The 72,089-nt window shown below is 42.8% G+C and overlaps 1 protein-coding gene across 3 annotated transcripts; it reads right to left on the bottom strand.

Moving 5' to 3' along the window:
- Nucleotides 1-6,909: 6,909 nt before the first annotated feature.
- PYGL (glycogen phosphorylase L) lies at nucleotides 6,910-59,508 on the bottom strand. Of its 3 annotated transcripts, none has more exons than XM_029237953.1 (21): nucleotides 59,193-59,508; nucleotides 54,031-54,132; nucleotides 51,074-51,152; nucleotides 47,850-47,953; nucleotides 39,640-39,771; nucleotides 36,366-36,477; nucleotides 35,958-36,040; nucleotides 31,152-31,295; nucleotides 30,556-30,648; nucleotides 29,727-29,873; nucleotides 29,226-29,389; nucleotides 28,638-28,752; nucleotides 27,959-28,060; nucleotides 27,677-27,743; nucleotides 27,516-27,574; nucleotides 27,269-27,410; nucleotides 25,177-25,384; nucleotides 23,758-23,892; nucleotides 23,270-23,336; nucleotides 19,541-19,713; nucleotides 6,910-7,963 (listed from the first exon to the last, which is right to left on the bottom strand). In XM_029237953.1, the coding sequence occupies exons 1-21, from the start codon at nucleotides 59,433-59,435 to the stop codon at nucleotides 7,951-7,953; spliced, it is 2,484 nt and encodes an 827-aa protein (XP_029093786.1). In that variant the 5' UTR covers nucleotides 59,436-59,508; the 3' UTR covers nucleotides 6,910-7,950. The 3 variants fall into 3 exon arrangements, with proteins under 3 accessions (XP_029093786.1, XP_029093784.1, XP_029093787.1); XM_029237951.1 differs by having other exon boundaries at nucleotides 27,677-27,824; XM_029237954.1 differs by lacking the exon at nucleotides 6,910-7,963 and adding an exon at nucleotides 15,312-15,838 and having other exon boundaries at nucleotides 27,677-27,824.
- Nucleotides 59,509-72,089: the final 12,581 nt, after the last annotated feature.

Genomic DNA, 72,089 nt, shown 5'->3' on the forward strand with positions numbered 1-72,089 from the left:
TCTCCCTATTTCATCCCAAGTTTTTACTTTTCTAGATAGTGCTTAGAAAATCACCATGAGAAGGCTGATAAACGTATCCATCCTCACCAGAGTATTGGACATCCCACTCCCTATCAGGCACTCATCTAGGCCCTGGGCACACAGCCATAAATAAAACAGGCAAAACCCCTGCTCTTGGGGAGCTCACATTGATTAATTTTCAGTTGTATCAATAATTCAAAACAGAGAAGGAATCCCTTCCCCTGTCCCCCAAAGCTACCAATAAGCCTTGCTTCCTTCTCCTTTATGAAAGAAATACACTCTTCTTTCTGTTCTCAACCTTTCATTCAATGAATATTTATGGAGCTCGGCCCTGTGCTAGGCAGAGTGGAATGTAAAAGCAGTATTATCTGTCACGTGGTTCTTGTCACTGGGGAGACAGGACTGATAGTGGGAAAACAATCAGAAAACAATTAAGGGTCAAACTGAGGCCCCGATTATAATTAGTGGGAGGGGTGAAAAGAGGAAAAGTCACCATGAGAAGATCTGTCTAGAGAAGCTTTGAAAATAAAAAAGAGGGACACTTGAGTGGATGTGAAGGAAAGGGAGGATTTGGTTGGGAGGAAAGAAGGGAGGAGAACACAGATGTAACTTGGTGCTTGGTGAGTTGGTGATCAATACATGTTGGCGGGATGAATGGGCACAGGGTGGATGTGTGGCGTGTCTTAATATTTGGAATCGTTGTCTTGCCAAATGTGGTCAGAGTTGGGCTTCCCAAAGCTGGTACCTCTGAGCATGAAGGAGAAATGATTCGCCCTGTAGCAGCTGGTTCCACCAGGTTTTGCCAGTAAGAATCACCCAGTTAGGTTCTGTAGCCCCTGTGGGATGCAGTGCAGTTACAGCCACGGCTAATCAAAGGGCAGGTGAAGAACACCAAAGCATCAAGGTGGCTGTTTGATGTGCTGGCCGTGAGCGAGGATCGGGCTGAAACTGCATTCTCTGCTCAAATAAGGTCTATTAGCCACTGGTGACTTTTGATCCCCTATTGATCTAGGGGAAGTCAAACTGACAGGCCCCTAGTTAAAAGGAGCCGCTGTGCATTATTGATGCTGTGAGGGACGTGGTCACTCTGTTCTCTTCCCGCAGCAATTCTCACAGAAGTGCCTTGAGCTATTTGAGAGAAGGGTCCTGTATGAATTATTCTTTAAAAACAGAAACATATTTCCCTGTCTTGCCCCAGCTTCCCAAGCACCCTGCTACCTGTAAAAGGCAACTTAGCGGGAGTCTAACAGGCAGGGTAGTGGGAGTTCAGAGAGTCAGGAGAAAGAAAGCCAGAGCCAGCCAACTGGAAGGGAGCATAAGAATTCAGCTCTGCTCATCTGTCTGGGCGTGATCTGTGGCTCAAAGTGGCTCCTCTGGGTTTTGATTTCTTATCTCTAAAATCAGAACAGCCATATCCTCTGCTTCCGACCACCTTCATGGAGGCTATTTTAAAGTATGAAACAATCATTTTCGTTTCTTTCTTGCTGATTTTATGTGTAGGCAGTTGCCCATGGCTGATGTATTTGAAGAGCTGTCCATCACCCTTAGCCTGCTTATCTTTTCCACTCCCAGCAGAATTGCTGGAAATTCATCAGAGATTCATTATCTTCTGCCTCCATGCCTTTTCCAAACACGTGTAAGTGCCCTGATTTTTAAGTTATTAACACTTGAGGGAGAATTTTTTTAGAGGTCTTTCTTTGATGCCTTTGGCTATCTTCTGAGGATACGGGAGCAGGAAGGAAGAAAGTGGGAGGAAGGAGGGACCCTGAGAGGATCAAGGGTGCAGAAGGGGAGAAAAGGATCCTGAAACAACTCTCTCAAGAGCTGAATTTTACCAGAGCCCAGCCTTGTTCCTGGGGCTCATTTTTGCTTCAAGGATGACAAGTAGAACTCACCAGGACTGTGACAGCTCATTGGACATCACCGTGGAATTCTGGGGTTGTACAGACCTGGGTTCACGTGGCTCTGCCATTCATTGGCTGTGTGACCTTGGGAAGGGTCCTTAACTTTTCAGTCTCCTCATCTGTAAAGCAGAGGTAATAACAGCTGTCTTCTAAGATGCCTCTGGTCTAGCAGAGCAATCAGGGCAGGGGAGACAGTGCATCAGAAATGCTTTCCATCCCCTACAGCCTCACGATTTGATCACACTGACCGTTCACAGTAGGGAAAGGGACTCTTGTCATGGACGATGTGGACAAAAACTGGGAGTAGTAGGTGGTGACACTGACCTCCTGTGTCCCTCGTTTCTCAAAGGTAGGAGACACTCAGTCCTCATGGGAGATGTGGCTAGAGACAGAGGTAGCCTGAGTGAGCCCTCATGGACAAACCATAACTTGTCTGCTGGTGGCCCCCAGTTTGGATGGTTCGTGTCATAGGGGGCAGTAGAATGAACAAGATGTGCGTGGCCCCCCATGTCCCATTCCCTGACCAGGCCCTGCTGCGTCCAGCCTCCAGGTGCCCCCCTGCACCCCACGCTGCTCCTCACGGCCCCGCCCACCAGGGATGTCACCTCAGATGTGAGGGTTTTGTCTCATTGCTTCCCAAGACCCAGCCAGAAGGGGCGGTGGGAATCTGACGATTATTCATTCACTGCTTTAGACTAATACTAATAATAGCTAGCACATACAGCACTGAACTGTGATGTGATTGAAAACTGTGGCAACTGTTAAAACAGTCTGAATCCTGTTTCCTGGTGACTTCGGGGTCCAGCCTTGGCCTTCTGTGGGGTACACTGAGGAAACAAGTCTGATGCGAGTACATCCGTGTCCCCTCCCCTCCTGTCCTGTCACACCTGGGCTTTCTGAGCAGCTGGTAGGGGCCCTGACTTATTGCTTTCCTCTCCTGGTTCTCCCTTAGTGCCTGATCTGGATCTGCCCTAATTACATACAGTTCTGTAAAGGATTTTGCTTAAATGCCAACCTGCCTGTAATTCCCAGTGTCGGTCTGTGAAATTCGATTTGGAGGTTAAAAGGAGAAACAAACAGGGACAACACTTGGACTGATTTTGAATACCTTGTTTGTTTCACAATCTCTTACAGATCTTTCCCATACTCCTGTTCAACTCTCAGAAGAAAAATTGCCACTCTGTGTGACAGCTTTACCACTAAATCATTAAACGAACATATTTTCCCTCCTCTGATGCACATGGTGATTTTTTTCAACTTTTGTATGTACCTTTTGTGAATTTGCCTTTATATTTTTTTTTCCCAAATAGAGAACTTACTGCCCTTACAGTTATGGCATAATGAAAAAGATATGTCAGTTATAAAATTGTGGCTAGACTTAAATGGTCTGAAACCTATTTAATATTGGCTTTGGGGTCTAGGATGAATCCTTGCAAACTGTTGGGATAGATAGAAAAATATGGCCTTGTGGGTAGGGTTTCAATTCAGGAGCTCAGTCTTCAAATTGGCTATTAATCTGTATACCTTACTGCTTCCTGTATTCTGTGCCTTTTCTCTTCCTCTTCTTGCCTGTATCCCTCGAGAGAGAGACAGAGAGAGGTTGATGTGAGAAATCTATTTTCCCATGTTTTTTCTACCAAGTGCTGCGTTAGTCAGCGCGACACACAGTTCTTCTAGAGCACAGGTGATGCTCTCACCTGCATGCCTCCAGGTGTATGTTGATCTTGGACATTTCGTGGCTTATGGCTAATGACTAGGTTTTACTTAGTGCAAAAAGTAACTCATGACTTAAGTAGCAAAATACTCATTACCTTCTTCTAGACCCTCTTACTTTTTAGGTGAATGGTCTCCTTTGCTTTTCGCTTGAAACGGGGACGAAGATTGAATAAACTCCATTAGAGGCTATATATAACACTGGTGGTATTTTTAAGTCTAGCTTTAGTTTTTTTTTTGAGGGGGGGCAACCCTTTTGCAGGCTAGTCCTAGTTTATAAAATAAAAATACTTTGCTTGGAATTGAGTGTAGTAGCTTGCAACTTAGAAACATGTCAATCATGAGGCTAATTACTTTTTTTGATTGTGATTAAGAGACATGGAATTCGATTCTGGGAGTTGATAATGAATTCTCCTTTCCAGTCAAAGCACCATTTCTTGTGGATTTAAAGAAACCGGAGTTAAAGATTCCTCACACAGTGAGCTTCTACATCAAAGGTGAACCTAGGGTGATTCTGGGAACATGGTGAGTGCACTGATTGGACCCTGGGGTGCTTGGTGGGTGTGGCTTTCATGTCACAAGGGCAGAGGTGAGCAGTGCTGTGTTACTTGCCTGGGGAGAGGTCGGTGTTCCTTGGAGGAAGCTGTTCCACACAGCTTCCCTTTATATTGAAGCTTGACTTGCTTGCATTTGCTTTTCAGGACTCTTACGTTGGAGTGTGGAGTCTTTCAGGTGCCTTGGGTCTGTCTTCTTCCCTGCCTTATGCCTCACCCCCTTCCCACCCTGCTCCAGACCCACTGGCCTCCGTGTATAGAAGCCATGCTCTGTCTGCAACATTTCTTTCTCTCTCTCTGTTCCCTCTGTTCCCTCCTTTTGCCTAACTAACTGCTTACCCATCTCTTGGGTCTCATTTTAAACGGTAATTTTCAGGAAAGCCTTTCCTCACCCCCCCCCCATTTTCGGCATATGTCAGTGCAACCTGTGCTTGTCCTTTACTGCGTTTATCCCCACTGTAATTGAATAAGTGCTTGTGTGATTATCTGATGAATGTTTGTCTTCCTTATGAGACAATAACTTCATAGGTGGGGGACTTTGTTGGTGGGTTTCCATTGCTCAGCACAGTGCTTGGCAGAGGGCACTCCATAAATACTTGTCCATCAAGGCCTTGAGCATCCTACTGTCTGTTTTGCTCTGCTGATCTCAGTATTTTCTTCTGTTTGGTTCACCTACTTGTTCGTGGCTGCCAGTTTTCCAGTGCCCTGTTTTATATTTCATCTCCCTGAGTTTAAACATGTGATCACAGAATGTTTGGGGGCCAATATGGATGGGTTCACATAACTTCTTCCTGATCTGCAGGGTACAGTCCCACTAATAGTGTTGGAATTTGAAAACATCTTTCTTCTTTACTCTTGCCCCATCAGTCCTTGTTTGGTGAGTCAGCTGTCCTCATGACTAGCTTATCTAGCTGGCAGCAACGCCCGTCTTCGCAGTACAGAGGCCTTGGGGTTTGATGTCAGACTTTTTGCTTCTAAATGATTGAGAGACTGGGACTTCCCTCGTGGTCTGGTGGTTAGGACTCTGCACTTCCACTGCAGGGGGCATGGGTTTGATCCCTGGTTGGGGAACTAAGATCCCACATGCTGCATGCGGTGTGACAAAAAAAAAAAAAAAAAGATTGAGGGACTGAAGATTTATCATCACATGGCCAATTCTCCAGGTCTCCTGGTGACATGTCATATGGCAGTGTTTGTGTTAGCAGGGTTCATTCATTGGTTTAACAAGGTGGAGGAACTGGAGCTCACTCAGGTGTTTAAAATCACAAGGTCACTGGGTTTCTTGAGTAGAATAGCTTAATTTCATGTTCAAGTTCTTTTCTCCTACCTAAACTGGTTTCCCTTTGTTTCCAATTTGTTTCTTCAGCCAAACCAATAGCAGGTGGCAGATATCTATTGTCTTTTACTTGTTTCCACCCAGTGGATTGCATTTCAACAAACCACACCTAAGAATTGCAGTCTTGGAAGCATGATTGGTATAGGAGTCAGAAGAACTAAAACAGTAAATGGTTAAAAGGGGTTATCTCGGCATGGGAGAGGGGGGGTAAGGCAGTAGTGGTTTTCATTATAAGACGTTTGTAGCATTATATTTTAATTTTTACCATGTGCATATATATTAAGCAGATAAATATCTGTATGTAAATATATTGACTATTTACATATAATAATCCATTATATATTCTAATAGTATATAAACATATAAATATAAATATGTATCTGATTAAGGAGGTTTCAGACTTTGGCAAGGATAGAGAAGTCTTCTCTCTGTCCATGTTGGCTGAAACCTTTCCTTGCTTTTCAGGCACACAGTTTCTAGCTGCCGGTGGGGGGAGGATGCTAAGGGGAAGGGCTGTAGCTGCTACGAAGCAGCCCTCCATGACGGCAACCCAATTATTGTTTATCTTCATGGCGGTGCAGAACACAAGTCAGTTGCCTTTGCTTGGATGTATTTTTTTTTTTTTACAGAGTGAAAGAGTATTTCAGCCCTGTGGGGGAATGTAAGGCAGAGCTCAGTTTTTAGGTCTGTAAGCATCCCTTCACGTATTTTTTTCCCTTTGTTGAAATTTGAGGGTGTTCTGGCAATAGGCTTCTCTTTTAAAAAAATCTATATATTCTATATGTAGAATAATGTGGATCCTTAACTGAAAGGGAAACTAACTTCCAAAATTTGGATACTGATTTCAAAGAAGGCAATGGTTCCTTTACTCCCTAAGAGTGTCGGAAATGATGGATCAAATCCATGGACGACTGGGTAGGGAGTAGGCATGAGGTATGGAGAAAAGGAAGAGCAGTTTCCACATCAGTGGTCTTCTCACAGAACCACATGGAGATTCATTTATTTGGCACGAATCCTATTAATCAGAAGTATGGATTCCCTAGGAGAGATCACCTGGAATTCTGATCACGGCTACTGGGGGCCACCTGACTAATTCTAGTCTGGAATACTGATGCCTCGGCCTGCTCTCTGTGGTCCCAACCTTGCTTGGTAACCAAGAGCACCTCCCAGGAGGCTGGCTGTCCCTTGGTGCACTGCCAGTCCCTCTGTGAGCCTGTGTCATTATGCTGGGTGATGAGTATTGGCTGTGACTGCGGGTCTCAGCATGGGGGAGGGGCGATGTGCCTCAGAGACCCGCAGACCTCGCTCTGTCTCTGGGAGGACACTTCAAACTCAGTGACAAGGTCTGGAATCTGCCCCTCGGCTCCCCTGCCTCTGTCTCTTTTACTCACTGTCTTTTTGTGTCAGAAGATGGCCTTCTCAAGACTTGCCTTTGCTCAAGGGGCTTTCTTGAGGTGTATGTTTCAGAGTCACATTTACAGAGATTTCCTGTGAAATCAACATTTTTCAACATTGCTTATCCTTGTTCTGATGGTGTAGACTTGGGCACGGCGTTACAATGCATTTTTATTTAAAGGGTCATGTGAATCACACAGTCACGTCTGCCCTCTGAGTGAATCCGCTCTTGCCCTCAGTTATCCCAGATTTCCTGGTTTGGGGTCAGCTGCACCTTCCTGTCTCCTGCCCGGAAGTCTCAGCTTGCTCTTGGCAGTACTGAGCTGGAAGGAGGCCAAATGACAGATCGCAGGGAACCTTGATGAAAGCAGTGGTTCTATACTTGGGATCCATGGAAGCCCCAGAGGGTCCATGAACTCCCAACCCAAAATTGTACACAAAATTTGAAGAGTGGATACATTTTTTGGGGCAGCGGGTCCATAGCTTTAATTACATGTACATGTTCAAAGGGCTCCATGACCCACTAAGGTTTAAGAAACTTGGCTCTAAAACAAATTCAAATGTTTTTTTAAAGAATCCTCTGCCTTTTGAATCATCTTTATCTCCCTTTTATGTGGTTAACAGAGAGCAGACTGTGGTTCTTTTGGAAAAAAGTATTTCTTGTACCTCCAGGGCTGTGAGTCTCTCTCCTTCACTTCATCTTGTACCTCTTGGCAGAGTGGACAGGATGCAGGCAGATCTTCCTTTAGTGAACTTGATTATATCATCCCTTTTTCTGAAAAGCCACTTTCTGGAACTTATTTTCCTTTAGCTCCTAGAAGTATTCTTAGAAATAGGTTTTGCTGTGCAGCAGTGGAAGGAGATGGATTGTCAGCAGTTCAATCAAATGCTTACGTTGAGAAGCGCTAGCGGTCCGGGGAGCCGGTGCTCACTTGGGGGAAGGCGGCAGCAGAGGGGAGCTGTGGGTCATTCACCCTGACACAGGCGCGTGGGCTATGACACCGAGAAGCATTGCCCTCTCTCCTGGTTATTTGTCTAACCTGAAAAAGAAAGGCGTGAGATCAGATGCCAGCAGTATGGTAGTGATTTTTGTTACAATGTTTGGACACAGGCAGGCCCAGGTGTGAATCTTAGTTCTGCTGCTGGCCATTTGGGTGTCTGTGAACAAGTTACTTAAGCTCTCCAAGGCTCGGTTTCTTTCTCTGTAAAATGTGGAGAACACATACCTTGTAGGACTGTTGTGAGAATTAAGTAAAGATTTAAAAGTGCCTGCACAGTAAACTTTTGTCCCCTTTTATCTCCCTTCCCTTCGTCTATCACTGTATTTTTTTTCATTTAAAATTATGTTTTTATATTCTTTTCTCATTTATCTATTTGGGGCTGGCAGTGGTTTCATGTAACCAAGTGATCTCTTTATTTTTGATCAATATTAACTCTTTATCTGTTCATACTTAATATAAATATCTTCCCGTTATTTGCTTGCTTCTACTACAACTCTGTGTGGAGTTCTTATCCTCCAGGAAATTCCTAAAAAAAGGCATTTACTATGTACCAAGGTACTTTAATACATAATCTCATGCAACCTTCCAACGATCCTGAAGGTATTATTTTTCACTTCTCAGACTATATTTACACAGTTAGATGTTAAGTGGCTTTCCCAAGGTCAGACAGCTGCTAAGTGACAGAGCCAGGTGTGACCCAGGCTGTGTGGTCCTATTCTGCCATGCTGCTTTCCTTCTTTCCCGTTGAGCCTGATCTTCTCAAGTTTGAAGTCAAACACCAGATTTCAGAAATGCATTTTTCCCTACCTATTAAGCCATCATAACCAGGATTATGGAAGTGTGGAGGAGGTGAGACCACCTTTTCTGTTTACATCTCCCAATTAAAGTGATAACAGCTCCTTTGTCATCTAGGTGCTGAGTGACGGTGGTTTTCATGTCTTGTCTGTTGACTACGGAGGTATGTGTTAGGAAAAGTGTACAAAGATTTTTCAGTAAGAAGGGGCCTTTTGATAGCCCTCATTTTGGAGGCAGTGATATTGTGTTTGCCTTTCCTTGCTGCCAGGGTTCGGGGACTCGACAGGTAAACCCACGGAGGATGGGCTGACTGCGGATGCTGTCTGTGTCTATGAATGGACCGAGGCGAGAAATGGTACCACCCCTGTGTGTCTCTGGGGCCACTCTCTGGGAACAGGGTGAGTGGGGTCTGAAGATGGGTGCTGCGGTGGGTCCTTGGGGCGTTAGTGTCATATTATAGGCAGCAGTGGGCAGCAGGAGGACCCTTGAGCTAGGAGATGGTTTCTCTCAGGTTCCACATGGGGCTAGTGACCTTACACCTCAGCATGCCTGTCTGTAATACAAGGGAGGGTCTAGCTCTCCGGCTGTCTATGACACTGAAGCCCATTCCAGAACTCTCCTTGAGCGTTTTAAATGAAAGCATTCTTGTTTAGGGCCAGTGGAACCCCTTGACATCCTGTGAAAAATTTTGTGTCCGTGCACATGCGAGGGTCAAGAGCTTTCATCAGATGCTCATACTGGATGTTGCATTTTGTACTGTTGACTGTTAAGTCACTGCTTCGCATATGTACTAATTTTCATTGCTTTACAGAGTTGCAACAAATGCTGCAAAAGTTCTAGAAGAGAAAGGTATGATAAAATGCTTATTTTACATCGTATAATTTCTTGGCTTGATGTGGGAAAAGAAAAACAGTGAAGAGACTATTGTGCACAATCTGAACACAGAGATACCTGGAGCACCCCAACTTTAGACAGTTCCTGATAGTCTAATAAACTCTCTTTTTTCTATTTAATATACACAATACCTGCTTTTCAGAGTTATGAAATTAAAAGTAAATACTAAGGAAAGAGTTAAAATTACCTTAAGAGAGCCCTCACTGTGAAGTGATAATAAGTGTTGTTATGGAGTAATCTGGATTACAGGGGAGGAAAATAATACATTATGAAGTAATAGGCAGGACTTGCTTTCTGCAGCCCTCCTTACATAATATTTATATCAGTGTTTCTCAAAGTGTTCTGAGAACTGCCTTTGTCAGAATCTGCAGGGGGTGTTTGTTAGAAACACAGGTGACAGCTAGGTGGATCCTAGCTGTCTTCATAAAATGGAATCCCTGTGACTAAGACCAGGTGATCTTGATACGTGTTAAAAGCTTGTAATCACTTGCAGTGTATCTTAAACTTTACTTGGCAGTACAGGTCAGGGTGAGTTACCGTAAACATTTTAAAGTGTGTCACCTGCTATACACAATCTTAATTACTTATGGAAATAAAAGAAATGTCATTTCATTGGTCCTCTAAACTCTCATGGCTCCTTCAATGTTGACAATGATGAATTACCTGAATTAAATTCCCACATAAATGAATACTTGACTTCCTGGATAATGCAATTACCTTAGAACATTTTAATTACATTAAGTCCCCAACTTATGAACTCTTGCTACCATGTATTTTAATTTTCTCTATATTACATACTCCATAAAAATGATTATTCTCATACTATAAAGTCAGTATTTAGATTTACCCTTTTCTTTGCTGTTTGTTTCCAGCATCGCTGTGCTTCCATCTGGGATTTTTCTTCCACCTGTCTGTTGGTGAAGATTTCTCTCAGTTTTGGTCTGAAAATGTCTTTATTTCATCTTCATTTTTGAAGGCTATTTTTCCTGGGCATAGAGTTCTAGAGTGGCATTTATTTCAACCTTTCTAAGATGTCATCCACTTTGTTCTTGCTTTTACAGTTTCATTAGAAAGTCAGCTGCCAGTCTTACTGTTGCTCCTTTAAAGATAATGTTTACTTTTTCTTTTGGTTATTTTTGAGATTTCTTTTTTTCTTTGTTTTTCAGCATTTTTACTCTGATTTTCCTAGGTATTCTTGGTACTTATCCTGCTTAACTGTGGCCTGATATTCATCCATTTTGGAAAATTGTTGGTCATTATATCTTCAAATATTATGCCTGCTCCATTCTTTGTCTTCTCTTTATCTGGGACTATAATTATATATATATATATATATATATATATATTTTTTATCTGTTCCCATGTCTTATATGTTTCCAGTGTTCTTTTCTGAGTTTTCCAGACATTTTTCTCTTTGTGCTCTAATTTAAATATATTTACATATATTTTACACATTATACCCTGTTCAATATATCATACGAAATTTTCTTTAACATTAAAGTTTTAATAAATATTGTACTATTTTACCATTTGTTATTTTCAGTAAGTTATTTTAAAGTACATATACAGTAACTCCAATGTTTAGATCTTTTGTTTTCAGAGGGAGTGTTGGCCAAAACAACCTCGTCAGCCTCTGCCGAACACTCTCCCTTCCTGTAGTACTTTGCTTTCTTAAATTATCCAAGTCATGAAAATCTGTTTGTGTTTTAGAAGAAGGTAGTGGTTTTCAATTATCATGTACCTAGGAATGAAATCTCTTTAGCGAGGGTGCTAGTTAAAAATGCACATTCTCACACTCCCCACCCCCTAGATACTGACTTCTGACTGGACTCTGGTGTGGGTTCATGAATTTGCATTATTAATAAGATTCACAACTGATTTTGATGTAGGTAGTTCATGTACAAGACCTTGAAGATCCCTTATTTAGGAAAGATAGTATTGAAATATGATAGGGGAGTTATTTCTTTTTTCTTCTTTTCAAGGATTTCCAGTTGATGCTATTATCTTGGAGGCTCCATTTACCAACATATGGGTTGCAAGAATCAATTATCCCTTGTTAAAGGTGAGTGATAGATCTTTACAAGATGTCAAAGTGTAGGTTGTTTCCACACACGTTTATTAACAATTTTCCTTTTCTTAACTAGTTTTATATATTTCTAAGTTATTCTAACTTGTGATAGGTTATTAGCCAGTTGCTATTAAAGGGGGGCACAGCGGCTTTTGGATTTTGTAGTCCTTTTATTTCCTTCTAATAGATTGAGCCAAAGCTTTTTTTTCCCCATTAACTAACTGTACCTCGTATCTTTTATAATTTTTTTCATAGATAGACTTGACTTAGGTTTGTTTATTTATTATTCCTTTTAAAGTGAAAACAGACCTCTCATACATCATTTTCAGCCCTATGAATGTCAACCACATCTTTCATTATTTTATGAGAAGGAAGTCTCTAGAGAATTCAAGGAAGTTGCTGAATGGTTTTACACAGCATCCCAGGTAGAGAAGATGATCTTTCCAAGAAGATAAAGAATTGACTGACAAGATGTGTTTTTTTTTAATCTGTTGTATATATTATCCTAATTTTATAATTTCATTCCATGTCTGATGCTCAACTGCTTATAGTCATACCTCCATAGAAATGTTAGCAAATGAGAGGGGGGTGGGTAAGATTCTTAGAGGGGACATATGGCCCAAGTTTGTAAATTGTCGACTAACCTTGGAAAGCATCTTAAGGGTACTTTTTAAAAAAAATTAATTAATTAAATTTTTGGCTGTGTTAGGTCTCCATTGCTGCGTGCAGGCTTTCTCTGGTTGCGCCAGGTGGGGGCTACTCTTCGTTGCAGTGCGCGGGCTTCTCATTGCAGTGGCTTCTCTTGTTGTGGAGCATGGGCTCTAGGCGCATGGGCTTCAGTAGTTGTGGCATGTGGGCTCAGTAGTTGTGGCTCACGGGCTCTAGAGCACAGGCTCAGTAGTTGTGGCGCATGGGCTTAGTTGCTCCGTGGCGTGTGGGATCTTCCTGGACCAGGGATCAAACCCATGTCCCCTGCATTGGCAGGCAGATTCTTAACCACTGAGCACCAGGGAAGTCCCAATGCTTCTTAACATAAAGTCAACTTTGTCCAATATTAATATACCTTTGTCTTGAGTAGTGTTTGCATGATATGTCATTTTCTATTCCTTGACTTTCAACTTTTCTGAAATCTTATATTTAATATATATCTTTTGTAAGCAACATATAGTACAGTTTTGATTTCTTTTTCAGTATGACAAACGTCTGTTAATCGTAGTATTTAGTCTGTGTACATTTAATGTAATTATGATATTATTTAGGCTTAAATCTACTCTCTCTGTTTTCTATTTGTGTCATCTGTTCTGTGTTCTTTTGCCTCTACTTTCTGGCTTTCTTCTGACTTGGCAGCTGTCTCAAGGAGAAAAGTGTGTTGAGTGTCAGGCTCACCTCTCTGGGCTTCCCTTCTCTCTGGGATCTAGGCCACTCAAGACCTCATTACTTTGGTAGGTCTCTGATACCTTCACAGAAACGTTTTTAAAATATTTTCTTTAAGAACCATGGCTCTGGTGTCAGACTTTCTGGGTTTTTTTCCCCAGGGGTGTCACTTAACAGCTGTGTAATCTTGGACTAACTGTTTTTAATGCTTCATCTATAAATGGGTGTAATCACAGTCTATCAAGATTGTTGTGGTAGATTCACATATGAAAAGCATGTATGATAGTGCCTGATACAGAGTAAGCACTCAATGGCCGTTAGCTATTTTTATTATCAGTGGAGTGCCGTAATTCTGAACATTACTGTTGAATAAAAAAGTGTAGGTGGGATGAGACACGGATGTAGTGAAAGGCATAGGTCCTTACCCTCAAGACGTTTCTTGAGGGAGATAGGAAGTTAACGGGGGGTATAAAGTAATGATGTGGATTTCCGAGTATCACTTGGGAGTCAATTTCATTACTCAGCATAGTGGAAAAAGACCATGGGCTATGAAGCTAGACAGATTTGGATTTGGGTTCAAATTTGGCCTCTGCCACTCACCAATTATGACTTTGGTAAATTATCTCCCTTTGTTGTATTTTTCCTATTTCTATAATGAGGTTGGTACTGCATAGGGTTGTGTTGAATTAAGTAAAATAATCGTGCAAAAATATGGGCATTCAACAAATGCTTGTTCCTTTTTTCCACTCCTTCTATAATACAGTAGACTAAGTTAGGTGTTAGGGGAGGACCAGAACAATAATACCAGGGTAGGGAGAATTCAGGGAAGAGAAGGGTCTTGTGTGCAGGTGTGACCGACGATGACTTACAGGGAGATAGGATCTAAGCTCATTTCTGGAAGGCGAGGGAGAGCAGTTAGAAAACACAGACAGGAGGGGAGAATGTGAGCCAAGGCACGGGGCCAGAATGGGGTGATTATGTTATGAAATACCTGAGAGTCACGGAGGACCTCTATATAAGATCTTTCACACTCGTCATTCTTTTAAATCCTCACAGCACCTCTGAGTTTGGCACCATTGCCTCCACTGAGCGAAATGGAGGCTTAAAGGCTTGCCCAATTGCCACATACCCTATAGAGAGGAAACAGGACACGATCCTGCATTTTCTAACTCCAGGCCGTCAGATGGAGGTGTGCAGCTTTTGGGATGAAAGACTGTGGCCAGATGCGGATGGGCTTACAGCCAAGATAGGAGTTTTTTGTCTGTTTAAATAGATAGTGTTCCACTCCCAAAGCTTTGTAACAGCATATTTCAGGTAACTGGTATTTTAAGAATATTTATCTGGTGGAATTTGAAGCCAGGGAAACAATTAGGAGCCCCTCGCTGTGGTCTGGGCTGGAGGGGTGGTCTGACCTGTGAGTCTCGAGGGGCACTTCTGGCTGGTGAGGAGTGAGGGATAAGGGGAGTAGACTGACTGGGGCGCGGTTTCTCCTTATGCCTTCGTAATTTGAGATGAATTGCTGAAGGGCTTCTCTTACTGAATTCTCCTCAGAGAAGTCCTGATTCCAGGGGTAGCAGAACCAGAAGACAAAGGAAAGAGAAAACCAAGAAATCTTGCCCTTAGCACGGGTAAGAGGAGGGCAAAGGAAGGAAGGGAAAGAGAAGTAGTATTGGGATTTCCAGACTGTCCCCAAACGCGAGTCATTTGCTGTGAGACCACGCAAAAAATGCAGGCCAGACCGACCCTGGGAAACCACGCAGGTTTCTGCAAGCAGCAGGCCCATGTCAAAACTGTGAAGCAGAAGAAGTTTGCCTTTACTGACCTCGACCTGCATATTCTGTACCCATTTCCCTACCAACTTCCCTACCAGGCATGAATTTCCTTTTTATAATCAGGAAAAAAAAATTTTTTTAAAGGTCCTTATATTTGGAAAGTTACTATTCTATTACTACAGTTCATAGTGGGAGACTACAACAAATGACGTATTATAGCGCTGGGGCAATGACCACTAACTCTTATTTCTCCATACTCATAAAGGAGCAGTGACAAGCAGAAATCTAAAACTTGCTTCTACACTGAACCTGAACATAATTCTTTTCTTTTTAAACTGCAAAGCAGACGTTTGCATTTATGGCCCCAGCCTATCTATTCTGTACCCACTCCCTTCCCTTGGCAACGTCCCACTTACTACATTGCACCCCCCTCCCTGCTCAGCACCGCAGAGGAATATACATAATATACTTTGTTGGTCTTTTCTCTTTGCAAATCTGTTCCAAGGAATAAACTCTGAATGAAATTCAGTCACACTGAGATGAAAATGACAGATAATAGCTTAAAGTGTACATCAGGGATATTTGCACAGTCGATTCATTCCTTCTTTAGCAAATATTTATCAGGTGTCTATTAGGTACCAGGAACTTTTCTAGGTTCTGGGGATACCACAGGGAATAAGAAAGTTGTGGTCTAAGCTCCTATGAAGTTTGTATAGTTGCTGGAGAGGCACGTAGAAGACAAGTATGCAATAAGAGGATTTTGAATAGTGAGAAGTGCTGTAAAAGTAATAAAATCGTGTGAAAGGAATGACTGGGAGGTGATGGGGGACAAGGTTCGATGGCTAGTTAGGGGAGGACCTCTTTGAAGAAGTATCATCTAAACTGAGACTTGCATGACAAGGAGCCAGTTGTCATGGCAGAATCTGGAGGTCTCGGCTGAGGGAAGAGAAAGGCAAGGGCCCTGCAGTGGGATCCAGGCTGACGTGTTCCAGGAGCAGAAGACAGCAGGGCCTGGGGGTGGAGAGGAGTGGGCTTAGTGATAGGCGACAGAGGCTGTAGCCAGATTCTGTAAGGCCTCCAAGGCCAAGGTGATGCTTGGGTTTAATCCACGTGCCTTTGAAGGATGTGAAGCAAAAGAGGGATGTGATGAGAGTTGCACGTTAAAATGATCACTCTGGTTTCCCTGTGGGAACTGGGTTACAGCAGGGCGAGGGTGGAACAGGAAGCCACCTGGGATTGTTGGTGTAATCCAAGCAAGAGATGAGGGCTGGGTTAGGCTGGGTGATTAGTGGAAATGGAGAGAACTGAATGGACTTGGGAGTAGTTTAGAGGCAGGGTTAAAAGTTTGAGGAAGGTGCAGTATTGCTCAGGGTTTATGTCCTTTCCTCATTTTCAGTTGAAATGGATGTTTTTAGGACATATAAGCTAATTTACCTTTCGACTTAATCAAAATATGGCAAGAGCTGATTTAGCTAGCATTCTTTTTACTGGAACTTTCCATTAATGAGGAAATTCAGTATGTTTAGAATGATAATTGTTATATTTGGAGTCCTATGGTCATTATTAAAACCTAAAATGCCTTTTTAAAACATTGCAATATTAAATCATATTCAACAGAGTTTATAATGTTCAAATCCTTTAAAGCCAATTATCTATGTATTGTATACTTTGTATATCTATGTATTGTATACTTTATCTATGTATTGTATACTTTATCAGAATTTCGAACTAATCAGAATATTCTTTTCCCCAACTAAACCACTTAATTATTCTGCAGTTCACTGTAGAAGCAATTTTTAGATTATGCGTATCACTGCTCCTTTATGAGTATGAAGAAATAAGTTAGTGGTGCTACTTGTACTTTAAAAAAAGATAAGTAAAAACCACAAAATGTTTAATGTGGTTATCTATGGATGGTGGGATTATGTGTGATTTGTTTCTTCTTTCTTCTATTTTCCAAATTTCCTACAATAATGTGAATTACTTTTAAAACATAAAAGTTCTATTTCCAAAAAAAAGTTTATTATATTTAGAAACTCACTACTCTCTATATTACTACAGTTCATAGTGGGAAACTATAACAAATGACATAGCTATAGGCCATGTTTCAATTTTTTTTTCCTTTTTAAAAAATAGATTTACTGGAAACTTCCAGGATTTTTAAGCACGGTTATGGATGCCCTGAGGAAAGACGAACTAGTCTTCCCCAGTGATGAAAAGTAACTTAATGACGTAAAGATGTCCATTATTACTATATCTATAGGATCTGGTGGGTAATTCTCATGTGACTTATTGAATGGGGAGATGACCAGTCTGAATGAGTAGGTGAGAATTCTTAGATGGGCACTAGGATTTGGGGTAAGGTATCTACAGTATCTACAAATTTTTAGTATTTGGTATTATCCTTATGTCTACTTTAATGACTTTACCAATTCAGTACTTTCTCTGAAGTTATAAAGGGAGTTGTAGGTTTAGGGTGTTTCAGGACCCTTTAAAGGTCCTGTACGGTCTAACCTAGTATTCCTTGGAGGAATCTCTGAGTTCTAGGTCTTATTCCCCATGTAACCAAAATCCATACACCATCCAGCCGAATAACCCAACAGCAAGTCCAGTGACTAGAATCTGGCAAGTTAGCCTCTCACAGTTGGAGAATCTCGAGTGCCTACAAATAGGCAGTCGTTATCAGTATTTTTTCTATTTCAGCACACTTGAGGGATCTAACATCCTCAGGAGTAACAGCGAGTCACTGTGGCAGGGGTGGATGGTATCAGAATTTGGAAGGGGACAGGGAAGTACTATTAGTCATTCTTCATGTCATAGCCTTTTCGAATTACCAGATAGGAAGTTGACCAGGAGGCTAATCAAACCTATTGATCTCATGTCCATCCTGTACATTTATGGGGAAATGTAAACAAATTGCTACAAAGAGTTCTCCTTGGTCCTGTGGTAGTTCTTGTTATTTTTTGGTTTTGACTTACTTTGTTTTCGTTTAATTAAAACATTCCAGATATTATGAAATAAGGCAGAATAAGGAAAAGGTTAGGTTCTGCTAATTCTGTACAAATTCAGTGTTTTTGTTCCTTATTTTCAAAAATCACACAGGAATAAATTAAATCAAATAAGCTAAGTAAATTGTATGAGTAAACAGAAGAATCTTGCCTGGAGGAAAAAAAAGTCACTATATGAAGCTTATTATATATGAAGTTGTATTTCCTGGGAGGGATGGAAAGAGCATTCCTTTATTGTGGGCAAACCTCATGTTTTGCTAAAGCCTTAACTTAGAAGAGGAGAAATCTCAATGTATATTTCTTGAACTGAAAGCTTTTCTTCCACTTGTTCCTAGTGTTAAATTCCTGTCTTCTCCCCTTCTTATCATACACGGTGAGGATGACAAAACGGTGCCTTTGGAATTTGGAAAAAAAGGTAAACTAAGTTCAGCGGCTGACAGAAACATACTCTACTAATTTCACCATTTTCTCAGCCAGCCAAACTTTGATTAGGGCCTAAAGAAGGGTCTCTGACATTATAAGGGGTTCTCTGCACCCCTGAATTGCTGTGCCGCCTGGTGTATACAATACACTGTTGCCACTGTTCCATGAGCTGTGCAGCTTTCAGTTCCTTGGTTGTAGAGGCAACCACTCAGGGATATGCAGGGTGCTCATTATCTCTGACTTAATGGGACTAACTCCTTAAGCTGGCTGTTTCCATACCCTTTTAGGAAAATTAGACTAGGAAAACAGCTGCTTCAATGATCAGCCTCTGAGTCCTTGTCTTTCTGCCCCTTGCAGCTCTATGAAATTGCACACAGTGCATATAGGAACAAAGAGAGGGTGAAGATGGTGATCTTTCCTCCTGGCCTCCAACACACCTTCCTGTGTAAAAGCACCACACTGTTAAAAACCGTGAGGTAAGATCTGCTTTGCTAAATGCAATGAGGGCTGCTCTGGTTTACTTAGACCATGAGGTGGGGAACGCATGTGAGCTCATCTAAGTCCTTTTCCTGCAGAGATTTCCTGAGCCAGCAGTGCGCGTGAGGTCTGAGTACAGCGGAGAGCGAAGACTTGGTCCAAACACCACTTGTGTATATTTCTTATGTAAAACTGTACTGGGCTGCTTGGGTGAGCTGAAGTTACTGACATTTCTACAAGTCACTTGCCATTTTAGTAAGGGAAAGCATGGATGCTGGGCATTATGGAATGTTCTTGTTTAGCTTGTCATAGTCTACTTTGTAGAACATGCCAAAACTTCACTGTGGAGAATCAGAATTTGGTAAAAATTTGATCCCATCTAAAAATGTACAGTTACCAAACATTCTGGGGATATCTGTGGATAAGGTGGTTTTTGATTTGCACCTAGACAGCAAGCAGTAGCAAGAAAGATGCTCCAGTGTAGTTAAATAATTTGTATTTCAGTTTAGTTAATTTAAATGGCATTAAAAAGTTCCAAGCTGTTTTCTAGCTTTCTGAATAGCATTGGGGAAAGTCCTAGCATGCTATTCAATCTGCTATAAAATAGTAAGATTTGGCACTCATGTAGCCTTTGGAAATTAACACTGTATTTTTAGCCCTAATATAGTCATACACTTTCCCTCCCAATTCCCAGAGATACTTAACTAGATTATTATTTAATAAAACAAAACAAAATCAAAGAATGTTGTGAAAATGTTGAAGTCCAGTAAGAAGCTATTTTTTCTCAGGACATTTTACAACTTACTTTCCATTGGCTTTGTCCACCCCACTGCTGGGTTCACTGGACAGGGAAATCTTTATGTCAGAAGGCTCCATGTTCCAGATGTCCCGGGCATACTCCTTAATTGTTCGGTCACTGGAGAATTTCCCTGAGGCGGCTATGTTTCTGAGTACCATGATGCTCCAGGCCTTTGGATTCTGTAAACAAGAATTATACTTGTTTAATTGAATTAAATTAAATTGATGTGCATCTAAGGCTCAGGGCCTGAGTGCCCACCAATCTGTATGACAAACATCAGGCCAAGCACATCCAAGTACAATTTATGGGGAAAGTGACAGGAGTAAATTGTAATGAATCATAAATACATTTGTTTCACAGTTGGGAGCTGGACAGGGCAGACTGTGCTTTTCTCCTATTTTAGATTATATTTCTCTAAAATGAAAAAGAAAGTATTTTTCACTCTTACAGAAACCCTAATTGGTAATATCTGCCATAGTTACAATGTTTTGGCATGTAAGCCTTATTTCCCATGCTTCATTTTGAATGAAGATACCTCATCTCCCTTTAAACTACGGGGGAAAGGAAGAGACTAACATTCATTGTCTGCTAGATGCCACGTAAGAAATTTATCCCGTGGCTCACAGCCAGAGCTCGAAAAACACTACTCTAGAACATTAGCTACCATGCAGGCAAACAGTCCCATGGGAGACTTTATTCACCGACTTCTCTTTTCCTGTTTTTTTCAGAAGGTAGATACTCCAATAGGTTTACACTGAATCCCAAATACTCCACTGGGGTTTGAAAACAGGACCAATTAAGGTTTTATCCTAAATAAAAAATATACATCTATATATCTAAATATATATCTCATAATTTTATGTAAAAAGTAGAAGAAGTTATTTATTTTTTATTAACATCTTTATTGGAGTATAATTGCTTTACAGTGTTGTGTTAGTTTCTGCTGTATAACAAAGTGAATCAGCTGTATGCATATGTATATCCCTATCTCCCCTCCCTTTTGGTGGGTCTCCCTCCCACCCTCCTTATCCCACCCCTCTAGGTGGGTCGCAAAGCACCGAGCTGATCTCCCTGTGCTATGCAGCTGAGAATCTACTTAGAGTCTCGTGATTTCGTAAAGAACTCTAAGAAGGAGTTCTAGGGAAATGACCAGAATATTATTTGAAAACAACAGCAATCAATTATAAACATTTATAAGAAAAACTAAAACACAGTCTGAAATTAGTTTATTCAGACTTTGGAAACTTACTAAAATAATAAGAGAATAAAAGCTTCCTCTCTTCACGTTCTTTATTTAAAGGGATAATGACTAGACTTTCCAACCATGTGGGCCATGTTTTCTACGCTTCAACAATACAATTATTGTTAAGAGTAAAAGCTGCAGTTTGCACTAATGAACAAGGAAGATGGAACAGAATGCTGGCCTTCTAGGTGGGCATCCTTTGGATCAGGGCCATCATTTTAACAGAAGGGACCATTGTGCAAAACCAACATTCACATTTGTGCATGCCCTCACTCATATTTTCTTCTCCTGCTCTGTTTCACTTCTGTTTCTTTTCCTATACAGCTTTTCTACATAACAAGCATGGGTTGAGATCAAGAGGAAGGAGCTAGAGGGGGCCATTTTCTTTCCTCTGTCTTTGAGTTCTTGGAGGCTGTATGTGGCTGCTCTCTCCAGTGTTCAAGGAGCAGGAAGTGAGCCACTCTGCTTAAATCTAGCACTGCCTCTCCTTGGGAAGTATATAAAACTCTGGTTTATATACACTTTTGGGGGGCTGGATATGCTGTAAAGCAGCACAGGCCTTGAGTGATCCTGTTTTAAAACCCCAAAGGGATATCTGGGATGACTATGGGAACTACCTTGTCACCTGGCTTTGGGAAAGGAATAGAAAGAAATCTTAGCACAGTATGTTTCTGTCGGAAATAGTGACTGATGTGTCCAGAGGGCAGGAGGTGGAGAGTTTATGCGTTCCCACTGGTCTGGTCTATAATGGCTTTCTAGTTGGAGAGCCAAAATGGAGACTGTGTGGGCAAGGACGGCTACCTCAAGAAGCCCAAGCTGGAGTCTTAGCACAGGGCCAGCCTCCTCCTGTATCTGTTCTTCTGTGGTTTCTGCAGTTCCCTACGAGTCTTTCCTATCAGAGATGATCGCCTTTCCATATATTTACTAAATGTACCTAGAGGGCTGGGCTCTTTGGTAAAGATGTATGACTTTGCACATGAAGGGTTACTCACGTGGCTCTAGCCCTTTTCTTTTCTTTTTCTCTCTCCCTTTCCTTCCTTTTCTTTTCTTTCTTTCTTTCTTTCCTTCTTTCCTCCCTCCCTCCCTCCCTCCCTCTCTCTCTTTCTTTCCTTGTTTCATTCCTTTTTCTTTTTCTTTTTTTTAAATTCAAATGTGAAACCTCCCCTCTTTCTATACATTTATATTCTATTTATATAGCACCACTCCATGGGTAATCCAGGAGAGGAACTTACTTTACAATTTTCAAATACTAGGGGGGGTCAGTCCTTTCCTGATAAACGAAGGTTCAGCCTTAGAATCAATTTAGCAGATTTTTCTTTTTTTTTTTCTTTTTTTTTACATCTTTATTGGAGTATAATTGCTTTACAATGGTGTGTTAGTTTCTGCTTTATAACAAAGTGAATCAGTTTTACATATACATATGTTCCCATATCTCTTCCCTCTTGCGTCTCCCTCCCTCCCACCCTCCCTATCCCACCCCTCCAGGCGGTCACAAAGCACCGACCTGATCTCCCTGTGTTATGTGGCTGCTTCCCACTAGCTATCTACCTTACATCTGGTAGTGTATATATGTCCATGCCTCTCTCTCGCTTTGTCACAGCTTACCCTTCCCCCTCCCCATATCCTCAAGTCCATTCTCTGGTAGGTCTGTGTCTTTATTACTGTCTTACCCCTAGGTTCTTCATGACATTTTTTTTTCCTTAAATTCCATATATATGTGTTAGCATACGGTATTTGTCTTTCTCTTTCTGACTTACTTCACTCTGTATGACAGACTCTAGGTCTATCCACCTCATTACGAATAGCTCAATTTCGTTTCTTTTTATGGCTGAGTAATATTCCATTGTATATATGTGCCACATCTTCTTTATCCATTCATCCGATGATGGACACCTAGGTTGTTTCCATCTCCGGGCAATTTAGCAGATTTTTCAAATGCTGATGGTGGTCCCACCCACTACTGGGTCAGAATCTCTTAGAAGGCGGTGGGCATCTGTACTTTGAGAAAACTGCTTGGTGATTCTGATGCACTTCTGTTTAAGGGCCCTGGCCCTAAATAGGCTCCTGGAGGGGCCTTGGCTTTGTCCATGCTGGGGCCTCAGTGCCCAACATGGTGCCTGCCATGGAGGCACCCAATGCCCCAGTGCCTCTCTGTTGAATAAATGAGTGGGTAAAGTGAGTATTTAATTTCGCTTTATACTCTTAGTCTCTAGGATATGCCTGCTGCATGGTGGGTGCTCAATAAATATTGAATTATTTGTGACTTTTTACTTGGATATTAAAAAACCTACAACTGCAACTGAAATGTCAAATGCCAACCTTTGCCTGAATTCGGGAACAGTCAAGTTTTGATCTGAAAAACCTAAAGAGCTGCCTCACTTCCCATTTCTGATTGGTTGGTGGGGCCCTGTTATTTAGATTTAATAAAAAGAAACCAAAATTTTAATGAACCGTAAACTGGTTTCCTTTGTAAGTCTCGGCCATGTACTCACCATGTACAGCTGACTGACTTTTTCTTGACACTTGACGTAGGCTTCATAGTCTGCAAAAACTTTAAACCTTTTTTTGTGATTAGAAGGAAAAGACAAAAAGCTTCATTAATAGATGTGTGCTAAGATTCCATTCAAAATTCGCTTTTGCTTAATGTCAGGCACTGCTGGCTTACCAATCTGACACTTCTATTCACAAGGGTTTCAACCAGCCCTCAACCTTTCTTCCCACACGTGAGAATGTTATCACACGGATGCATCTGAAAGTTGGGTACACCCGTGGAAAGAGAAAAAGAATACCAAACTTGTGGGTCTTATTCTTAAGTCTTCTCCTTGCATTGTTAGTGGAGAATATCTAATTTTCCTTTCCAAGTCTACGTTAGCTTATCAGATCACAGATCTATGCTAATCTACATGTGTTGCAGTTGGTTTAAGATATTCTCATCCCCTTTCCACGGCCCAAACAGCACCATCTTCTTGTGGGAACTCACCTGTCATGATAAAATAGCATGTTGACTAAGTCTTTGAAGAGGTCAGGCTGCTTGGGAGAAAAGAAGCCCTTGTCAATTTGATCGATGGCCAGCTTTAGCTCTGGAAGTGCCTCGTAATATTCTTTTGCCTTATACCTGTAGGGTCGGGGCAGGGGATAAGAAAAGGTTCTGTTAATGTTTGTTAATGACACACTGGACGCTACATTAGCTGTGAAAAACGCATTCAGAAATATGGTATTTATAAAGTCATTATAGAGTTCAACAGGGTATAAATAATACTTAACTAGATCCTAACATCTTTTTTCCCAACTAAATTTGATTAGTTCCTTGTAACCAAAGACACTAAGGACAGTAGATAATAAAAATCCTAGTCACAGAGCAATAGTCTAATCCGGTAAAATACAGTAAGATTCATTTCAAAGCAGGCTTTATGGCTCTAAACAAGCATCGTACAGTTGCTTTTTTAAAAAAAGATTTATTATTTCTTTCTTTCTTTATTTTTGGCTGCGTCGGCTCTTAGTTGCAGCACGTGGGATCTTTCATTGTGGCCTGTGGGCTTCTCTCTAGTGTGGCGGCGGGTTTTCTCTTCTCTAGCTGTGGTGTGCAGGCTCCAGGGCGCTTGGACTCTATAGTTGTGGCGCACGGGTTCCAGAGCTCGTGGTCTCTGTAGTTTGCAGCACACGGGCTCAGCAGTTGTGGCGCGCGGGCTTAGTTGCCCCACAGCATGTGGGATCTTAGTCCCCTGACCAGGGATCGAACCCGCATCCCCTGCATTGTAAGGCGGATTCTTTACCACTGGACCACCAGGGAGGTCTCCGACAGTTGCTCTTTGGTCCCACAGATTCCCAAATTTGTTGCTACTGAACAAAAATTTACTTCCAAGGGTTGGGAAGTATATTTGACACCCTCCAGATTTTGTGATTGCTGTGGTTCCTTTGAGCAGCATCTTTCTTTACTTCTTATTTGAATCCAGGTTAATAAACCTATCCAGGTATTAAGTGGAACAAGTATTTTGGGTGCTTCTATACAACCAGGCCTATCATCTACCACATTTTAGTCCATCTCTTTGAGGTCTTAAAGGAACACTAGATGGTTTAATTAATAGGCAAAAACTTCAACTACACACTGGTTCAGTGTTTTGATCAAAGTAAAGATCACAGATGTGGAGAAGTGAATAGCTCATGAGGCCAGCTCTGTCATGGCTGATAACAAATAGCAACGAGCCCATGCACCTGTGCCCAAGCTCCTTTCACTTTCACTTGCTGCGTGTAACAAGACTAATCTGTGGTCAGGAGGGTCCCCTGACTCATGGGAGATGTTCTGCTGTCACTCTCATGGGACCTGCCTCAATGGGACACCTGGGTGGGCAGGTACCCTCCTGGGGGGATACCTGCTCAACAAGCAGGAGTGCTCTCTCACCCTTTCTTGTCCAAAGCAGCCACGTCCTCTATTCTCATGCCAAAGATGAACAGGTTCTCTTCCCCGGCTTCCTCGGCCATTTCCACATTGGCCCCATCCATGGTCCCGATAGTCAGGGCCCCGTTCAGCATGAACTTCATATTGCCTGTCCCCGAGGCTTCGGTGCCTGCGGTAGAAATCTGCTCCGACAGATCTGCGGCTGGAATGACTGCAAGCAAGGCATTAGTGATAGAATTAGTGATCCTGTCTCTCTGGATCCGCTTGTACGGTATCCAAGCATTCACCTAGCTGGCCTGTTCTAATCATTAAAGTAGTATGTGTACATCAAGATAAACATTCAAATGGTGTAGGATGGATCTCACTCTTCCCCTTGACTCTGGCAACCACTTTTGCCCCTTTCTGATGTGCTTCTTGGTGATTATGGCCACAGTGCTAAATAACTCTATGCTTACACTACTCTTCCTTGGTCTATAAACTTTAAAGAGCATCTATTGACTCTCTGCTATAAAAGTTGACACTACTGTGAAATAAAATTCCTATTTTATGGCAAGACAAGAAAAAGTTAAACATGAACATTTTTCTCTGCCCTTTGGCCTCCTCTCTCCCTTCTGTGCATTGTGTATCTGCATTAGGCATGGACCAAACCTCCCCATCGGCAGAAATATCTACTCAGCCATAAAGAGCAACGTTCTCCTGGCACCAACAAGACAACTCCTTAAAAGATAACATTCCTTCTTGATCTTGTAAGGGGTCACAATGACCCACCACTTTGTACCTGAAGATCTGGATTGTGTAAACTGTCAACAATACAGCATTTAATGTAGAGCCCCCTGTCTCAAAAAACTTATATAACTGCTTTGACTTCTAATGGGTGGAACAGTTCTTGGAACTTTCTGATCTGCTGTTCCTGGTTTATAATCCTCAATTTGGCTCAAATAAAATTTTCCATTTCTTTCTTGGATGGGCTGATTAATTTTTTATCAACCTTACATTTCTCTTCTCCTCCTTCTTCCTTTCAGTTTTTGTTATGGTTTTATTTCTTCTATTTTATAACTTTATAAAATGTACCTAAACTTCTCTTTCTTGATCCTTAAAATTCAGAATCTTCCCTGACCCCTCTTTTGCAATCTGAGGAAACTGGATTGTGCCATTCCTTCCACTCCTTACCACCTTCCTTCCACTTTCACTGCAGGGAAATAAGCCACAGGCAACTGAGGTGTGCCCAGGGCAGACCTTTCAGTCTGATTGACACAGAAGTTCCTGCTGCCTGCAGCATCCCTCCGTTGCCTCCACTACAAAGCACAGGACCTGCTTTACTTTGAGAGCTTTACTTTGAGAGCTTATTTGTGGATTAGACATACCTTCATTTGTGCCCATAAAAACCTGGCTCTTTTTTTCTTTATGCAGACAGTTCTTAAATTGTAACATCAGAGGACCCAAAAACACCTCAGAAAGAGAAAGGTCCCTTTTCAATTTGGGAAAAGGGCAAACACACAGTTGGCATTTGCATGTGGGTGGTGCTTTGTGATGCAATAAGAAAAGAAAGGGATGTTGGCTTCTTGCCAGTCTGCCTGTCCCCACATGGGAACTCCACGCCTGCTCTGAGCGCCTGTCTGAGGCACGTCTAAGCCTAGGGCTTTGGCAGCCTGACATCTGCCCTCATTCCCTGCTGCCACATGAACAAATGACAGCCCTTCTTTCCATGGAGTGACCAGAGGAATATCCGGGGATTGGGGCACTGGTGTTCTATTGCAGAACTGGGACTGGGAACTGAAGATCTTTTTTTCTTTTGTAGAGCACGGTCTGTACTTTACCAATACCTCAGGGCCACCTCCTCCAACACCCAGCCCTGAGCAGCTGAGAGGAAAATGTGCTTGCAGATGTAACCTCTGATGTGGAGTCTGGGGACAGTCATCTCAGTGTCAGCTGGGTCACCTTAAATATTCTTAGCTTAGGGTCATATTCTGCCTAAGAGTGACACCTTCTATCCTAAGTCACTGGCTCCCGAGGTCAGCTGCTCCATTTTTCTATAACGTGTAATCCATCCCTAGCATGTGCCCTGGCCCCGCATGGTTTGTGAGGACAGCACTACCTTTTTCAGCAAGAGACACTCTGTAGTTCTCCAGGAAGATGAGTTTCAACTTGCTTCCAACCATGGGGTCATTGTTCACCACCTCTGCCACTGAAGTGATCAGCTTTATGATCAGTTTGGCCATGTGATATCCTGGGGCAGCCTTGGGGAAGGGTGTGGACACATGACAGAATGCAGGCATGATGAAGTGGAGAAACGGCAAAAGAGACAAGAGCCCCCAAGTACCCAGGGAAGAGAAGCAACTTACTTTGCCACCGATTATAACTGTTCTGGGCACGAATAGCTTCTTCGGGTCTTTCTTAATGCCTGCAAAAGATGGAGAAGGGGATGGAACGGAAGACGGTGGATGGCCAGGGTGGTGAGAGCTCCACCTCTGGGGGCTGGTCGGGGGCTGCAGGGCTGACTCACGGTTGTACATGGTGACCACATGCAGGCAGTTCAGGAGCTGCCGCTTGTACTCATGGATCCTCTTCACCTGCACATCAAACATGGAGGATGGGTTGATCTTCACTTTGTACTCCTTCTCCAGGAACTGAGAAAACTTCAGCTTGTTCTCCTGTTGAGACAGTGCATGGGGCCAGAGCCCTTTGGACTCAGAAGCATTGGGTGGGTGGTCTGTTTTTAAAGAGTGGGGCATGAACCCTCCAAGCAAGTGCCGCTGGGCAAAGCATCCACACCGGGAAGCCTCACCTGCTTCACGTTGGAAATCTCCCGGAGGAAGATGTCGTCGCCCAGGAAGCTGTTCAGCTTCGTCAGCTGGCTCAAGTCCTTCACACAGTCCTCCCCGATTTTCTTTCAGTTTAAAGGAAAAGGTGACTCGAATCAGGGAAGGCAGTCAAGCCGACATGAGCAGTTTCTGTCAGTCTGTGGCAAGGGCTCACACGCCCCTAACACTCGCACCCCACAGCACGCAGAATGGCTTCATTCACAGGAGATGCTGAAAACGCCGTGTGGGAAGAACACTTGCTATACCTTCAGTGGTATTAAGTGTTAAAAACAGGAAATCTACCTAAAAAGGGTGACAAATAACCCAGGTTCTACTAGTTACTATTAGAGGACAAACAAAGGTCCTGTTAGAGGACCTCTGTTATCCTCTTTTATTAAACAGGGGTACCATCTGTGTGTCATATGAGCACTGTTCACCAGGGCCAGCTACGTAATGCGTGGGGTCTCTCTGTTCTGAAATTCAGAATTTCAAGCTGGCTACAGCGGAGAACGAAACCAGTGCGGAGCCCTGTGGGGTTGCACAGGCCACTGGCTTGGGGGTGAAGCAGGCCCTGCTGCAGACTGGATTTGCAAGTTATAAGCGCACTCCCTGCCTCTTGAATTCTAGTCAGAAACCCCCTTTCCCTCGGCACTTCCCGGTTACCTCTGCTATTAACTCTGCCAGTCCTGGGTTGCAGAGTAACAGCCAGCGCCTTGGAGTGATCCCATTGGTTTTATTCTGAAACTTGTCTGGCTCTAGCTCACTGAAGTCCTTGAATCTGGAGATGGAAGAGACACATCACTAAACGTGGCTGGAACGGCAGGTTCCCGCATGCTGGATGAAGTTCAGGGTTAGATCTAAGGAGCAGAGTGTAGGCTTAGAAAGGTTAAATAAAAGTGGAGAGAGGGGCTAACAGCAGCTATGGGTGTCATTCTAAATAGAAATCCATTTGCAATTCAAAATAATTGCAAGAAAAAATCCAATCTAATGGCCTTCATATGATTCCCTGGCACTGACATATATATCAGGCTTTTGAGCAGAAGAGTTTTGTTTTTTTTCTTGTAAGTCTAGAATTAGGACTGTTCAGAGAGGAAGGCCTTTTCCTTTTAGAGAAGGGTTCTTTGTATAGAAGACATTACTTTTAAATATTTAACGGGGCCTTTCCTCATCTCCAACCGCAACCCTGCATTCGCTAGCACCGCTCTATTCCTGAGCAATGTGAGACCCACTGCGACAGGGGTGGAGGCTCACACTTGGTTCTTCACGATGTCTGAGTGAATTTTAGCCACGCCGTTCACAGCATGGGAGCCCACAATGCAGAGATGGGCCATGTTGATCCTTTTGCCTCCTTCCTCTTCTATCAGAGACATCCTTCTCAGGCGGTCGACATCTTTAGGAAACAAGGCGGCAATTTTCTAGGCAAAGGAAGAGAAAGGCCTTACTGGTCACTCAGGTTTCCAGCAACCCTGGGATAACGTCATTCACTTCCCAACCAAAACCTTTGATGGAGCAAAGGTAAAACTTCACTCCCACAGAGAGGAGTGAAGATGCCTAGGGAGATGCCATCCCTCCAGGTTAGTATTTTCAAAAGGATGTCATTAACAGAGCCCCACCCAGACTTGAGTGCTTTTGATGTATCAATGACTGAAAGATGTTTGGGCCTCAGGTTTGGTAAGAGGGAAGACTGCAGCCACCCTTAACATCTCTAGACCTCCTTCTCAAAAGGGTTATGAATCTGTCAAAGTGACTTACATCTAAATGCTTTTGATTCATCTCGTAAATGATTTGCAAATGTCGAGGAAGCAGCTTTTCCACCAGCTCTACAGGCCAGCGCTCCAGGGCTTCCGGGAGCACTGTATGGTTGGTGTAGGCAAAGGTCTTCTGGGTGATCTCCCATGCCTGTGGGGAGAGGGGGGCTCAGTGCTTGCCTCTGCAGGAAAGGCGGCCTGCAGGTGTGCCCCATCCTGCAGGCCAAACACTTCCTCAACTCCTGCCCGTCAGCAACAGGACAATTCTATCTGCATGTATACAGTTAGACACAATTCCGCTAGGTTCCTGAATGGTCCAGGTAATGGGAACATGTTTTTTTTTGGGGGGGGGGAGGAAAAGCAGTAAATTGTCTGATAAAATTTAGGACAGCATATGCTGATAAATCTTCTCTAGTATCCTAACTTGTCTTTCATTTGTTAAACAAACAAAACTTGAGGAATAAAACTTCAGTAATGTTCTAAGTACCAAGTATGTTTAAAATCGATGGAGACACCTTCAGTTAGCTGTAGTCTGAGGCTAGAGAGTTTAATTTCGAATCCTTTTAGACACAAAAATGGCAAACACAATATAAGCCTTAATATAGCCACTGAGCTGTGTCCCATTAGCAATGTGTTTATTTATTTCTTAGTCTTACTCCCTGTAAAGCAGTAAGAGCCGAGACATGTCAGCGCCAGGGCAAAGTTTACCTTTAACTGTTGGAAGTTAGCAACAGTGACTTATTTTGAAAAACTGTGAAAGGCGCTTTGGGCAGAATCTCTTAAGCACAGATATTCTGGCCAGTCAAAGGAAAAAGAAGCCAAAGCATCCGGACCTTGGACCAGGGCAATTTTTCAATGTCCACAAAAATCCGCATCAGCTCAGGGATGGCGAGCGCAGGGTGAGTGTCATTCAGCTGGATGGCAACCTGCGAGGGGAAAACCGACGTGAAGGTCACCAACGGCCCAGGCCCTTGTTCTCATCCATGCCTCATACGTGCACCAAACAGAACGTCTGCCCTCTATGGGAGGCTTTAAGTATACTGTAGCTACTCGGTTTTATTTTTTAATTGAAGTATAGTTGATTTAAAATATTGTGTTAGTTTCAGGTGTACAGCATAGTGATTCAGTTATATATAAATATTCTCAGATTATTTTCCATTATAGGTAAGTAAATTTCCTGTGCTACACAGGAAATCCTTGTTGCTTATCTATTTTATGTATAGCAGTGTGTATCTGTTAATCCCATACTCCTAGTTTGCCTCCCTCCACCCCCTTTGGTAACCACAAGCTTGTTTTCTGTCTGTGAGTCTGTTTCTGATTGGTATATAGACACTCAGATTTTTTTTTTAGCATGGAGACAGAGAAGTAAATCTGATGGAAGTCCTGATGCCCTCAGTTGTTCCCACCTGCGTTCAGGCTGAATACTCGCCTGATCTGGGAAGGCATCAAACGCAGTTCTGGCACTCCTGCTGGACCCAAACTTAGAGGCTTTGAAACGTCGGATGACATCTTGCAAGGTAGCAGCCACCACAAAGTACTCCTGCTTCAGTCTCAGCTCCTTCCCTTCAAAAAACTTCAAGCCAGAGAGACTGAGTGAGAGGGCTCACATTGCTAGGAGTGGCCAGAACGTGGGTGGCGTCCCCTACCAGGGGACTTTAAGGCTAAAGCCCATGGGATGTCTGGTGGAAGCTGGCAGGTTGAATGCCAAGCATCAGCCTCCTGAAACTCCACTAAAATGACAGTAAAGGGATTGAAAAAAGGCAATACTGATAAAGGATGAAGGGAATGGAGAGAAGACAACAGCAACAACTTTTCAGAAGCCGAAAAACAGATGGATAAATAGTAAACTGAACCAGAAGACCCAGGAAAGCTGCATCCTGACCTGGTGTGGAGAAAAGCCAAAGGAACAACGCAGTGTATACACTGAAGCTCCCAAAAGGCCCAAGAATTGTCAGCGTTGGGTGCCTTCAGAAGTAGGGGTGAAGAGGGGGTAAAAGGTTAGTGGGGAGCCTAAGAAGCAGTTGGCCTCAGACCTCCTCTCCAATTCCCTCAACTGGACAATCTCCTTTGCCAACTCAGGCAGAAGCTGGAGGTCTGTTCTCTGGAGATGGTATAACAGGGGTCTCTGGACTGGAGGGCAGCAGGTAAAGTGGGAGGCAGGGGTACCATCCATACTAAAAACGGGGGAAGAGGCTCAGTGAAAGTTTATGTACTGAATACTGATGATTTCAGTCTTCATCTCCCAACTGAATTTGAGAACACAGGCAGCCAGTGTTAATTCCACCAGGAAAGAAGCTTCAAGCGTCTTCTCTAGGGAATTCAACCAGCACAGGAGGGAGGACCTAAAGACATGGACATGAGGAACTCCACCAGGAAGCGGCCCCAGCAGGTCACAGGTGAGGGAAACCAAATAGATAAATCCCAAACAAGTGTACAGAGCTCCCCAAAACTTGTTGGTACCTTTCTCTTAAGTTTCAGTGGGCAGCTGAGGACCATTAGACAGCTAAGAAAAACTTCTAAAACATGTTAAAATAATAAAAGCCAACTCAGAGGTAAAAGAGATTAGAGAAAAGAATGATTAGAAGAATACTATCAGTATCCTCAGATAGATTAGATATTGTATTCAAGAAATAAGAATAAGATGCTTCAAGAAAATATCTAGAGCAAAAGATTACTTGGAAATTAAAACATGACAGCCAAAGTGAAAAACCCAACAGGAAGATTGGAAGAGAGATTTGTGATTGCCCAAAATGTGAGCAGGAAGACAAAGAGATGATAAATAAAAGAAAAAAGGTAAGAAGACTAAACCAGTTGAGGATGTTTAACAATTCCAGACCATTTCTCAGAGAGCTGTAGTCCTGTGTTCCCAGACTGAAAGGGTACCCAGGCGTGATAAGTGAAAGCAGACTTACACCAAAGCACACCCCCCAAAACTTTTAGTACACTCGGAGAGAGGGGGTTTGGAGAGGGACAGAGGGAGGGGAAGAGAGAGAGGGAGACTAGAAACTTTCAAAGGGGGAAAAAAGCAGAATTCAAACAAAAGATCAAGAATCCAATTGCATTGTACTTTTCAGCAGCACCAAAAACTAGGAGATTAAAAAAAAAACAACTTTTGAGTCTTCAGTATCCAGGCTAACTCCCAATGAGAGGGCAAAATAAAGACATTTTCCAACATGCAAGGTCTGAAAAAAATTGACCTCACTTGCACCCTTTCCTAGGAAGCCCCAGGCATGTGTACTACCAAAACAAGGGAGCAAACCAAGACATGGGATCCTGGAAACAAATGACCCCAGAGAGTATATGAGTACAGACGTCCTCAGAACAATGGGAAAAGTAGATCCCAGGATGACAGCGGAGCAGCCAACCAGAAGAGATCCAGAAGAGATCCAGAAGAGACTTCAAGAAGACTGAGTCAACAGAATACCTAAGGTGTTTGAATATATTGAGAGGAAATTTCTACGACTGGGGTAGAGTGTAGGCTAAATTAGGGAAAAGTACTCAGAAAACCAAGCAAACGAACAAAACAATGATTAACTCCAGGAAAGGAGAACATTTTAAGGAAAGGAAAAATAATCAAGAGATGATGACATGTATGTGCACAGATCAGCTGTCTGTAGCACTGACAGCGTCATAATAATGTAAACACTAGCTGAAGAGCTAGTGCAAATCACCATGTGATTATGTTGAGAGAGTGGGCATAGAAAACGTGTTTTTGTGGTGGGGGTGGAAGTCTATGGGAGGAAGGGAGCTAAATTCTCATCTTCAGTAGCGGGGAGTCAATATTGTAAAAAGAGGAAATCACGAAGCAGCAGTAACAGCATGTTGTTAGAAATATGGAGGTAAGTATCCAGGAAAGCAATTCAAAGCAAGGGGATGTAGTTGCTTTGGGGAAGTGGGAAATAGGAGGCTGATTTTATAGTAAGCCTCAGAGAGCTGCTTTTCTCTTTAAACTATGTGCAGGTACAACTTTGATAAAAGTTTAAAAACCAAAAGAAAAATTTTAAGTCATTGATAGGAAACTGTCTGGATGGATATTACCAATGGGAATTTATAGGTGGTAGAATTTGGAATTTTTTTTTTTACTTGGTAGTTTTTTATATTGCTTATATTTCTTTTTCTAATAGCATGTTTCATAGTAAAAAATATAATGAAATCATTATTCTAAAAAAAGCACATGAATCCATCCACAATGAATTTAAATGTTTATTGAGTTAGGGAATTTTTAATGTGCTAGAAATAAAATGATTAATTAAACAATCACTGACCTCAGTTAAGTTCAAACTACTGGGGAGAGACAGATGTATAATCAAGGCTTGAAATCAAACAAGACAGTTTTTAAAAACATTTATGTTGTATTTAAGTGTATACACAGTACTTTGGGGACCTAAATACTCAGGTGATTTCTTTATCTGAGCCCTGAAAGGTAAGGAGGAATTTGAGGTGAGCGCAGAGGGCCAGAGTATTCCCTGCACGCAGAGGAAACCTGGGCAAAGCATGGAGGTTAGAAAGAACAGGGCAAATAACCCTCTACAGCTGGGACCTATTGGTAGGGCAAGATCACAGAGGATGTGTCAGAACTGATGACCACATAGATGAAGATACACCTACGATTCTGTACTTCTCTTAGGGGTAAGCAAAAGCCTTAAAGAATTTTAAGCAAGGAAAAAAAAATCTCATTAGTTGCAGAGTGAGGACAGGGGGCAAGATTCTTGGAAGATAGACTAATAGGGCTATGGCCAAGTTCGGGAGAGGGAATGAGTCTGTTCTTGTGGTTACAGTACGAAAAAGATTTATCAACTTCTACTTAAAAACAAGCATAACCCTGAGAGTTACCTTTTTTGCCCAACGAATTTGGTCAACTTTGCACCCCATGCTAACCTGGTATGTGTTACCAATTGTTTATTTATTGGAATATTATTGATTATTTCCAAGTAAAGTTAGGTTTGGGCCCTACTGAAGATAGGAGGATGAATTTCAAGCCCCTTCTAGTTAAGCAATCCTGCAGGCTTGGGTTTGGCTAGGCAGTGTGGCCCCAGTCTTGGAAGGATTCTTACTTTAATTGACCTTGAAACAGAACAGTCTTTTGCTTTTGCGTTACAGATTTCTTTTAAGGTACTGAAGACACATCGTTTCTCCCAAAGGAAAAATAACATATACCATTAAGTTCCTAAAAATGCTGCAGCAAATCCACTTAATCCTCCTTGGAGATGGGTTTAACACTAAGTAGACATCTGGTCTTAGGATCATTTATGTCCTAGTCCCCAAGATCCTTGTTTTGTGGACATCTTTGTGGAGCAGAGTACTAGTTTGGTTACTTCTGAGATTTTTTTTTTTTTTTTAATTATTATAGCGTCCAGAAAATTATTTTACTCATGGAGAAGTTAGAGCTAAGTCTATTTTAACCCACTAAGAATCCATAACAGTGGGTTTCCCTGGTGGCGCAGTGGTTGAGTCCGCCTGCCGATGCAGGGGACACGGGTTCGTGCCCTGGTCCGGGAAGATCCCACATGCTGTGGAGCGGCTGGGCCCGTGAGCCATGGCCGCTGAGCCTGTGTGTCCGGAGCCTGTGCTCTGCAACGGGAGAGGCCACAACAGCGAGAGGCCCGCATACGGCAAAAAAAAAAAAAAAAAAAAAAAAGATCCATAACAGTCATCTGAGATCCAGTTCCAAGTGTTTTTTTTTTTTTTTTCTTAAACTAAGTTATTTTTCGTGTAAACTTTGGAATGATCACCTAGAAGAAAAAGTTTAATGAGATAAATAAGTGGCATAAGAAACAAGTGTCTGCTCCTGGGTCTATTCTGAGGTCCATGACCCCACCTTGCCTTGGGTCAGAGGAGACCCATGAGTGAGGGGAAGAGGACAGGCAAGACACCTCCAGGGACTTCTGATGCTGTGGATGAAATTTCTGTTTGGAAAGGAAGGAGTGCTTCACCTGTACTGCACCTCATCTTTTATAGCCAGGTTTTGTTTTGAAATACATGTACAGAGCCTCCCAATTAGTGATGGGGTCACTAATCAAGGGCGAAACACCAATTCTGATTTCATGAATTGTACAAATTCGTTTTCCTTACATGGGTGGGAGGGGAAATCTACACAAATCAGGAAGAGATATGGTGATTATTCCTCACTGAAGGAAAAAACCCAATATTAAGTATGTGCTTTATGGCTACTGAAGAGGTGCTTCTGAAATAAGCTGCTTCTGTTTCCACTGAGAAAGCAAGCTTGATCACTCACATTATCATTGGGATAGAGGACCCGGGAGATGTTCTCGGCCAGATTCCGGTCCAGCACAGCCTGAATGTAGTCTCCAACGTTAACTGAGGGAAATGTTAGAAAAATGAATAAACAGACGAGCCAGCCACTGTTTTCAGAAGCCCCCTGATCTCACCTGATGCTTGTCGGGTACCATGTGGGATTCCTAAAAATCCAAAAAGATTCCAGCAAACCTTCATGCTGTGATTCACATGACAGTCTAAGAGGGTTAGACTGAAGGACTGATTTAACCATGTGCCCCATACCTGCTCCATATAATGCTTTAGTCACTAAAGAGTTCGGATCAGAAACTCAGTGCAACCTGGCTCTAATTATTGGACAGAAAGATTAAAGGTACACATGAGGAAAGGGAGCCCACGCTGTACTCACAGTCTCTGAGGTTAAAGTCATTGGGTGCGCGAGCGGACCAGAGGCGCATGGTGTTGACCGTGTTGTTCAGATATCCAGGCACCGGGGTGTCATATGGAAGAGCAAGGACCACCTGCGGGGTGAAACCAAAGCAGCTACTTACCGTTACCCACGTGGATGGAGGAGGTTGAACAGAGGTGGGAGACAGCAGCTGGAATTTGGTTCCTGGCTCCATCACCAACTCAAACTGTATGATCCCTAAACCAAGCTGAGGGTCCCAAGGCTGGAGGTGGTATTAGGGGCCATGTCGGTCCTCCTCCCACTTGGAACAATATGGATGGCTGGAATGACCCAGACAGATGGTCCCAGATGGTCCTCCACATCATTTCCACGCTGACTTCCCTTTGTGTCCCTTGCCCTGATCTGGACACAGATCTTTCATGTTTCAAGATCAAGCCATTGCTCTAAAGAGAGCAAAATATGATGTGCAAAGTGGTAAATGTGAACCTGTACCCATTAAACAACAGTAATCAAGATAAGTTTCATGTAGGCTATTCAATGATCTGATTTCAAATATGGTGAAAATCAGCAGAATAGGAAATTTACGAAGATAAATACTACATATGATGTTTAAAATGCTATGCTGGATTTTTCAAAGTTGCACGAAGAAGAGTTATTTTAGTGATCTAACAAATAAGCTGATAATTAGCTGAGATGTGTCTAAGAGGTGAGCTTTGGAAAATTTAGCTCAATATTTGTGACAGTCAGGGAAATAGAGAAGAACAGGAAGATGAACCATGTTTCACATGAATTTAAAGTTTATGTGGGAGAAGACAATTTTCTATTCCCCGCCTCATCAGAATCAAGAAGCTCTAAGGAAGGGGAATGACAGATGGATTGAACTGGAGGATGCTAGAGATCATCTAGTGCAACTTAAGGTGTTTTGGATATGAGGGGAATGAAGCTGCGAGAGAAGTGATTTACCCAAGGTCATAGTCAGCGGTAGTGTTGAAACCTAACCACAGATATCTTTAATTTGGTCTGCTGAATTATGAAGGAATGAAACACTCTAGCCTATATCAATCAGTCACATACATTTAGTCATGCTTTCATGAACATCATAACCACAGAGTAATAAATCACATTTATGTGAATATCTTTTACTAGGAAATAAAGATCTCTGGAGTTCTAAGAGCAAGTTGTGGTCAATCAGGAGAAGTCACTTACAGAGTGGGACTCTGAGTCTGGGTCCAAACATGACTCATCCTTCTGACCCTCAAAACATAATTGAGGCAGCTGGGGAAGCACATGGCTTGGAGGTCCCTTTAGAGAACTTCAGGGAGAAGTTGCCACCTCAGAGCTCACACGAGGCTGTGCTTTCTTTGGGATGCTCCCATCGTGGTGGGAGCATGAGAGCCAGGACTCCCCTCATGAGCAATGTCCCATCAGCCTGGGCACTTGTTCAGAGATGCACTGCAGTGTGAGGCTCCTTCCTGAGAATCCTTCTTTCCCTCTCTCTCTTCACAGGTGTCACACCCGCGTTGCAGTCCGAACGACTTCCCCCCTCCTCCCGTCCCCTTTCCCTTTATCTTTCACAGGCATTTCTGCAATAGATCACTTGTACTTCTAATTCTCCCTTCTGTCTGCTTCCCAGAGGACCTGAACTGACACAAGAAATGAAACAAATAACTCAGTTTACTGGAAGCCTTCACAGCAGGCATACATGAGGTCTGACCTCGAGCTCTCTGACCTCACTAGCTACAAATCTGGGGCTGATCAGGCAGTGGCGTCAATCCATAAAATTCTGCACAGGTTGGGTCAGCTCACCCTTTATTACATCTGCCCCATAAACTTGCCTTTGTGGGCACAGAAAAACACACTCTCCCTGATTGAATTTCTGGATATATTATGAAAATGTCTAGAGGTGCTTTGTAAATATATCATCAGGTCATCATAAGGTCATCAGTGGGACTTATGAAGTAAACAGAATGCTTCCAGGATTGGGAGTATAACCTGCGTACGTTTAAACAGATCAGAAGGCACTGGAAGTTTTAGACACCAAATACTTGCTAGATTAATACCCAAAACATGTGAGAATTCTTTAGGAATATTAACAATTGATTTGTTGCAGTTCTTATGATCATATTTGTAATCAACTGCAACTCAGTTGTGGTCTATTGTTTAACCAAAATAAAAGGGGGGGGGATGGATAGAGGGAAACATCTTGAAATTACAGTATTAGTTTATTCCTTATTATATATAATGACCTATTTTAGCTTCTAATCCATTATTTCATATGCTGAAAAAATCATGTTCAGATAGGAAAAACTTCAAAAGCAGTCTTTCTTTTGTGAACTGTGAATAGCCTTGCATGGATCAGCAGAATAAAGCATCAGTTTAGAAGTCCACTATAACATGGGTCTAGAGTCCGCAAACCAACTGAATTTAGCATTACAATACTGAATTTTGTTCCTGATTTTGCCATATAAGAACAGCATTTCCTTGGTCTTTACCATGTTCTTTAAGCTTTTAAAGTGGCCAGTGAGACATCTTTTCTGGCCTAAGACTATATTTACTAAACAAATATCTCAAGTGGAGCCTCCAGTGATTGGACAATGCAATCCGGTAGTTCTTAGGGGTTATTTATCAGGACGTATGAAGACAGCAAAGCACAAACCACCACTAGAGGAGCTGAAAAGTAAATTGTTCAGTAGCAGGTAACACTCTAATCTGGTGGCAGGATAAACACACGGCCGTGAATTAAGTACACTTGGATTGACACCAGCATTATTTCTCTAGAAGTGATTTGGCACACAGTAACAGTGCATTTTGCAATATTTTGCATTGTTTTTCTTGACTTTGTAATGAAGAAGAACTTTGGTAATCCTTTGAATAAATACTTCACTTTAAAAATATTGACCCCTTAGAATTTACAAGTCAATGTACATATGGCAGTGGGGTGAAGAATGACATTTAACTTTATTCAATCTTGGTTTCAACAGCTTTATATAAAGCTGGAGAGCTAAGCATGCTGGGATTATAGAATTGATTAATTTCTTATAAACCGGATGACAAAATGACCCTGGTAAGTCACTTGACCTTGGGGAAGTCACTTCTCTCTTGGCCTCAGCTCCCTGGTCTCCAAAATGAGTGGGTTCACCAAGAGAAGTAACAGATTTATTTATAAAAATATGCTTTATTATTCAATATACTACACACTATACTCAACACCACATACACGTCACACGCTGTGCCATCCTCTATACAATGCTCAGCACGAGGACTCTCAGAATACCTGCGTGTTGATCCACTTGGTTCCGGCCTCTGTGTGCTCTACGCTCCCGTAGAAGTGAACAGGCAGCATGAACTCGGGGCGGGCCTTCTCCCAGGGGTTTCCATGCCTGAGCCAGTCATCTGCCTCTTCTATCTGCAAAAAGGACATGGCTTAGAATTTGTTTTTCAGGAGCGGTGGACCTAGCCCTTCAATTATATCAAATTTAAAATATTTTGGGGGACTTCCCTGGTGGCGCAGTGGTTAAGAATCCGCCTGCCAATTCAGGGGACACAGGTTCGGTCCCTGGTCCACGAAGATCCCACGTGCCTCGGAGCAACTAAGCCTGCGAGCCACAACTACTGAGCCCACGTGCTACAACTACTGAGCCTGCGCTCTAGAGCCCGTGAGCAGCAACCACGGAAGCCCATACGCCTAGAGCCCGTGCTCTGCAACCAGAGAAGCCACCGCAATAAGAAACCCGCGCACCGCAAGGAAGAGTAGCCCCTACTCGCCACAACTAGAGGAAGCCCGTGTGCAGCAACAAAGATCCAACGCAGCCAAATAAATTTATAAAAATATATATATATATTTTTTGACTGAATCAACTCAAGAATACTGTTTTGGCAAGAAAGATGTTGGTTTTGTCAATCTCAATTCATCTTTGTTATTGTCGTACAGCCTAAATCAACAACAATACTGGCTAGTATTGCTCTAAATGTTTTATACATATTATTGCATTTAATCCTCATAGCAAATATAGGAGGGAGCTATGGCTTCTCCCTTTGTTAAGGAAATTGTAACTTGCTCAAAGTTGCACGGATAGTAAATGATACAGGTAAGATTTGATGGTAGGTCTGTGAGTTCTAAAGCCTGTGTCTCAACATCTGTGAATCCAATTGTCTAGCTTGAGGGAAAGAGAGAGGCTTCCCAGGGATGTTTATTGTTGGATACCTGGACCTGATGGGTCCTACATTACGGTTTCTGTCAAGAGCTTTGTGCCTTGAAAGCACAGAATCGGTTGAGAAAAACTACTCATAGAAAGCTCCCTTAATAAGGCTTATTTCAGTATAGGTACAGAACACTATTACTTTTGTTTTCATTTTTTAATTTGGAGTATAGTTGATTTACAATATTGTGTTAGTTTCAGGTGTACAGCATAGTGTTTCAGTATTTTTGCAGATTATATTCCATTATAGGTTATTATAAGATAATAGGTATACTTTCCTGTGTTACACAGTATATCCTTGTTATTATCTATTTTATACATAGTAGTTTGTTAATACCATATCCCTAATTTGTCCCTCCCCCCGTTCCTTCTCCCCTTTGGTAACCACAAATTTGTTTTCTATATCTGTGAGTCTGTTTCTGTTCTGCATATGCATTCATTTGTATTATTTTTTAGATTCCACATATAAGTGATAACATACAGTATTTGTCTTTCTCTGTGTGACTTATTTCACTAAGCATAATATTATTTAGGTCCATCCATGTTGCTGCAAGTGGCAATATTTAATTCATTTTTTATTGCTGAGTAATATTCCATTGCATATATATACACCACATCTTCTTTATCCATTCATCTGTTGATGGGCACTTGGGTTGCTTCCATGCCTTGACAATTGTAAACACTGCTTCTATGAACACTGGGGTGCATGTATCTTTTTGAATTAGCGTTTTCATTTTTTCCAGATATATACCCAGGAATGGAATTGCTGGACCACATGGTAGTTCTATTTTTAGTTTTTTAAGGAACGTCCATACTTATTTCCATAGTGGCTGCACCAATTTACATTCCCATCAACAGAACACATTTTGTAGTCTTTGTTTAATTTAATCCTTATGGAATTTTGATCTGATAATGAACTATTATTTACTTATTTATTATATTTTATTTATTTATTTGGTCATGCCAGGTGTTAGTTGCGGCATGTGTGCTCCTTTGTTGCAGCCGGGGTAGGTGGGGGGGCTCCTTAGTTGCAGCTCACCAGCTCCTTAGTTGCGGCATGGAAACTCTTAGTTGCAGCACGCATGTGGGATCTAGTTCCCTGACCAGGGCTGGAACCCGGGCCCCCTGCATTGGGAGCGTGGAGTCTTAACCACTGCACCACCAGGGAAGTCCCATGAACTATTATTTCTAATTTGTTTTGAAAATGACATATACTAAAATGTAGGGAATTTATTTTATTGACAATTACAACATTTTCCCATGTATTTATGTCAATTTATAACAAAATATTTCTCATAAAAATTTAAAAATCTAATTCGTATTTAGGGTATCCTGGACATCAAATGCATTTTGTTTTCTATAAAGAAACAAATAAAAATGCCAAAACAAGAACAAAAGACACATGGTGGGGCTGGGGTTGCACTTTTAAAGTAAAGGTATTATGAGTGAAACCTTTAAAATATTCCATATATATTAAAAAATGCAATCGTGTTCTGGCAAGAAGGGAGGGGTAAGGTTTTTAGTACAAAGCTCCCTTGTCAATGAGATTACCCCCAATATGGTTATTTTACCTACCTGATTCCTCATCCTTCCCTCTTAGAAAACTCAGCTTTAGTTTAAAAAGATATTAATGATGAATTATGACACAATGCTGGATGCTTCATGATCACCTGTGTATGAGTTCAGTGTCTGCCCCAGGCACAGTGTGGAGAGAGGCAAACACACACAGCTATCTTTTGAGATATTAGACAAAACATTAATGTCAACAGCCAGACAAGCAAACACACATCCATTTATTCAAACATTGATCATATTGGGAATGCTAGTAAGCTGCTCATTAACAAGAGCTACCAGCATGATGAATGAAAAGGGGACACACAGAAACAACATCTTTAGATAGAAGGTCTGGAATTAGAGAGCTGCAGGAGGATGTAGCAGATGCAGGATGAAGCCTAGGGAAGGCTGGACCTAGATGTGAGCTAATCAATACAATGCACCTTGTTAAAATGCAGAGTCCCTGGCAGTCTGGGGAGGGGTCTTAAATTTTCCATTTAAAAATTTGCATCTTGGGGCTTCCCTGGTGGCGCAGTGGTTGAGAGTCCGCCTGTCAATGCATGGGACGCGGGTTTGTGCCCCGGTCCGGGAAGATTCCACATGCCGCGGAGTGGCTAGGCCCGTGAACCATGGCCGCTAAGCCTGCGCGTCCGGAGCCTGTGTTCCACAACGGGAGAGGCCACAACAGTGAGAGGCTCGCATACCGCAAAAAAAAAAAAAAATTTGCATCTTAACATGTAGCCATTGGGTACACGGTGCAGCAGGGAGCTACACAGCGATACAAAGTCAGGAACTGTAATTCAGAATTGAGACTTCGGCTATCCCATTCATAAAGAGAACAAAAATACAATTAAAATTTAACAAGGAAAGGACTGAATTTTATCAGTTGATAAGAAATTGGTTAAGTTAGAGTCCTCTAGCTCGTGTTAATAACTAGAAACTCTATGAAAAATAAATGAGGATATGCACAAAGATCAAACATCCTGACTTACAAAACACTTCACGCTGCACTTAGGCAAGGGCAGTGTTCTGGGTTTCAAATTATTGGTCAATGTGAACACACAATGCTTCCTGTAACAGGAAAGAACCTTACGGCCTATTTGCCTCATTTCAGCACTCAGGAGTGTTGTAAAATACACCTTAAGTTTTTACATGAACCAGGAGGACGAGGAGGCAGAAACAGCATTCCTCTCGAAAATCATGTGCACAGGTGAGCTGACAAGATATTTTCTGCTGAAAAATGCAGCAGAAGCAGACTCTTCTCCCCTCAAGCACTGTGAAATGCCCGTACAAGAGAGGCTGAACTCTGGGCTTCCCACCACTGGCCGGCCCCTCCTGGCCTCCTTTGCAAATCAGAAGCTGCATTTGCTCTTTTGAGGACACGCTGTTAAGCGACAAGGGACTAGTCAGCCAGTCACTCTCAATGTTGGTCTGATTTTTCCCTCCCAAATAATGGCTGGTTTTAATTTCACTGGGTTAACAAGTTCTGTAGGAGAATAGGACTCCTAGCTTGCTGTTCTTTATTGAGTCTCTTCCTGATTTTGGCAAGAAATCAGCCCTCAGTTATGCAAAGCTTGTTTTTAAGGTAAATTGAAAAATAGATATTTCATAAAAGCAAGCTGGTCTGAGCAGATCAGAGGAGAAAGAGAGAACTGCCTCCAGCCACCCCAGCTCAATCCACAGAGGCTGCGGGATGGTGATAAACCTTCTTTCTATCTTGCTTTCTTCCAACAAATCAACAAACTGGTCTGTAAATTTAGATTTCCATGTAACCAGTGATCCCTGAGTGCACTAACTTGCTGAGCCATATGAAGGGCAGGGGCCAGATGGGAGGAGAGCTTCCATTTATATCCAAGTGGGCTGTGTGGATCTGAACATCCCAGATGAAAAGGAGCTGAGACAAAGCAAGCAGGAGACTGTGGCGTGGGGAGCAGCATGCCCGCCTGGGCGGTGGTGGCAGTGGTGGTGTGTGTGGCAGGGGATGCATGGCAGCTGGATCTGGGGTCTTCCTAGAGAGATTACTCGGTGGGATCTATTCCAGCCAGCATGGAAGCAGAGGTCAGCTCAGGGCCTCTGTGAGTGCCTGAATTCGAAGAAACGCTTTTCCCCTCAACTGCGGGATACACGGGACATGAAGAACCAGTGAGCAACCATCAGGGGCTGTCAACAAACTTTGCTTTCTGATAGTACCAGTCATTGGTAAATGTTTCTGGGGAGCACCAGGAATTCAACAATGGTCAGGAGAGGGAGGCTTGCTGGGTAATGTGAACTGTGCATGACTAGGTATAGCAGGGTTCTAAGAGAAAGAATGTTCCAGCAGACTGCTTGATTCAACCCTGAGATTTCTACTATCAGCGTCTTTCCACTCAGAACTTTAGTGTGTGACTGTTTAACTTGAGGCTGTCGCAACTGCCTTTCCCCCTCTTCCTCCCAGTGGCCAGTCATTTTCAGAGGACTATTCTGAGAAGGTTTCAATGATCCCCATTAGAGTTCGAGGTAAGTCAAGCATTTGAGCAATAAAATTGTTTTCCTTGGGGGGTGGGGTGGAGTTCACAACAAACACTTTATTACTGCAAATCTTCCTTGAAGAGAGCCTTCAAAACTGAAAGTCTATCAACCTTTAAAAATCTTCCTAGTTTGTGCAATTTTCATCGGCCTTCTCCATTGTAAGAGCAACCATGTAGCTGATGTGAGTAGAGCAGTGACCATGCCCCCAAAAGGCATTCTGCTTTCCTGGAAGATATTTTTTGTTTTTCACGGAAACAGTTTCTTTTTTATGTTTGCTTTTTAAAATCCCATCCCAGTGAACAATGGCTATGGTAGATAAAATTAGGTGTCCTTCTGACTCAATTTCAGTTGTAATGAAAGAAGTGATGATGTAGTAAAGCTAGCTTTGGAGACTAGCAAAAGCCACTTGGTCTCTCTTTTTCCTTTAAAAACACTAGAATATATACTTCTTGGGTCTCACAGGAGAGAAGGGATGGTTTCCTGAAATAAGGCCATTTAAAAGTAGCAAAGGTCATAGGTGGGATTAATAAAGAGTGACCTTTCATAAGACTTTGGGGAAAATGCACTTGAAAGACAATTTTTTGAGACTGATCTGCTGAGTTAAAAAAAATCTTTCAAAGAAAAGTAAGAAATAAAATCCTTAAACATCCTGGGGTATAATGAGTACCATACAGGATACAAAGACTGAGAATGGATACCATGTATCGCTTGGTCAGGTTGTGTTAAAATCTTGGTCCTACTGGAAATACCTGCCAAGCTAGGCTTCTCACCATGTAGCCCTAGATTACTTCACTGTGGAAGGGAACCAATTATTTTGTTTTTATATCTTTTTTTTTTTCTATTTTTTTGCGGTACACGGGCCTCTCACTGTTGTGGCCTCTCCTGTCGCGGAGCACAGGCTCTGGACGCGCAGGCTCAGCGGCCATGGCTCACGGGCCCAGCCGCTCCGCGGCACGTGGGATCTTCCCGGACCGGGGCACAAACCCACGTCCCCTGCATCTGCAGGTGGACTCTCAGCCACTGCGCCACCAGGGAAGCCCCGTTTTTATATCTTTTTATGATTATAAAATACACATTTCCTATGAAATATGCGTCATGTAGGAGAACAAACAGGAGATAGTCAAAGTCACCCATAATCTTACCTCCCAGAGATAATTAATTACTGTTGAAGCTTTGACATTATTTTTTTTTTCTAGCACTTTATCTTTTTGGTTTCTTTTGGATAGGTCATACTATCCAAATGATCCTATACCTTTTTTCAGCTGTCATAAACAATTTCCCATTTCATTATAATTAATTAAAAACATGATATTAATGGTTACATTAATATTTTATTATATAATACCACAATTAAAAAAATTATCCTCCTTTTATTAGGCCAAATTAACATTTCATTGAGTGCCTATTTGTGCAACAGACATTTTACATATTTTCATAGTTCTGTGAAGCTGGCATCTCCATTTTGCAGACAAGAAAAGTGAGGCTCAGGGAAGCTAGATAACCTAATCAAGACAACAAACTTCATAAGGGTAATGAGTTGCACTTAGGCCTCAAATTAGAAATTAGATCTCATATTAGGGCCCAATTTTTTTTCTACCCAAAGCTGCCTCCTAATTGATTTAGGAGTAGCTAAAGATACACTGGTTCTTAACAAAATTTGGAAGTTTGTCTTTCAATATGTTCCCAATATTCTCCTCCTGGGACTTCCCTTGGTGCATTCTCTTATATATCAAATCTTTTAGTGCCCTTCTTCTTTGGCCCAGAATGTCCAAACACTGAGGGAGGGGAAAGTGGATGGCAGTGACACTCAGCTTCTCATCCTTCCTCTCCCCTGGGATTAGCTCCAGCCTAGGTCCCTCAACCCAATGCCTGATCACGCTGACCTTGGACTGACTCTTGGGAGGGCTCAGAGAGCTCAGGCTTCTTGAATATCCAGTATCCTTTTGCCAGTGATGTGTGTGTATGAGACAAAGGTACGGAGAGAAAAAACCTAAATCACACTTAGCATCAGGGAAAACTGTCCATGCCAGGGCTGACTGTAGTTCAAAGAGTTAGCAAAGATAAACAAATACTTAAGAATCTAGTTTGGTTATATAAAAATAAAATGAGAGTCATTTGTATGGATTCATTACTATTTGTGCAGTTTTCTACAGAGCACTATAATTATACATATTACATATGTGCCAGAGTTTTTTAATATAATAGTTAACAGGACTGCCTGCTTTTGTCTGATAAAAAAAATTAGAACACTGAGCTTACATATCTTGTAAGATAGGCATGTTAAGGAGGGCAAGACTCTGAGTGTAGAAAAGAATACTGAATGTGGACCTGGAAATCTGGGGATATACAGCCTTATTTGCCAGCTGTGTGATCTGAGGTGACTTCCCCTCTTAAGACCTTCAGTTTTCTCACCTACAAAAATGGTGACATGCTTCCTACTATCAAGAGTTATTGGGGGACTTCCCTGGTGGCGCAGTGGTTAAGAAGACGTCTGCCAATGCAGGGGATACGGGTTCGAGCCCTTGTCGGGGAAGATCCCACATACCACAGAGCAACTAAGCCTGTGTGCTACAACTACTAAGCCTGCGCTCTAGAGCCCACGAGCCACAACTACTGAAGCCTCTGCGCGCCTAGAGCCCGTGCTCCGCAACAAGAAAAGCCACTGCAATGAGAAGCCCATGCACCCCAACGAAGAGCGGCCCCCGGCTTGCTGCAACTAGAGAAAGTCCGCGCGCAGCAAAGAAAACCCAATGCAGCCAAAAATAAATAAATAAATAAATAAATAATAATAATAAAAAAGACCCAACGTAGCCATAAATAAATAAATAAATTTTTAAAAAAAGAAAAAAAGTTATTGGGGAAGATCATGAGCTAAAAGATGTGCTCCTCCATTTTATATGCTGCAGAGATAGGACACTGCACATTATAGGTAGTCCACATGCAGGCAATCAGTGATAACTATCTTCAGGGCACCCCTGTGAGTCTGGCACCGTACAAGATGCTACGGATCTGGTGGTGAATGATATTGGCGATACCGGCAGGCTCTCTGCTCTTAGGGAGCTTACGCCTCAAAGTGGGAAGACTGACAGTATTCACTGATGTCAACCAAATGCCACAGAAAGTAGTAAAGCTCTACGTAAAATGTCCATAAATTGTAAACCATCCAGAACACCATGAAGACAAAGGACTTTAATGACAAAATTAAAAAATATGTCTCACGTACCTGCCATCCATCTCGAATCTTCTGATTGAAGATTCCATATTCATATCGGATGCCATAGCCATAGGCTGCAAGCCCCAGAGTTGCCATGGAATCCAAGAAGCAGGCTAAATTAAACAGAGCACAGGCCACAGGCAGCGTCATCAAGGTTACTCAAAATTTTGTCTTTCTCTAAAAAACATGGCAGCCACAAAACATTTCTCTATGAGAAACCATATTTGTATCTTAAAGCAGAGACTGCAGTACAGCGGGTATTGTTTTTAAAATAACATTCTAATTATAGAATAAACTATAGAAAAGGTAGAAAATACAAACATGTATAAAGAAGAAAACAAACATCTATTACCTCACTATCCAGAAATAACCACTGTGTTGGCATTTCATCTGAGAAATGCCAGATGTCTACGTTAGAAAGGTCCTTTATTATGTCTATGTTAGAAATTCCTTTATTATGTCTGTTCCTCACACTGCCCTCTCTAGGGGAAGCTGTCTCCATGCCCCCCTGCTTGAAAAGACGTGTATAATTTACATGTAAATTGACTGACTATCTGGACATCTGGGGCAGACTCTCTTTCTGGCTAATGGAATTCCAGTGTGGTTCACATTATCAGGTGGCCTTATGCTTCAGGGAGGCTGGACCAACTGAATCTTGACTAAACTTCTAAGCTAATCATAGTAATTTTATGTCCTTCACCAGTTTGGGTTTTGGCATGAGCATTCAATGACATTCAATCCAATGAGAGGTGCTAGAAAGTCTGCTGGGTACAGTGAAAGATTTTCCTTACTGCTGCCGTCTTTCTTCCATGAAGCTAAAGTCAAAAGAACCATAGAGACCCAGAGTCCTGACAGAATTGTGCTGCTGAATAAATTAATCTTAAAATGGCCAACCTCTGAAGTTCTCGTTCTGTGATAATACATGTCCTTGTTGGCGGAACTAGCTTTTGCTAGGTTTTCTGTTTCTTGTAGCCAACGGCTTTAATGACAGAGCACCTGATCTAGAGCAGCCCATCAACAGGCTGGGTAGGATCTATCTTGTGGTCAGGAGCAATTTTAGGGGTTACGCTAAGCATGTTGCCCCTCTCAGGAATCTGAACTGAGAAATATACAGAGAATGAGAAAATATAGTAGGATCTAAAAACTGAAAAGAACATTGAAAATTGCAGATCAAACAGGAAGAGACTGAGCTAGGTTCACAGTGGAGTCCTAAAACAGATCCACAAAGGCCAATGGCCAAGACCTTCAAGTTACTGTAACATCACAATGGTCTTCCAGTCCCTGTGCTCATGTGGCCTGGCTCTGTCCCAGTTCCTGCTCTCTCGGAGCTGCGGTGATTTGTCTTTTCCTGGGTCCTGATCAAATTATCCTTAGAGCCTCACCAGAATGGGGGTCCCAGTTTTTTCAGTCTGGTAAGAGATGAGGTCATCTAATGAGAATTACTCAGCCTCATTCACCCCTTCCCTGTCAGGCCCCGAGTGGGGTTAACGCTGCCAAAAAATAGGCCTGGGACTTTACATAAAAGGAAGGCAGGCTACCTTGTCAGTCTTAGATGAGCATGCCGTTGGCTCTGCTGGTCTTCCTATAGCTCCATGGAAAGCCTACTAATTACCCGATGATTAACTTCTCAAGGTGGCCAAGTATGCCAAGGGCAGCGTTAAAACACATGGCCACTAATGTAGTAAGGAATAAACAATATGAAACACATGCAAATGGAGTTCTAGTCATCTGAAACTGTGTAAAATTAAGAGATTGTGGAACCATTTCTAAAAGAGAAGACGCAGACATTTATTTTTCATAGAGTACGATCTGATACATACATGTGTGGTCGTACATTCTATTATTAAATTTAAATTTCACAAGTAAATAATATAGTAACATCCTCTTTGTAAAAACAATTAAAATGTTACTGACAGGGCTTCCCTGGCGGCGCAGTGGTTGAGAATCTGCCTGCCAATGCAGGGGACACGAGTTCGAGCCCTGGTCTGGGAAGATCCCACATGCCACGGAGCAACTGGGCCCATAAGGCACAATTACTGAGCCTGCGCGTCTGGAGCCTGTGCTCCACAAGAGAGGCCGCGATAGTGAGAGGCCCGCGCACCGTGATGAAGAGTGGCCCCCGCTTGCCACAACTAGAGAAAGCCCTCGCACAGAAACGAAGACCCAACACAGCCATAAATAAATAAATAAAGCAAACTGTCAACAAGTAAAAATAAATAAACACTATAAAATGTTACCGACAGGGCTAGCATCCCTTTTGACTGCCACCCCCAATTCTGCGCTCCTCTCTACAGAAAGTCACAAGGAGCAGTTCAGTATTTCAAATTCCAGACTTTTTCTATGGATTTACATATATACATTCTCACATAAAATATTAATTTTTAAAAAACATAAATGGTATCACACTGTGTGGCTTTTAATGCAACTTGTTTCCTCTGCCTCCAGCCCCCCACCTCTTGGAGGTCTGTGCAGGGAAGTACAAATAGTTCACTTTTAGGTTGACACATATTATTCTGTAACATGGTGTTCCTCTACTTATTTACCTATTCTATCAATGGACATTAGGTTATTTCTAAAATTTTGCTTTTACAAACAATACTGTAGCAATTTTTTTCACATGCCTCCTTGTGTACATGTTGGAGTATTTCTTTAGGGTAGATATCAGGAAGTAGAATTGCTTGGTGGTAAGGATGCATATTTTTAATTTAATGGCATTGGTATTATATTTTTAATGTTTTCCTCTATATTTGTGGAAAAATCATTTCCTGGATAAAGCAAAGAACTCAAACTTCATCCATACAAAACAAAAATACTCATTAATTCAATCATACCAATAGTATAACAAGTGTATCACTGCCTACTAGTTAATCAAAAAGCAAACTGTTAAGTGCACAGGACGATAACACAATGGGTAAACAACTTAGGTGCTACCACACGAGTATGTGAATTGAGCAGCTGTGAACAAATAACAGTGAAGTGAAGGGGCCACTTTGGAAACCCTTAAGTGAACAGGAAGGATCTGGTTAGCTTTGGGGTTTGAAGCAATGTCTCTTTTGTTAAAGATCGTTTCTCTACTGTTTGTCTAGAACTGGTCAAACCACCGTGCAGACTCAGAAACAAACACAGCTACAACCGCCTCACACTGTGCACTTCTAGACAGTCTTCTGGTTCTTTAAGCATGGCTGTGCATGGCATCTGAGACGGCGTCAAGGGCCAGACAATAGCACACTTACCAGCAAGCCTCCCAAGACCACCATTGCCAAGCCCAGCATCTTCTTCAATTTCTTCTAACTCCTCCATGTCCAATCCAAGCTGGTGATGAAAGAAAAACAACATAGGACGTGGATACAAACTTCAGATATACAAACAGGCCACTTCAGAGAGAACAGTCATTTCCTAAAGCTCTGGGTTGGGTCTTCAGGTTCATCTGTGAACTCAATCCTGCCAGGTCCCTCACTGCTTGAACTGCCATCAGATACCCGCTGCGGATGCTGGTGACTGAAGATGCAAACTGTCCGAGATGGCACAGCAGCAGCTTGGAGAAGAGTATGGGCTCTAAATGTCCATTACCGACTCTGTTACTTCTTAGCTATATGAACCTGAGCAAGGTAGTAAATCTCACTATGCCTTTCACTTCTCGTTTAAAAATGAGGATAATAGTATCTACTTCATTTAGGGCTGTGAATTAAATGAGATTATACAAACAAAGCATTCAGAATGATGCCTGGGTAGGTATTTCTTGATAAATGTTGGCTATCACTATTTCTTAAAATTATTTTTTGTTGCCAGGGTAAAACCTCAGAAATAGACCAGTACCAAGTTGATACTAACTGGACTAAATTTTGAAAATTACCAAAAGGTATGAGGTCAGATTTTCTGGGATGGACTACAGTTCATCTTTTCATGACCACAACATATTTACTCAGTAAGGTCAAAGGTTGTTAACCCAAAACCAGTTAGTGAGTCACTGCCCATGACACCAGGGGCCAGACAGCAGTCAGGGAAACCTCAGCCCCGTGTTCCTGCTGGATGGGCCTAAAATCCTCTACTTCTCTCTGGGGTAGATAACAGACTGTGGGGGGGATAATGGGAGGGGGAAATAAATTAGGAGGTAGGATTAACATATACACAGTACTGTATATAAAACAGGTAAACAACAAGGACCTACTGGGCTTCCCTGGTGGTGCAGTGGTTAAGAATCTGCCTGCCAATGCAGGGGACATGGGTTTGATCCCTGGTCTGGGAAGATCCCACATGCCACACAGCAACTAAGCCCGCAAGCCACAACTACTGAGCCCGCTGAGCCCGCGTGCCACAGCTACTGAAGCCTGTGTGCCTAGAGCCCGTGCTCTGCAACAAGAGAAGCCACCGCAATGAGAAGCCTGCGTACCGCAACGAAGAGTAGCCCCCGCTTGCCGCAGCTAGAGAAAGCCCGTGTGCAGCAATGAAGACCCAATGCAGCCAAAAATAAATAAATAAAATAAATAAATTTATTAAAAAAAACAAAAACAAGGACCTACTGCATAGCGTAGGGAACTATACTCAACATCTTGTAATAACCTATAATGGAGAAGAAACTAAAAAAGAATATATAGCTGAGTCACTTTGCTGTACACTTGAAACTAACACAACATTGTAAATTAACTATAGTCAATTAAAAAAAAAAGAGAGAGAGACTGTGGGAGGCCAAGGAGCATCTGTGACCTTGGGGATGGATGGAATTGGTTGCCAGTCAGCTCCCTGCCACAAAGTGTTGGGACCCGCCCAGCCAGAGGTCACTAGCAGCAGTGTGGACTCATATCAAAATTCTGCAGCTGTAGAGGTCACTTTGGACTGTTCATCTTACAATGAGGAAATTGATGGCTGATGATAGATAAACTAAACAACCTGTCCTCTGCTGACTAGAAAATAATCTAGCCCATGCCTGGCTAATAATGGTCCATTGGGAAGTGACTGCATTCTTAATCTGAAAGTGATGCAATCCATGAAATTTTACATGGAAACATAATTTACACATTTGAAAACATACGCACAGGATGTAACTATGCTTGAAGTGGATGCCCCAGTTGCCGTGGGGTTACCTGCTTGGATCCCTACCCTTATTCAAAAGTTGCTTTCTGACACAAGTCCTGATAACTAAATCTTCTAAGAGTTCAAAAATGGATTTGCTTCTGTTCATTGTTCAAAGGGCTTTCAAACTTGCTCCCTGGTGACTAGAGTCCTGGGGTCCTTGTGACATCAACTGCTAATGCTAGTGCTCAGGACTTTTAACATTCTAAACATGCGAGTCTAGAGTAGGCTATAAACCTTGAGCAAGGAGACATGGGTCGCTTCATCCCACCTGGTTAGATTATGGTGCAAAGGAGGTATATTTTTTTCAGCTGATATCAGGGGAAGCAAAGAAAAGGGAAGCAGAGAGGAGCTGCAATGGTTCTTTCACACGAAATGCTCTACTAAACCCACACAAAGGAAACCAGCCCTAGTGACAAGCAGCTGGCCACATTAGAGGACAAAAGCCCTATGCCAGGCCAAAAGCGACTTGAACAGTCTCTTAAAGTGCATCTTTGCAATTACTCGTTCCTCCTATTAACCACATCAGAAAGGTTAAGGACTATTTTTGGTATGAAGATGCTTGAAGGTCAAAGGAGAAATAGTTAAATACGTTCATTCAAACAAATTAGCACATTAGGTTCAAGACCTCAGGCTCCTCATTTAAAGAGGAAGTGTATTTTACATCTCATTAAGCAACAGAGAAAGTATGACAACAGAATTTTAAAAGTTTATTACTTTCACGTATTGCCTTGATATACAAATAACAGTCAAACTTTGATCCCTTTAAAAAAGTATATAGGAACCCAAAGTAAAGCTTGTGGTTCCGATAGCAGGGACTCAAGTACTTCTTAAAGGCTTGTTCAGATGCTAATTTCTAAAATGTAATTTGTTGCATAATGCTGTCAAAAGCTGACTGCAGAACAAAATTCTCATGAGGAAAAACTAGTTCTCTAGCTTTGTTCCTCTTAACCCAGAGATCAGGAGTACTATAGATTTCTAATAGTTTGTAATAGCCAAGTCTACAGAAGCAATTTTTCACCATTTTTTTTGGGGGGGTGGGGCGGCTATATCCCCAAGGTTCCTGAGTTGAACTTGAAATTTAAAGGGAGAGAATGAGAGAAATATGGAGACAATGTACCTGGTAAATGGCCTCGTCACAGGCATTCTGCAGGCCAAGGTTGATCATGGTGTTCTGTAATGTTCGGCCCATGTAAAATTCCAAAGAGAGGTAATAAACCCTCTGAAACAAAGAAGAGAGAGGTCATGTTAACGGCTATGAGGCCAACCTTACTTGTCAACGTAAAAACACAAGGTCACCAATAAGAAACAAACAAGCAGAACTACTTTAACTCAGGTTCAAATGAGACTCCTATAGATGCATGAAGGGCTAAAGAAAAGCACTTCTGATAACTAACTGGCTTTGGAAAAACCATTTCATATCCTGGTTTTGGTGGTAATATTTAAAAAATATATATCTTTTACCCCCAGGGAGGGGAAAAAAAGCAAACTCATCCAACTCATTAGATTCACTGTTTTGTGGGTTTTTTCTTCCTGTTCATGAGCCTCATGAAAAAACATATGTTTGGGGTAAATGGAAGTCAGACTGACATAGCTCATCATTCATCTGTAAAATGTTTACAGGACGAGGGTCAGGTGGGGTTGGCTGTGAGCATCTCAAGTCATCCAAGAAACACAGAGATTAACTCCTTCAAGATACACCCAATGGCTACAAAGTATTCCTCCTTAACTGTTACTGCAAGTAATATTATAATTAAATATTTTAGAATTAAAATTATCCTAGAAAGTCTATGAACTGGCAATAGTTCCTTCTGTATAACAAAAGACTGCCTCAGGTTTATTGGTGTCTGTTCTTGGTGAAATAGGACATTTCTCTATCAGGTTAGAAACTGTTTGCCTTTGACATAGTAAAAGCCAAGTAAATATCAACAGTAATCAGAGTTGAAAGCAAAAGGTGCAAAGCTCAGACTTTCCTAAAACCCTTTAAAATACAAGCACAGTTTACTAGTCAAAAAAACAAAAAGGGTCAGTAACTTCATCATCCTCTTATAAAATATCTTACTCTCTGTATCAGTTCCTCTTTTCTTTTTCACCAAACACAAAACAAAACAATAAAAATCTGTAAATGCATCAGTATCAATATAAAGTCACCTCAAATTTTCGGGACTTCCCCATTTCTCAATAGGAAGAGCCCCAAAGAAAAGGATTTGGTCAACCAGGAAGTACTAAAAAAAAAAAAAAAAGAATATAGTTCAATATAAGAAATGCCTATTATAAAAATAAAAAAAGGGGCTTCCCTGGTGGCACAGTGGTTGAGAGTCCGCCTGCCGATGCAGGGGACGCAGGTTTGTGCCCCGGTCTGCGAAGATCCCACATGCCGCGGAGCGGCTGGTCCCGTGAGCCATGGCCGCTGAGCCTGCGCTTCCGGAGCCTGTGCTCCGCAACGAGAGAGGCCACAACAGTGAGAGGCCCGCGTACCGCAAAAAAAATAAATAAATAAAAATAAATAAATAAAGAAGAAATGCCTATTATGATATTTAAATCATTAGTTACACATATATACTTAAAATATTATATGAAAATGTCAATTCAGAAATCTTACTTTTCCCTACTTTCATTTTATGAAACAATTGAATTCTAAGTCTTCCTATGGATAGTCAACAAGTTATCAAACAATATTTTCCAGAGCACATCATCATTATTTTTATCCAAGTTGTTTGAATATCTATAATGCTGTCATTAGGGCCCTCATTAGTTTATTAGATACCTTTCTGTGAGCTGGGAAAAGGTATCTTTCCTGGGGCAGACTCAGGCCAAAGAGGTGCAAGGCGTCACTCACCCCCCGAAAGGCTGGCGCCAATGTACCAATGCATCACAAAAAAGAGCATCTCAAGCCACAAATATCCATTTACATAACATCAGGGCAGTTTTTTTCATTCTTCCCTGTGTGCATTTTCATGATCTCTATAATATAACCACTACCTATTGCTCTTTACTTTTTAGTGATCTATAAAAAGCTTGGTTATAAATACAGTATATATATCCAACACTTGCAATTGTGAGGTCATAGCCCCAGGAATAATGACGACATCTGTGTTAAGTTTCTTTGTCTCCCTTTTAAGGATTCTAAATTAGCATGGACTTAAGAGTTCTTAAGACATTTCAAGGTCTTCCTAAAAAAATGTTGCTGCTTAAAATAAAGTAGTTGATAGAGAGCATCTTGTTACATGACAGATTTTCCAAGGACGTGAATTTAAGGTGATTTCCTATTTTCCCACAAATAAATTTTTTTGGGGGGGATAGCACCTTATATTTGGGGGTATAAAAGATCTTAAAAAATTGATCTCCCTCATCGTCTTAGTTAGTGGTCCCTAAACATTTAAAACATACTTCTGGTAGTAAAATATTTGAGCATCTCCAATACAGCTTATAGATTACATGCATGCACTTCTATTACTAATATCTTATGTATATTTTACAAAAATTAGAAATTTTCAAAAGGCTTGTATAGATAAAATAAAGAAGACATAACAATAAGCAATATTTAAAAAATACTTTAAATTTGTTCCTAGTATTAATTACTAGGTGTATGGAATAGGTGGCAACACAACTGAGACTTGCAGGGCAAGCAAGAGTTGAGCAGAGTCCCACGTGGTGGGAAGGGCATTCCGGGTGAAGGGTGCAGTGTGGGCAGAGGCCCAGAAGTGGGGAGAACAGGGCATGGATGGGGATGGCAAATTGGCCTGGTGGGAGAGCAAGGTAATGAATGGGAGGGACAGGCTCACCTGGGCTGAGGAGGGCCTTCAGTGCTTAAGGACTGTGGAAGGCAACACTGCCAGTGATAAAGATCTGAGCAGAGGGCAAGATGGATGTCTTTAAGAGGTTTAATCAGACTATAACGCATAGAATGAGATGGGACTGCAAACTCAAATGGCTTCAGGAGCCAGACAGAAAATAAGTGTGTAAAGGCAGTCACAAAAAACAATGTGGAGTACTGGGCCAAGAACTGGAGTGTCCTGCCCGAAGGTACGGAAAGTAAAACTGCTTAAAGGTGTCTAACCGACCAAATAAAATAAGTCTGCTAGCCATATTCAGTTGCATGCAGCCAGTTCAACCATTTCTGGGAAGCAAGGTAAACACTTAGAAATCTACTTCATCGAAGACCAGAGGCCAGGGCCTCAGGCAGAGAGAAGTGAGAATGGAGGAGAGTGGGTATTTTCAAGGCAAACTGCAGAAATCAACAGAATTTGGCAACTTGTTGAACGGGGAATACAGGAGGAAATCAAAGGCGAAACTAAAGTTTTGTGTCTGGGTGACTGTCAGGATGACAATGCTATTAACATTAGAAACACAGAAGAGACGGCAGGATTGGGAGGGATGATGATTTGAGTTTTTAACATGCTGAGTTTAAGGGAATAAGGGGAGATCTAGGTATGTTTACCGAGCACTTACAAATGTAGGAATGGAGCCAGAAAAGGAATTGAGACTAGAGATCCAGATTTGGGATTCATCTGCAGTTACTGGAAAGCAGGGGAGGTGGGAGAGAAGATTGGACACACCTACTGGCTCCACTCTATGCTGAGGGCAGGGACCTTCTGTTATGTGAATGACTGTCACAGAGCAGACACTTTATGAACATGTGTGGACTGGATCTTGTTCACTTGTATCACTATCAGAATACCTGGCTTATACCTGCGTAAGTAAGAAATGCTTGCCCAGTGCAGAAACTAACAAGAGAACAAGAAAACCGTAAAGTACCAGATAAGTCACTGGAGGAGAAACGTACAAGGCGACTGTGTTTTATGGCACTAAATGCTTTGGAAGTGTGTGGGGGGGGGGGCAGGCTCTAAAATATGGCTCATCATCTCACTCTCCAGCTTAAAAACTTAAATAATAATTTTTAATGTAAGGTGCAGTCCCCTCTATGCAAATAAAAATTACGGTAAATATATGTATACATAAAGTGTTTTCTGACGATATAGTTTAGCAGTTGCTACCTTTGGGTAGAGGCCTAAGCCTCAGGGGCGGGGAAGTTACTTTCCATTTGAAAGCTCTGTTACAGCTGCAATTTCTCACTCTGAGGACTGTTTTGCTTAGGGGTTCTTTGAGCACTTGGAATATGGGCTATTCTTTTTCATGCTTTACATATTAAAAAAAATCCTAATAAATGTTTATGTGTATTTCCCACTACCTCCAGGATATTCCCATCATTCACCCTTTCCAATATGCCTCCAACCGGCATTTCCAGCTTCCTCTCTCAAGACGCACAACCATCCTCAACTGCTGCTGCCAGAGCTGCTCTCTCACCCACACTCTACACAACACAATCCCTCTGGCTGCCAAGTCCTACTCAGTCCTCCCCACCCCGCCTTCCCAGGTTGGCCAGGTGGAAATAGTGTTCCTCCGTGCGCCCAGCAGCGTCCACTCTAGCTCCCGCGCACTGGGTAGGGGTTGTCTGTGAACAGCAGTCCTCAGCAGTTCCCGGGTGGCCTGGCCCTCGGTCTCCAGTCCGCAGGAATCAAGGAAGTCCAGAAGCTCCACACCCCACTCCTAGGAACTGCGTGTTGGGCGAGGGGCGGGGGGCGCTCAGAGCTCTGACCATGGGGTGGGACCTCTACCCCTCCCTCTTCACCACACTCGGGCAGTACCTACGACAAGCCCGGGTCTCCCACGAAACCCCCATCTAGTCCTCCAAAAGTTCTATGAGCTCCGAAGCACCTTCTTCCCACTCTTCCCCACCTACCTCCCCTTAATTCTTATTACCTTTTGACGACCTTTGCATTTGTCTCCCTCCCTAAACATTCACCTTCCCCGAGGCAGGGTTCTCATCCGTTTTGTTCTGGGTCGACTGCCTGGGGCCGAGAACTGTGTCTGGCATACAGAGGGGAGCCGCCCTATATCTCAGAGTAAACGCTGAGAGGAATGCTCCAAAAAAGTTTGTGAAGCAAGTGGACAGGCGAGGTAGGCCTGGGCGTCGGCTCCAGGCGGTCCCCAGGGGCAGGAAGCGCAGTGAGGCCCACGAGATGTGAACGGGGTGTTGGCGGAGGGCCGCATCTGTCCCTTGGGCTGCCCACCCGCCGCCCAGACGCTCTACGCCGGACTTCGCGTGGGGCAAGAACGGGGTGAGGAGAGGTCACTCCGGGGCCTCCACCCACCCCGCCGCGGACACCGCCCCGGCGCCCGGATGCTGGACTCGCATGGTCCCGGAAGGGCACGACCCGGCGAGGGGCGGCGAGGAGCCCCCCTCCCCCCCACCCCCACCCCCCGCGCCCGGGCGCGTACCTTGGGGCACGTCTCGTAGTAGTGCTGCTGCGTGCGGATCCAGCGCCCCACCAGGTGGTCGCGCACCGTGTGCGCCAGCGCGAAGAAGTAGTCGCGGGGGGTGGCCACATTGCGGTCCTTGACCAGCGTGAAGTGCAGATGCCGGTTGAAGCCCTTCTTCAGCTCGGCCACGTTCTCCACGCCCACGATACCGCGGATGCTGATCTGCCGCCGCTTCTCCTGGTCGGTCAGGGGCTTGGCCATGGCGGCGGCGAGCAGGACGTTCCGCTCCAGACGCCCGGCGGCAGGACAGGGTCGGAGTCGCCCTGCGCCTCTCGCCGCTTTTGAGTCGGCGAAAAGTTTGAAGCCCGCCCCTCGGTGCGGCGCCGCCCGGGGTTGCAGCCCGCCCTCCTGAGAGGCGGAGGGAAACCCTGGCCACTCCCTTTGACTCTGGGCCGGGCAGGGCGCGTAGGGCGGTGGGAGAGCACCTGTCGCGACCTCTGCGCACCCGATATGCCAGGGGGTGGAGGTGGGGGGCTGGCGGCCAGGGACCTGGGCTGAATACTCTTGGCAGTTGAAGGTGGGACCTTTGGTGACTCACGTGGACACTCTGACGCCTCCTTCCGGATCTGGGGAATGGGGCTGGGGGGTGAGTAGAGGAGGGAATTTATCCTGCCTCCCCACTCTAGAGTCTTGGGTAGAAAGAGGATGTCTGGTGTGAAAGCGTTGTAAGCAGATGGGGGGCAGGGGGAGAAGGTCCCTGGAGATGGGAGAACCACCTGCATGGCTTTCTTGACGTAAGAGAAGGCATTTTTGGCCTAAGCCATGTTGTGATCTAAGCCTGGCCACAATGCTTGTCCTTGAAGAGGTCTCAGTGATAATGATGGAATGATGGAATGATGATGTTGACCCTCATGACTTAAGTCAACGAAAGCTTGGCTTCTGTCTACCTTTGCCCCAATTCTTTGCTGAGTTCTCCTCTGCTCCAGCCCTTTCATGAATATGCATGTACCCTTAGCTTAAAACATCCCCAGTTTTGCTGTTCAGGGAGACTGCTTTGGGAAGGATTCTGGGTGTTCTCCTTACTTGCTGCAAGTAATAAATTCTTCCTTCTCGCAATCTTTGGCTTGGTTGTGTCTTTTGGCTCGACACCCACCAAGAGGCGAACCCAGTTTTCAGGTAACAGCAGGTTGCTGGCAAACTTTTGTTTTACGGAGATTTATTTGCTATTATTATTGCTATTATTTCTCACCTGGAATGGGTTCTACCACAAGCTTCGGAAGGGATCCTGGAGGGTCAGCGCTCTTTTACTTCGGTTGTCCCATGTCCCTGTCAGTCCTTGACATCCCCACATCTAGGATCAGAAAAGAAACCCAGGGCACCCCCTTTGCTTTCATTTAGTTTTTGAGGAGTCAGGAATTCGGGCTTCTTGACTCTTAGACTCATGCTTGCCCTGTCAAAGCCTCCTACTGCTCATCTGTACAGACAAGTTAGTGAGAATCAGAAGTTCTGGGTTGGACCTTCAGGCTGATTAGGTGGCAGGGGCTTTTACCTTTGGCCTCTTGTTTAACCGAAGGCAGGGTGGAGGGAGGAGAAAAAAGAAAGGTGTGTCCTGTAAAATGAAGGGATAACTCACTGGGCTGGTTGCCTCGTTTACAGGAAACAAAGCAGTCTGTGTTACCCTGCAGTATAGGCTGATCTTTGCACCATTCACTTCCAGCGTTGGTGGTATTTATTTGTGTGTGTGTGTGCGCGTGCGCGTGTGTGTTTAAACATTGGCAAAGGATGTCAGAGGCTTTTTCTTTTTCAGTAAGATGTGGTATTAATCTATTATTTTAGAAACAGTCCATTGCCAGAATTGAATTTCCCCCCCAAAAATCTTAGTGCAACTTATTAATGGACTCTACTGTTAATAATAAACCAAAGCTGATTATTTTGAGTTGATGTGGTGTGTGGGGGAGGATTATTTGACTCAGGCTAAATGCAGCTCTCACCATCAAAATACAACTTCAGATCTCATAGGTCTAGCAAAATATCCAGACCCCTTGTCCTCCCAATGTCAGGGCTTTAGACTCTAGGCCTTTGGGGCACAGCCAGGACTGAGTTACAATATGCAGTGCCTGTAGTACTGATGACCTGCATAGGAAAGCATTTAGGAGACACAAGGATGAGGGTCTGGCCATCTGGATGAGGCCAGAAATACCCTGAATTAAAAGTGAGAGTGGAGCAGCATCAAAATGGTTGATCTTACAGATAGAACAAACGAGTGGTTACCAGTGGAGAGAAGGAGGGGGGGAGGGTATTAAGATATACAAACTGCTAGGTATAAAATAAATAAGCAATGAGGGACTTCCCTGGTGGCACAGTGGTTAATAATCCGCCTGCCAATGCAGGGATATGGGTTCGAGCCCTGGTCCAGGAAGATCCCACATGCCACAGAGCAACTAAGCCCGTGCGCCACAACTACTGAGCCTGCGCTCTAGAGCCTGCAAGCCACAACTACTGAAGCCCAAGTGCCTAGAGCCCGTGCTCTGCAACAAGAGAAGCCACTGCAATGAGAAGCCTGCGCACTGCAACGAAGAGTAGCCCCTGCTTGCCGCAACTAGAGAAAGCCCGCGCACAGCAACAAAGACCCAGCGCAGACAAAAAAAAAAATAAATAAAAGCAACAAGGATATATTGTACAGCAGAGGGACTATAGCCATTCTTTTGTAATAACTTTAAATGGAGTATAATCTATAAAAATGTTGAATCACTGTGTTGTACACCTGAAACTAATATTGTAAATCAACCATACTTAAATAAAAAATAAATAAATGAAAAAAAAAAGTTGATCTTAAAATAACCAGGCCTCTATGGTAAAGTTTGAGGGGGGGCTGAAAGGGCAGGTCTCTTGACAAATTAGATGATAAAAAATATGTTTCTAAAAGCAGTTTTGAATACCTCTAGGATGGTCACAGCATTAAGCCAGTTGTGGATCATTCACGGGTTGGTGTGAAATAGTTCAACAGTTAGATGGAAAATAGGGTGGAGCAGTGAGATGAGGGGAAGCTAGGTCTGAGTAGATCTTACTCCCAGGGAGGCCTGAACAGCAAAAGGCAAAAGAATTGTCTGGGTACTTGGATGGGGAGTGAGGAATTAGGGGGTGCAAAAGAAGAGATGGAAGCCACCAAAGGCAAACTTGCTGCTTCTTCGTTTCGTTTAAGAAAATTTCAAATAGGTGGATCCTAGCCCCCCTATCTACTTAGATGGACTAAGTTCTTGTTGGAAACCCAGGATAATGATGAACTAATAAACACACTATTTGCTTGATTCTGTAGCCGGTTAGTAAACCTACGCCCCTGAGTTGCACATCCCTCAAAGTGGAAAAACTGTGAATGGTAGAATGTCCAAACTACAGCATGAGGGGAGGGATGTCCAAGCCCATGTGAAAGGGGTGATTTAGGGGACTTAGGAGTGTGGCATAGATCTAGTCTTGAATGACAATGAATCACATTGTCAGATAGTCTTTTCACTTCTCTTCCATTCTTTCTAGAAAGTATTTGGTGTTAGCAGGTCTCTAACACTTGTTAATCTATATTTTTAACAGAAAGCAGGTCCAGACTCTACACCTTCTTCAGGTTTTAGCAACTAACAAGAATTTAATAACGTTGTCTTCCATTTATGGTAAAGGATACTTCTCCAGTTAACACTCTGACGTAAACTTCGCTTTTTAAATTTTAAGTTAAAGTGAATTTACTTGAAGAAAAGTTAGCATTTGGGTGGCACATGGGTTGGCCTAAAAGTGTACAAATGTAACTGAAGTTTGGGAAACACAGAGCTTATGGTCTCCCAGGTCCCTTTGAAATCTAACATCTGCTCATTCTGCACTGGTCTAGGACACTGAGGCCCAGAGAGGTTAAGTTACTTGACCAAGAAGATTACGATCTTTAAAAACCTTTCCTTCAGCCTCTCCCTGACTAGAAACACCCAAAACTGTGGTTCCCTGAAAAAGTGTCAGACTTATGTGGCTCACCTCTGTTTACACCAGCCTGGGCAACGATGACCCCTTTTAATTCCTGTTTCTCAGCTGTGGCTTCCTCATGGCTGCTCTGATGAAATGGCCCTTGCGAATAGCTGAACAAACTGTGCAGACCTCACAAGACAAGTGTAAGTTGGCCACTGTCAGAAAAGAACTTGGGAAAGCGTATCAGTCCAGGTCTTCAGAGAAGCAGATGCCGAGACAGGATTCAGCATGCAAGGATTTTGTTAGGGCAAATGCCTGCAGGAAAGAAAATGGGGAAGGAGCCAAGTTAGCCTGGTAGAGTTTCAGGCTATGATGCAAGTCTGACCCCCAGTGAAGAAGAGATGGGGGGAACAGTGGGAGGGACGATCCCAGACTGCCCTCAGTCCCAGGAAGATCCCATGCTCTCTTAGCCATTGCTGGGAGCAACCTGGGGAGGCGTGGCCTTTTCACAAGCCCAGCAAGGACATCCGTGGCCCTTGGTCAGTTATGCTCCCTGCAGTTGGAAGTCTGTGAGGCCCATTCTGGTAACCACCAGAAAGATATCAGATAACAAACATAGGTTAACAGCCACTATATTCCAAAGTAGGGCTTACTGTGTTGGCACACCACTTTCAGATTCATCAAATCTGCAGCTAGCATTTTCCAAGGGCTCTGGCCAGGCTCTTAATGTGTGTTCCCTCATTTAATCCTCTTACCAGCTCTGTAGGGCAAGTTCTATTCTTCTTCTCATTTTGTAGATGAAGAAACCGAGGCTTGGAGAAGTTAAGTAGTTTGCTCAAGATCACTTAACAGATAAGAGGCTGAAGAGGTTTTCAAATATTTGCATATTGTTTTCAGGTTTGGGATCTGTTAAGTAAGCATGAATTCTCACTGCACTTTAGGTGACCTACTTACCCTGTCCCCTTAGTTTGTTTTATACTGTTCTCTGGCCTTTTTTTTTTTTTTGCGGTACGTGGGCCTCTCACTGTTGTGGCCTCTCCCGTTGCGGAGCACAGGCTCCGGACGCGCAGGCTCAGCGGCCATGGCTCACGGGCCCAGCCGCTCCGCGGCATGTGGGATCTTCCCGGACCGGGGCACGAACCCGCGTCCCCTGCATCGGCAGGCGGACTCTCAACCACTGCGCCACCAGGGAAGCCCAGGATGGGATTATTTTTTGAAATATTAGTCAGCATTTCCCTTATTCTCCTGGTGGTTTACTTTTCCACTCTACCTTGTGCTCCTACTCGCTGAGGAAGGACGTAGCCTTCCTGGTTTGTAGCTCGTCTAGGTTAACATTTGGGAGACGCTGAATGAGAGCCAGGGGTCTGAGAAGATTCACAGGAGTGAGAAGCTATCACAGTGGGTGTGAGGGGAGTAGAGATGTCACTGATCTTGGAGCAAGGAGCCTGGAGGGAGCCTGCCTCCCTGGGGAGGCAGCAGAAACCCCAGGGAGCAGCCTGGGGTGTGGCCCTGCTTGTCTGGAAGATCCAGGGGAAGTAGCAGGACCTCAGGGAGGAGGCTGTCAGTAGTCAGGGCTTAGACACGGTCACAGAGACTCCCCATCCCCAGGGAGGCGTGGGATAGCCCTTGGGTGAAGACCGGATGCTGAAGGCTGACTCAGAAAATACCCAGGGGGAGACTTGTCAAGGCCTGGGCTTCCCACCCCCAATCCCCTGCCACTGGTGCTTGGAGTGAATGGGCCAGTTAAGTGAGATCACATTTTCCCTTTCCTGGAGGAATGAGTGTTCCAATTAGAAATTCAGATTATGTATAAAAAATAAAGCTGCATTTTGTACACACCTGAGTTTTCGTACTGTTTGTATCTGCTTTACCCTCTGGTATTATTACTAACGCAACAAGACTCATGTTTCCGAAAAAGTTTTCACCTTGTTATGGGAATGAATAACATTTATAGGAGATAAATTCTGGGAAAGTTTTGCAAGGAGATATGAACAAATCCTGACAGAGGAAGCGAAGTGAGAAGTGTGCTAAGCCTAGGGTTTCAGCACATAGTCAGGATGCAACGTGCGCTAGAGACAGCCTCCCTGCCACCTTGTCTCAGGGCCTTTGTCGTGCTGACCACAGCTGGTCCACATTTTCACTTGTTCTTTGTGCGTAATAGATTTATTGCGGGGACTACCTATAAAACATATAGCTGCCATACAAATATTACTGTTCTTAAAATTTTGTTCTCTTAAGGAGTAAACTGAAGGAATCACAAACACCAGGTTCTCAAATGCAAACACTTTTAACTTCTCTGAGCTGTTAATCATCCATCTTTAAAGCTCTAACCAATAGGATGCTTGGATTTGAGGTAACATTTATCAGCTTAAAACATATTACAGAGAAAAAAAATAGCTTCCTTTTCATTTAATGTTTTCAAGGATGGAGCCTGGGAGTCTGGATGATGTATTAAAAGCTGATCTCATGCACAAATGTCAGGCTTTTCTTTTTGCATTTCTTGTTGTTTGTACTAGAGTTCATTCAGCATAGGTTCGCATAGCATAGCCTATCTCTGTTTTTCAAATTCAATGTTTTAATTTATGATTTATTTAAAAAATATTTGTTAAGAAACTACTATGTGTCCAGCCTTTTGCTGGGCACTTGGGATACATCAGTGAACCAAACTGATGACAGAGTATCCAGGCACATTATTTCCCCAGTCCCTGGTTTCCTGGGAACTCACTCCCTCTCTTTATCTGCTTCCCCTCTCCCCTTTATACTTAAGTATATCGTGGGAGTGGTCATTTTACAACAATGACTATAGAGGACTCCCTTTTGGTCATGTTCCCGGTGAAAGAAGGAACTGGAAGGATGGACCAACTTGGAAAGTCAACAAATCAATCACTGAAAGAGCACCCATTGTATGCAAGGAACTGTGCTCACTGTTAATGGTACAAAAAATACAGGCCACAGTCTCTGCCTTACCAAGAACTTTTAAACTAGGTTAAGGCACCACACTCACATGAAAATACAAGGCAGAGTACGCTGAAGGAAAAAACAGTTAGCCCAGAACTTAAGTGCTCAATTCACAGGAAAGAGCATCTTGTATTCGTCTTGAAGCCAAATGACAACAGCTGTTTCTCTTGGAAGTGCTATTTCTTCCTCCATACCCTTGAATCATAGTATATTAGTCATGGGATCACAGTACATTTCCAGTTTAAGATGAAAACATGAAGTTTCACTCCACCCATAATTTTCATGACAAATCATCATTTTATATTTTTGAGATTTAAGTGTGAGAACTGCAGAGTCAAGCTCATACCAGCAGGTGGAGGAATTTTCTATTTGAACTCAACATCTCAGGCCATCCAGTGGTTCAGCAGAGGATGTGATTGCAATTTTAATTATTGCTTTATTTCTCTTTCTTTGTTCCAGATATTTATGCAACTCTGAAAAAATTACCTATATTCTGATGAAAAAGAATGTATATATATATATGTGTGTGTGTGTGTGTGTGTAACTGAATCACTTTGCTGTACAGCAGAAATTAACACAACATTGTAAATCAACTATACTTGAATAAAATAAAAGAAAAACAAGCAAACAAAAATTACCTGTATTCTGAAGAAGATGAATCAAAATTGACTATTTTCATCCCTCTAGCCAGAGAATAAAATAGATGGCACTTTCTCCCTTTCAAAATCTTAGATGTAGATGTATTGACATCTAAAGTAATAATTCATTCTCACACAGAACATTGAAGAAGTCTTTTTAAAAAAGAAGATTTTAACATTCTGTTAAGAATCTTAACATTCTTTTTTTTTTTACATTTTTTAAAACATCTTTATGGAAGTATAATTGCTTTACATTGTTGTGTAAGTTTCTGCTGTATAACAAAGTGAATCGGCTATACGTATACATATATCCCCATATCCCCTCCCTCTTGCATCTCCCTCCCACCCTCCCTATCCCACCCCTCTAGGTGGTCACAAAGCACCAAACCGATCTCCTTGTGCTATGCGGCTGCTTCCCACTAGCTATCTATTTTACATTTGGTAGTGTATATATGTCCGTGCCACTCTCTCACTTCGTCCCAGCTTCCCCTTCCCCCTCCCCGTGTCCTCAGGTCCATTCTCTACGTCTGTGTCCTTAAGAATCTTAACATTCTTATGCTAGATTTAGAACACACTCAGAGTTGGGTATACTGGTGGCTTGGGCTCCCATATGAGTGAAGCATCTGAGTTTGCAAATATTAAAGTAGCAGAGTAGAGGGATTGCTACACTGGTTTATCTGGGGCCTATCACAGGTTTTCAGGCCTGTCTGAGCACATCAGTGAACTGGTGAAACAGGCCTGAGTGACATGAATACACCCAGGGAAGGTTGGAATCATGGGGAAAGAAGTCATGCCCTTCCCGTTGCTGGGGTGAGGGCATGTCCAGCTGTGGGAGGCTGCTGGAGGCTGAGGAGTTTCCTGGGCAGGAAATCACCCTAAGGGTAGAAGGGATCTGCTGATGAGCTTGAGCCAGCAAGAAACCTTAGCTGTCAGAGGGGAGCAGTAAGTCTGATTGGGGCACTGTAGCAGTTTCTTGATACCCTGGTCTAAGTATCTAGACGCATGATTTCCACGAGCACGTAGAAGGCCGTCAGTAAAAACTGAAAGAGTTTTCTCACTGAGCTTTATAAAAAGTACTCAGAACCAAGAAACACTGTTTTAACATCCCACCTGAGCAGGTGACTCAATCTCTTGCGCTTCACTCCTGCACAGCTTAGAGGGTCTGGAGGAAGCACTTGGCTCAATGGGCAGAGGAATTGCCAGCATGACTGGGAGCACATGGAGGCTCCCAGAAACACACGACTTGGTCCACAGGGCGTGGAGGTTTGCTATGGAAAATGGGAGCAAGACCCAGACATTTGCGCTGGAGTTAACGAGATTCCTCCGACTCAAAGACGCATAAAATCTGGAGAAACAGGCATTACATATATACTGTTGGTCAGGTTCTTAGAGTTATTGAACATTTACTAAAAGAACCGTAATTACTATATCTGTTTTTGATGTATAAGCTCTTTGTAAAACCCTCCTTTCTGGTTAATATTTATTTTATTTTTTACAATTTTATCTATTTATTTATTTATTTGTGGCCACACCACGCAGCATGTGGGATCTTAGTTCCCTGACCAGGGACCAAACCCGTGCCCCTGCATTGGAAGCGCAGAGCCTTAACCACTGGACCGCCAGGGAAGTCCCCATGAGTAATATTTTTATAGCAGTAAAGTATACAGACAGGTGTATAAATCTTAAGTTTTTATCACAGTGAATTTTTACAAATGAATAACTTGTGCAAACTCCACCAAGACTGAGCTACAGAATATTACGAGCAGCTCGGAAGCCTCTCTTGTGCCCCTTCCCTCTCTAAGGGTAATCACTACCCTGTTTTCCAATATTGCAAATTACTTTTGCCTGTTTTAAACTTTGCATAAATGGAATTAATTATACAGTGCATCTCTATTTTGCCTGACTTCTTTTACTCAACATTATGTCTGTATGTTTTGTGTTCTTGCCAAACTTCATAGCTTTTCATTGGTGTATAGTGTTCCGTTATATGAATGTAGCACAATTTTATCCCTTTTTTTAGTTACCCATGTTTTATGTATCCACTGTTGATGGACATTTGGGTTGTATCCAGTTTTTGGTAATTATGAACAAAGCCGCCATAAAGATATTGGATATGTTTTTACTGCACACAGGGCCCCCATTTCTGTTGGGAATATAATTGCTAGATCTGATCTATAGTTTTAATGACATTTTTTTCTTCCCGTTGTGGAAAATGTAGTTTAGCTATAGATGTACAGTTCTCTTGCCGTAAAGGGATTGAAGTGATGAAGAAACTAAGTTCATCTATGAGGGGGGAAATAAAGAGTTGACATTACTCAGAGTAGCCGGGTATTGACAAATTGGGTACTTAATGTTGAATCCTTGCTGGTTATCATAAGTCATAATAAGTGGTAACAATGTAAACTGTTGTATTGCTGATGCCAAACTGAAAAACATTTAGGATCGTTTCCCACTGCTACCTAGAATGTGTTTAGGATTCCTCCTCCTACAAGCTAAGTTTTAATATTAACCTTAGGAAGATATGCTTGGAAAGTAATTAAAAATTTTTAAAAATTGTTTCCATCCATCAGTGGAGATCGCTAAAAGTTGATTGCATCACTATAGTTTGTAGCATTTGCCACTGGAAGCTGAGAAACATCAGTGGATCTTCTGAGTTTTTATTTTCAGTTTATCGGTTGACAAATCTTCTTTAAGTGTTGACCATTGTATTTTCCGAGTTTATTTATGAAGACTGAATGGAAGAGAACAACACTAAGTTTGGGTCCCAAAGGACAAATGCTTTGTGTTGTGGGCCTCACTCAGAATGCCTGTGGCCAAAAATATCCCTGAGGTCAAAGTTATCCAGTGAGTCTGGGCCGATCCCTGCAGATTCTGCATCTAATCTACAGGACCAACACTCAGATTTGTTGGAAAATAACATTTATTTCTACTTGTTTTTTAATTATAGCAATAGTATGTGTTCATTCTAAAAAATTTGGAAGGCATATAAAAATACAACAAATAAAACTCTCATGTAATAGTATTTTCCCTTGTTAATATATTTCAGAGTATTTTCTTCCAGGTTTTAAATTATCCAATGTTTTTCTTTTTACATGACTCATTTATGTAACACATGTTTTTGAGAGCTTCTTATGTACTAATGGCAAAACTGAATAAAACCAGAGATCCTGAGATCTTACAGGGTTTCCAAGACTTAAGCTTACCCAACAGAATCTGGAACAAGTCCAAGATCAGAGGCGATGGGGGCTGGGGAGAGGGGCCTCTGGGAGACTGTGTAGAAAAGAGTTGACATAGCAGCCCTGAGACACCTGTTCTTAGTAAGCCCTGCTTGCAAGGTTGGCCCTTGTCTAGCATCTGGGAACTTGGATTTCAGGAGTTTTCCCAACATTCCCTAATGATAAGGACAGTTCACTGTGTCTAGACTGTGCAAACAATATGTTCATGCTGAACACCTGCTTCCTTCTGGGAGTCTGAAATTTTGACACGTGTTTGGCAGAGGGTCTGTATTTGGCCAGCCTCCAATAAAAAGCTCGACGATGAGGCCAGTGAACTTCCCTGGCAGACACACTTTGCAAGTATTGCCACACGGTGCCATGGGAGGAATTAGGCGCCCCCTGTGCGACTCCACTGGGAGAGGACTCTGGAAAGCTTCTGCCTGGTTTCCTCCAGGCTTTGCCCCATGCGCCTGTTCCCTTTGCTGGTTTCGTTTTGTATCCTTTCATTTCAATAAACTGTACCTGTGAGTATAACTACCTCTTAGTCCTGAGTCCTTCTAGCAAATCACTGAACATGAGGTTGGTCTTGGGGGACACCTGATACACCTGAACGCCCCCCCCCCCGGGAAATTAAATTACCAGGTGAGTCATTACCTATACTTTTATGGTGACCTTCAGGGCAGAGCTGGGAATATAACTCCTGGAGTGAGTCTCCTCAAACGTGATGCTCCAGGAGTGGAGATCTAGGCAAGAGAAATGGATTAATGTCCCAGGTACCTTGCAGCCACAGGAGGGTTGGGAATGCTTTTCCTGAGGAAGAGCCAACCTATTCCATCCACAGCCTCCTCTGCCCTGAACAATTCTGCTGCGGGGAACAGTCTCACTGGTATGAAAGCAAAAACAACATGCTGCTACCAGTATAGTTCAACATACCCTCAACACAAATGCAGCGAAACATTTAAGGAAAGCCAACAGATTGACACGCATGGATTCAACAGACAGAACTGACACACAATCAAAAAAGAGTTAATATAGGAAACAGAAGGAAACTTAAAAATAAGTACAAATATGTAATAAAATTAAGAAATTTTTATTGCTAGAGTCCTCCTGAGTGCACTACATGTGTTGGAAGAATCACTATACATGTTGCTTGGGTGCTGGCTTATTCAGTCATCCCTGGGCATTTTAGTTTAACCCTCCGATCCCCAGATCACTCACTCTCAAGCAGTGAGGCACCTCTCGCTTAAAACTGGCACTGGGTTATATAAGTTAGGCTTCTCTAAAGACTCGGCAGGGAGGGTGATAATAGAAGAGAATTGTGTTGCAACACAGGAGATATCTTGAAATCAGATTTTAGACAGCATCGAGGCCAGAGATCATTAGACAAACGGTGTCAGAGGGAATTCCTTACTGACTGTTTCTTTCCTTGGGTCCTCTTCTGCTTCCATGTTCCTAGAGACCACCCTTTTCGATTAGAGTGGCTTTTTCCATCTCCTCTTTCTTTTGGGACCACCAAGTGTAATCTTTGGGCCGCCAGGAGAAAAAAAGAAGTCCCTTAAAATGAAACAAACAAACCCCTCTCCCCAAACCTTACCTGCACAAAGATGAAACACTCACGTTACCGCACAGAGCTATTTAGCTCCGCATTCTCTCAGCCATCCCTACTGGGATGGGCTGGGGCTTTCCTGTTGTATAATCAGAGGTCCCGTTAAGGCATTTTAACAAAAAAGGGGGAAAAAAGAAGAAAAAAAGCAGTTTCACCCAAAGCAGTTGTTTACAGTGTCCTCGATGCCAGCAATGGCTGCAGCTTAAAAACTTCTTTTCTCTCTAGTCACCCTGCTCCTAACTCCTTCTCTTTCGTTCTGTCTTACTAAGGAAGACCATTTTTGTCCTCAAAAATATTGGCAAAACACCCTGAGCATGGCTTGCCTCTGAAGATCTTCTGCCCCTGCCCTCAGGTGCCAGCATCACCTCCATGGCAGAGCATCCTGTCTGCATACAGCTGTCATGTGTGCGCTGAGAGGTATAGTCGTGAATGGATACAAAAAGAGGTGGTTCCCGGGCTTCCCTGCTGGTGCAGTGGTTGAGAGTCCGCCTGCCGATGCAGGGGACGCGGGTTCGCGCCCCGGTCCGGGAGGATCCCGCATGCTGTGGAGCGGCTG

Source organism: Monodon monoceros, unplaced genomic scaffold, assembly GCF_005190385.1.
Source record: "Monodon monoceros isolate NGI ecotype Baffin Bay Population unplaced genomic scaffold, NGI_Narwhal_1 Super_Scaffold_21, whole genome shotgun sequence".
NCBI lineage: Eukaryota > Metazoa > Chordata > Mammalia > Artiodactyla > Monodontidae > Monodon > Monodon monoceros.

Coding starts and splice junctions, on each gene's coding strand:
- PYGL (XM_029237954.1), bottom strand. CDS start 59,435: ATGGCCAAGCCCCTGACCGACCAGGAGAAGCGGCGGCAGATCAGCATC. Junction 47,954..51,073: donor TGGTCTTGGGAGGCTTGCTG/GTAAGTGTGCTA, acceptor TGTTTAATTTAG/CCTGCTTCTTGGATTCCATG. Junction 23,337..23,757: donor ATGCTATTTTATCATGACAG/GTGAGTTCCCAC, acceptor TCACAAAAAAAG/GTTTAAAGTTTTTGCAGACT.